Source organism: Cystoisospora suis (assembly GCF_002600585.1).
Source record: "Cystoisospora suis strain Wien I chromosome Unknown contig_418, whole genome shotgun sequence".
Classification (NCBI taxonomy): domain Eukaryota; phylum Apicomplexa; class Conoidasida; order Eucoccidiorida; family Sarcocystidae; genus Cystoisospora; species Cystoisospora suis.
Window position 1 is genome coordinate 12,002 of NW_027153219.1, and position 69,836 is coordinate 81,837.

General features: G+C 49.1%; 4 protein-coding genes across 4 annotated transcripts in view; 3 read left to right on the forward strand and 1 right to left on the reverse strand.

Moving 5' to 3' along the window:
* Positions 1 to 2,348: 2,348 nt before the first annotated feature.
* On the reverse strand, positions 2,349 to 4,229 carry CSUI_001035 (uncharacterized protein; the record flags this gene model as incomplete). The annotated part of the gene is made up of 2 exons (XM_068061241.1): positions 3,971 to 4,229; positions 2,349 to 2,761 (listed from the first exon to the last, which is right to left on the reverse strand). Coding segments are annotated over exons 1-2 (609 nt in total), but the record flags the coding sequence as incomplete, so codon positions are not given.
* A 26,550-nt stretch (positions 4,230 to 30,779) lies between these two features.
* CSUI_001036 (mitochondrial p5cdh) lies at positions 30,780 to 38,680 on the forward strand. The gene is made up of 10 exons (XM_068061242.1): positions 30,780 to 31,517; positions 32,036 to 32,233; positions 33,227 to 33,351; positions 33,763 to 33,912; positions 34,569 to 34,681; positions 35,055 to 35,213; positions 35,679 to 35,842; positions 36,446 to 36,631; positions 36,980 to 37,248; positions 37,971 to 38,680. Exons 1-10 carry the CDS (start codon positions 31,008 to 31,010, stop codon positions 38,029 to 38,031), a joined length of 1,935 nt encoding a protein of 644 aa, XP_067926781.1. The 5' UTR covers positions 30,780 to 31,007; the 3' UTR covers positions 38,032 to 38,680.
* Positions 38,681 to 40,188: 1,508 nt separating this feature from the next.
* CSUI_001037 (exportin 1-like protein) lies at positions 40,189 to 59,686 on the forward strand. Its single transcript, XM_068061243.1, has 15 exons — positions 40,189 to 42,802; positions 43,753 to 44,038; positions 44,733 to 44,798; positions 45,526 to 46,290; positions 46,650 to 47,617; positions 48,490 to 48,796; positions 50,071 to 50,348; positions 51,333 to 51,717; positions 52,511 to 53,092; positions 53,638 to 54,201; positions 54,861 to 54,979; positions 56,231 to 56,458; positions 57,448 to 57,562; positions 58,166 to 58,291; positions 58,537 to 59,686. Exons 1-15 carry the CDS (start codon positions 41,793 to 41,795, stop codon positions 58,666 to 58,668), a joined length of 5,931 nt encoding a protein of 1,976 aa, XP_067926782.1. The 5' UTR covers positions 40,189 to 41,792; the 3' UTR covers positions 58,669 to 59,686.
* A 3,585-nt stretch (positions 59,687 to 63,271) lies between these two features.
* The window catches only part of CSUI_001038 (uncharacterized protein), a 7,339-nt gene continuing 774 nt past the window's right edge, over positions 63,272 to 69,836 (forward strand). The window contains exons 1-2 of the mRNA XM_068061244.1: positions 63,272 to 68,454; positions 69,145 to 69,836. The exon at positions 69,145 to 69,836 is cut by the window's right edge and continues 774 nt beyond it. Coding sequence (XP_067926783.1) covers positions 64,192 to 68,454; positions 69,145 to 69,663 — 4,782 coding nt within the window. The 5' untranslated portion in view covers positions 63,272 to 64,191 and the 3' untranslated portion in view covers positions 69,664 to 69,836. The remainder of the gene's footprint in view (positions 68,455 to 69,144) is intronic.

The following is a 69,836-nucleotide window of genomic DNA, read 5'->3' on the forward strand; positions in this document are numbered from 1 at the left end:
CGACAGCTAAGGAATAAAAGCAACACACGCGCAAAAGCATCTGGATGATCAGATAAGAAGAAAGACAGAAGATCATTCAGTCTCTTCCTGCTGGAGTGGATTGCCACATGAAATGAGAGGCTCACTTGACCAGGAAAACACAAGAAGCCCATACACCTGAAAGGACCCATGCTTACCTATATGAATAGATATATATATATATAGTCAGTCTATCTACATATACTCACCTCCATGCACATAGTACAGATATGCCAAGTATGTGTATGTAGAGGTATAATTGCATAATGAGAGACTGGAACACACGTAGATAGATAGATAAAGATGACTAGATAAGCAAACAGATAATATAAAGATACAGACGCATATATTCTTGCCGTATCCCCCCCCTCCAAGCAAATATTTATTTTTCCCTCTACGGATTGCCTGGTTTGTACGTGTGAGATCAGGGCAGCGCATGAAAGCAAGCGAGACTATAGACCAGATAAGGAAGAAGTGCTCCCTCGACAGAAGTTGTCTTCCCACACAAACGATTCTCTTAGATAAATGAGAGAAGAGAGAGAAAGAAGATGGGTTACCTCAACAGGATTTCTTTGATGTCTGAATTCCTTTTCTTCTCTCCTCGCTTCTTCATGAGAATGTGACTCTCTTGTCTTTCTTGTTCTACTTCTATTGCTACTGCTGGTACTTCTTCTGTAATCGATCCGCTTGCTTCTCGCCTCCACGAGAGAAGAACTCTCCGTCGAATCTTCTCTTTCTCTTCTTCTTCTTGATAGACGTGATGCTTGAGACGTTTGCAAAACGGACCGACGTTCTCTCTCTTCATCGTTCTCTTGACAGCAGAGGGGCTTCTTCTGTAATATGAATGACGAGGGAGAACGGTATGTAACTATCTTCTTCTCTGAATCTTCTTCTTCCGTCTCTTCCCCATGGTTACCTTCTTCTTCTTCTCGCTTTTCTTCTTCTCGTTTTCTTCTTTTCCTTAGAGATGCAGTTGAGAGATTTCTTGATATCGTCTGCATGGATGTCTTAGCTGACGCAGAAGAGAAGGAAGAACAGGCGATACACAGTTCATGACGGTGAGGAAGTCGAGATCTATTCTCCTTCTCCTTCTTCTTCTTCTTACCACTCTCTTTCCTATCACCCGTCTTCTCTACTGGGAGACGAAGAGGTTGCGCTTCCAGAGGGAGAGAAGAACGAAAGACTGTTCTTTGATGTGGGAAAGAGTATCGTTCTTGCTCGCTTCTTGAGGAACGAGCAACTTGACTCCTCACACCAGAGTTGTCTAATTTTGAAAAGACAGACTCTGAAGAACGAATCATCATACAACAAGAAGACGAAGAAAAGCTACACGGAGAGGAAGAAGAACACGAGTGATCGTACATGTCTTGGTGACGTTGATCCATCACGCTGCTCTCTTCATCTTCCTCAGAGAAAGGGATCCCCCTTTCTTCTTTTCCTTCCTTCACTCTTCCGACACCCTCTTCTTCTCGTCTCTTTTCTTCTTTTCTTTCCATGTCTTGATACTTCTTGTTATCTTCGCCTACTCCCTGAGTTTGAAGAATACGTCGGCAAACGCTTTTCTCATCTACTTCATCTACTTCTTCTTCTTCAAGACCTTTATCGTCTCTCCCACTATCATCAGGGACACGATCATGATCAGAGCGTTCACTACTCTTACGTTTCTTCTTCTTCTTTTCTTTCCTCTTTGACTCGTTACTGTATGTCTCACCCATCGCGGTAGACTTCATCTTCTTATGAACGACGCTATCTTTCCTTCTATTTTCCCGTCTCATTGTCTTTCTTTCTTGTCCTCTCAGCTCTTCTTCTTCTTCTTGCAAAAGCTTGGGTAGAATGTCCCCATCTTCGGTCCTCTGTAATGAGGAGGCTTCTTCGTCTTCTTCGGACAGTGAAACAGTCTCCTGCCGTTTCCTCCTCCTCCACCACCTTTCCTCCCCTGCATCTTCACCCCAATTATCTTTGATCTCTACCTCATGCTGTCTCTTCTTTTTCTGTGAAGAGGAAGAAAGCGAACAAGATACCTCTACGCCATTCAGGAGGAACCGACCCGTCTTACAGATGTCATTCTCTTTCTTTCGCGTGTATAGACACATAGAGTGATCTTGAAGAAGCTGAAGGCGTTTCTGCTGGTGACCTCGTGATAGAAGTAGGAGATCTTCAAGGCGAGATATATCTTCTTCCCTCTGTCGATACATCTGTTTTTGCTGTTGTTCATATCTCATACAGAGCGAATCGAAGTAAGAACGACGAAGATTGAAAGGGACACTAAGAGAATCCATCGTTAGGTATATGCGTGTGCCATAACTATCCAAGTGAAGACTACGATCACTTCTTTCTTCGCTGCTACCCCTTCTTGAAAGGATTCCTCCTCTTCTATCTCTTCTTCTTCTTCTTGGACGAGTTCTTCTCAGATCTTCTTGATCCTGTGAAGAAGACGACGAAAAAGAAGGAGATGGCTCCTTTGAGAACAATCGAGTCTTCTTCTGAGAAAGCCGTTCATCACGTTGCCTGTCTCTATTATAATGTAGTCTCTTCTTCCTCTCCTCTCCATCGTCGTCTATTCGATCAAAGGACCCTAAACGCGAAGGAGAATCTGAGATACCATGACAGATAGACGGTGTAGAAGAAAAAGAAATCCTCTGTGAGCCTAGGGGCTCCGGAAATCTACTCGTGAGAGTCTTATTCTCAGATACTCGTTCGCGCGAAGGCGAAGAAGCCGTACATAGACCTGTCTTCAGTAGGCCTGTTAACATGCAAAGAAACGCAGGTAAAACAAACACACACGACTATGACAGAAAAGACACGAAGAAGAACAACAAGAAGAAGGAAGGATTTCTAAATTAACGACAAGAGGAAAATTGGTGGTAAGTACACGGACGAAATCTCAAAATGAATCGAAGAGGGAGGAGAAAAAAAGAGAGAGAACTTCTTCGTTACAGCTGATTAAGAGAGAGAGAAGCAAACGGAGAGCCGTTGTGCTAGCTGGCACAGTGCGGAGAGTCCATTCTTCTGCAGAGAACATCAGGGCATTCTGAGTGAGAGACTATCTTCTCCCTCTTTGGCAAGAGCCAGAATTGAATCGACATCCATGAAAAGAAGAAAAACAGGAAAGTTCTTCACTACGCTGTGTTGTTTGTTAACGTAAAAAGATGAAGAGATGAAAGTATGATGAGATGACTAGGTGGAAAAGGACGACGACGACGAGGAGGAGGAGAAGAGGTCTCAGGAGAAAAGAGACTCCTACCTCCTCCTCCTCCTCCTCCTTCTGGTGAAACACCTCGCACATCGTCATCTTCGCATGCTCTAGCAGTAGATACATGTACGTGCTGGTCTACGATTCATACACACATACAGACATACAGGCACGTCTACAGCTATACATGTATAATGACCGTTCAGCATGATGATGAGAGAAACACAGTCTCCTGCCCTAGTATCTTCATCACCATCATCACTGTGTGCTGAGACAGACAGATACACAGACAGAGAATAGCTAGCTAGCTAGCTAGCTAGCTAGAGAGAGATATATATATAGACGGGTGGATAGATCGACAGAAGACGCATGCGTTTCTTCATGATGACAACATGGGTGACGATGAGAAGATGAGAGACAGATAAACGGATCAACGATAGATCCCGAGCGATAGATGAAAATCTCTATCCTGAGGATACCAACAAGAAGAACAAACAGAATACATGGGAAGAATCACTATAGCCATTAGGGTCGAAATTCAACTGCTCTCCACCCATTCTACTGGTAATAGTTATACTTGTATCAATCCATACGTGCAAAGGAGCTGTAATTGGATGTTTTCTTCGGTTGTCGCAATTGCTTCAATCACGCTTTCTCTCTCTCTCTTTCTTGCCTTCTTTTCTTTCTTGCTTTCCTTTTTTCTTGCTGTCGTCCTCCTTGCCTTTCTTTTTCTCTTCTATTTCATTCTTTCGTCCTTACAGAGTAGAAGTCTTTCTGCAGCATGACGACTAACACCTGAAAACGCTTGAATGAAATCTAATACAACAGGAGCTTCTATTCCCCCCCCTGCCTTCTCTTCTCTTTCTTCTTCTTCTTCTTCAGTCTGTATTCTGGGCATAGAAGAAGAGTCGAGACACCTCTTCTTTTTCTTCTCTGCGCGGATATTCTTCTTCATTCTGTCGTCATCTTCACTTTCTTCTTCTTCTTCTTCATCTTTGAAACCCTCATCAGAGCTCGCCTGAATGAGAGACGGCACATCAGTCACCGCCTTCATACACCTCTCTAGCAGAGGGCCAGTTCTACTACGCGTCATGAGAACAACAACGCAGCAGCTACGTTGATATGGAGTGTATGGAATGTGTATCATGTAATCTTTTCTACACAGTGCATACACACTTACAGACAGTGCATACACACTTACAGACAGTGCATACACGCCTGACGAGACGCGAACAAGAGGATAAGAATAAGAGTATCTCGTTCAACACGATGAGACGGCTTGAAGGACTGTCGCTTGTCAATCGGTCATAGACCGAAGACAGACGAAGCACGTATGGAAGACAGACAACTTGAAGATAGATAGATGAAGGGCAGGTTCAATACAGGTAAAGACGCATTCAAGACAGGTGAAGAGCGATTGAAGACAGAGAAACATGGATTAAAGAGAGAGACGTGGGTCGATTGAAGATAGACAGGTAGATCGACTGAAGATAGAGCGACAGGTCGACTGGGAAGAGACAGGTCAATTGGAGAGAGACAGGTTGCTCGACTGAAGACAAGTAGATGGATGGGTACAAGGAAAGAGAGACACACAGACATCCTGCTCCAGATATAGCTCTAGACAGATCATCTCTGGAACAGCAGACGTTGATGAAAGACGTCCAGACAGGCGGAAGATCACCTCTCATATATATGCATATACATATGTATATATATGTAGATGCATGTATCATCGCGGCGTACCTAGACACATACAGCTAGGACGTATATATGTGCAGTATATGGAGTACTCGAGATGTGCTTCTTCTTTTTTTCTTTCGTCTCGGAGCGAACGACGATGGTGTGGCTTGGGACAGACTAAAAGCAATTCCCGTGTCCTCTCTCATTTCGTGCCATGGTGGAGACAGAGAGTGAGGAAGAATACAAACGCTTGAGATCTATCTCTCTTCTTCTTGTGGGTCTATTTCTCTGCTGCTTCTTCTTCCCACGACCCACTACCAGCACTACTGAATAGTCGACCCCTACTCCTTACTGCCGAGATTCGTCAGCTTGGGTAGATACAACGGGAGTGTACACAGGAGCTTTAGTGATAGCAGTAGTTCTTGAAAGACGAAGACGACGAAACCGAACACGAGAAAACGAAAGAGAAGTGCGCCATTACACAAGTACCCCCCCTCCTCTATTAACTGAGCTTCTTCACAAGTCGCCTGAATCATCATACATCATCGTCTGGAACTGTACGAGGTGTCGGGTGTAGTAGTGCTAATCGTACCAGCACTAGTAGTGGCAGGGCGTTCCTACAACTGATGTCAGAAGGTAGAGATATGAGAGAAAGAAAGAGATAGAGAAAGAAAGGGAGAGAGGTAGACATATGTGTGTATGTCGATTCCCTACCATACATGTATGTATGAAGCAATCCACCTTGAAAAACCGGATGGCTTTTCCAGGCAAGATGAACCTCAATCTCTGGGAGACTGACGGTGAGAATACAGAAAGGAAACATGAAGGATATATAGATTACAGGACCATAGAACGCTTTAAAACAAACAGACAGAGAGACAGACAGACCGACCAGACCAACAAGATAGAGTAGAGATGCACTAAAGAGAGATACCCACGTAGACTAGAGGCAGATAGACAGATTCAAGACAGATACCGAGAGAGGTATGTTCGACATACACAATAACCGTACCTCGACCTGCACTTCTACAGACCGCTGTCGAATGAACGAACATGCTATAGCGTCTCTCTTCTCCCCTCCTCTCATTCTTGAACTCTTGACTTCTTTCTTTCTTTCCACTGATGCATGACCACTCTCTCGAGAGAAATAGTCCCTAGTAAACAGCGTGTGATTGATCATGTTCTTGCTCTTCTTCTTCTTTGTAGCTACTAGTCCGACTAAGCTGACTATTCCTATTGATCCTATAGGTTACGCAACGGAACCCTCTTTCTTTCTCTTCTGCATCCATGTACTCTCTGGTGTCCTTACTCTGTCTCTAGGATAGCACCTGATCATGTCTCCTTCCTTCGATTTGGAGAAGAAGAAATAACCTTCCTCTTCTGCTGCTGCTGCTGAAGAGGAAGAAGAAGAACAAGAAGAGAAATCGTCGTTCAGCTCTTTCTCTGACAGGTGGCAGGGTGAAGAACCACCTGTTGAGCGCCAGTAGTTTAGATCGCCTCCCTGCTTCCCCGTTCTCCAACGACGATCCTTATCTTTCTTCTTTCGATCTTTAGAAGAGGAGCAGCAACGAGAGGAAGAAGAAGAAGGAACGATGAGAACGGAAGACGAAGAAGAAACTTCCTTCTTTCTCGAATGACCTCGCAAAGCCGACGACGAAGAAAAGAAGCCTTTCTTCAACCAGCACGTAGCCCAGCAGCACAAACTCAGTAGTACTAAGACAAAGAGAAGAACAATACCACGTAAAAAAGACGAATAGAAAAGGAAAGACCTCCATACTCTTATTGATGGAGAGCTTCTATCACCGAAATCCTCGAAGAACCTCTCGACACTTCCCGGGAGAGCCGAAGGAAAACGAACATCATCTTGTTCTTCTCCGCTATGGTAATAATCCTCATCTACATCTCCTTCATCCGACTTATGCCCTCTAAGGCCTTCTCCAACTTCCACTTCTCCATCCTGTTTCTTTTTCCTGTCTTCGAAGCTGAAGAAACGCCTTTGTTTGAGACGTGCGTTAGAGAGAAAAAGCCATTCCAAAGAAGAGACAAAGGGAGAGATGTTACCTGTATTCTTTTCAATGAGACATCTGTTACCTTCTTTACTTTCTCTTACATCGTCACCACTTGATTCAAGATCTTTGGAAGACGGAGATGAGAGAAGACGAAGGTCAACAGGGGCGGAAGTGTGTCTCCTTCTCTTTCTCGATGACTGTAGTTCTCTGTCTCTCTCTCCAACTACCCTCATAAAGACAGGTGAGAATGTCCCCTCATCGGCTGATACGGCACCTGCTCCTCGTGCTCTAGGAGAAATAGAGAATGAAACCCTACTCGCTTGAACGGCGTAAGGATACTCTGTTGAAGAGTCTGAATCTACCTGTTTATCAAGGCGATAGACCGAAGGTGCTGCCCCGTGAGAGGCTTCGTCCTCTCTCTCGCTATGATGCCCTTCATTCTCATCATTATCATCATCGAGAGAAAGATCTCGAATGACTAGCTTCTCTCGTCGTCTGCTTGCTGTTTCCTCCATCGATGTACCTCTTCTTGAATGAACAAGAGGAGAGATCATCTTCACCGTCGTCGGCCTCTCCACCCTCACTGCTCTCTTATCTTTACTTGGCGTCATGTCATTCCTTCTTGATGGAGAGGATGCGCCTGTAGGGTTGTTCATAGATCTTCTGCTATCGAGAATCATCGGCGACTTGGAGGGTTTCTCAGCATCTCTCCTTCTCGATTCTCTTGTCGACGGCATTTTGTATGGATGAAGATGATGATGACGATATGCATGTGAAGACGACGACAAATTTTTTGCGTCCCTCCATTCTCTTGCTGTGGGGTGACGGCTTTTTCTGTATGTATTATGCAGGTATGATGGCCCCTGCGTACGCTCTGATATCAACCCTGAGATAGGATGAAACATGACGAGAATGGGTGAACCTGAGAGGAGAAGAAAAACCAGTAGTAGTAGAGGAGGAAGTACCCAGATCAGAAGAATGCGACGAAGTGCACTTACACGACGATAAATGATATGACTAAAAGGTACATAGCGGCAGCAGCAGTAGTAATAGTGTCGGTGTCTTCCTCTACCTGAGCTGCTTCCGTTATTTCTAGACTTTTCCCTATCTGAAAAAGATGAAGTTTCACAGTCTCCCAACTCGCCCCTCCCTTGTTGATCACTCTGAGATCTTGTAGCTGCACAGGAGGAAGAAAAAGAAGACGAGGAAACATCCTTGAGGGAGAGGGTGGACGGCAGTGATGATAATGATGAGGATGACGCCACGGTTGATGTTGCTACTGTATGACTAGGCTTTCCTCCTCTTCTCTCTCTTTCTCTTCTCTTTCTTCCCGGGCAATGACGATGATGATCGTGAGTCTCGCGGCCTTCTCTTCTCTCCTTCTTTACTTCACGCCTACTAGGACTAAGAAGGTGAAGCAGTTTCGCTGGCTGAGAGACTTCTTCAGGAAAGAGGGCAAGAGAGTCTTTCTCTGAACGTGTATCCCTATTCTGGTCATAATAATAATGCCTTCTCGATGGATGGAAGATAGAATCAATGTACAGAACGTCTCTCGAACAACAGGAAGAAGGTAAACAAGAAGAAGAAGATACAAGTGGAGAAGAATAAACCGTCACAGGACCGGGCACAAGGTAGTTATGCATGGCCAGTGCTATAGTCCGGAGTGTATGTACACATTCAAGGGGGTCTCCCGAAGGACAACAAGAACACCGATGAGCCTCAACTCGCTTCTTGGCATGACGATGAGGAGAAAGACGCCGCTGTTCGGATGCTTCCCTGTCATGACTCTTTGATGAAGACCCCTCTATCGACGGTAGAATAGCCTCCTCTTTCTTATGAGAGGGCCTAGCTCGACCTCTCTCATTTGGTGGACAGATGTAGTTACACCATCTTGAATGATTGGTCAAGTAGAATGTATCATCCTCTTTCTCAGATGAAGTATGAAGTGCCGTCGTCATCGCATGAGATCCCTCTCCTGTAAGTGTCTTTTCTGGTACGAAATCGATCTCTCTCTCTCTCTTCTTTTCTCTCCTTTTTGGATAGCAGCCTGGAATCGAACCCATGCCTTTACAAGACATACCAGATGTATCATGATAATGATGATGAGTAGGAATGGTAGTCATAGGGCTCTTCACAACACTCGTGTTCGCTTCCCTGTTCGTCTCTGAGAAAAAAGCGTCGCGACCAGCACTTTCAGCTGATGACGATGAAATCTTTTTCTTACAGAGATCTCTGTATAACCGAGGACTCCCTACCACCTTCTCTCTATGAACGATCGTTCCTGAAGGTCTCACGTCGCTCCGTTTAGAGGAAGGAAGACGATGATCTTCCTTGCTCTGATCATAACTAGATCTACTTGAATGCGTTTCATATCGAAGAGGAGGTGGTGTCCGTGTGACGTAAAGATGGCTTTCGTCTTCCTCTCCTCGAGAAAGCGGACATCGATCTCTTACCCGCCTTCCCCGTCGTCCTTCCCCCTTCCTCGAAAAGGCAGCGAATTCATCACTACCATCAGAACACGAACATGACTGTCGAAGGCTTGATCGAGACGAAGCTCTCTTCCTGATCTTTTCTAGACGAGCGGCTGTACTATCATAAGTTCTCGCCAGGAAACAAGAAGACGAAGAAGGTGTTCTTTCATTTTCATCTTTTCTGGAGGTCATATGCATCGGACTCAACTTTTCTTCGAGAGGATCTACAGACACCTTTCTCGAGGAGAAAGCGTCTGATGACGTCAGATCCTCTAGGGACGACGACGCTGTTCTGAACGAAGAAGAAGGATAGTGAGAAGAAGAAGAAGAAGTCATAGGAGGATAAGTGGGCGGATTCACTTGTAGAGACGGAATTTGGTGCTCCAAGGAACCTCTCGTTTCATCTTCTATCATTATACGACCAACACCAGGAAGACTACCGGCAAGTCTCCGGCTCACTATCTTCAACACACCTTCTTCTTCTTCTTGAAAGATACCTGATGAAAAAGAAAATGAAGTATGCCTAGTCGTCGTCTTCTTTTCTTCTCCGATTTCTCCCTCTTCTTGTTCTTCTATGATGTGTCTTTTCGCATGAAGAAGATGAACACCTTGTTTCTCCTTCTCCTCCTCCTCCTCTATCAAACCTATCTGATGTTTATTTTGAAGGAAAACTATATCTCTATCACTGGAACTACGGACATCTCTTACAAGGCTTACCTCGTCGCTACGAGGCTTCCGCTCACTATCTAATGAATCTGTTTCTTCAACTGTCATCATCACTTCTCTATTCTCGCAGATTTTCTCCTCTGCCCTCTCAACGGACGAAGAAGACATAAGACTTCTTTCTACAGGTTTCGAGGTCGATATACGTGGACATTCCCCAGATTTGTCGAGAGGCGGTTGGCCTGCCGCAGTCCTATTCGCGTTCAGCTCGAAAGAATCTCCGGAAGAAGCTTTTCTCTCCTCTTCAGAAAGATGAGGACATTCCTCTGCAATCACTTTCCCAGACTCGTCTGCTGAATCTTGAAGAACAGAAGATGATGCTGCGGGGTGGTGATGAAAAGCAGAAGAAAGGAGACGTGGACGCGTTGTAGAAGAAGAAGGAAAGGCGAGAACAGCAGTAGTAGTCGTAGTAGTCATTGTTGAGCTGCCTGGGTTTGAAGATAATGAAGAAGGAAAGCTACTCGCTGTGAAAAAATGATCTGGAGAAGCTTGAGGAGAGAGGCGACATGAAGAGACTAGATCTGGATCTGTACCTAAACAGCTTTCTTCGAGACATGGAGAAGGTATGCAAGGACAAGGTGACGAGGATGATTCTCCATACATCAGCAAGTGTTGATATAAAGGAAGCGACTGAAGATCTCGTGACGCTGTAGAAGACGACGATCGAAGTGATCGCCCACCACCTGCGAGAAGGATAGAAGAATAAGAAGAAGTCTCTCTAACAGGTGATTCGTCCGCTGTCATATGTATATCATGGCTTCTTCTTCTTCTTAACTCTTTCAGGAGGAGATCATCAAGACTGATGCCTTTATATGAGGAGTCACCTTGAACAAGTTCATAATCGACCCCGACGCCCTCCGTCTTTCCACCTACTCTTCGCCTCCCCCCCTGAGTAATTGTAGTAGTAAGAGGAGAACTATCTACCTGTGTCGGTGATCCTGTTGATATTCGACGGTCTTTCATCAAAGGCATTAAGGATAGCCTTTGTCTACCTAGCCCATCATTTTTCACATGAAGAGGAGTCGGTGGCTGTGAAGAAGTTTGCTGAACACCTAGGACATTCGGTGATGGAGGCTGACGACTTGCTGAAGCTATCTGAGATGCAGGTGTAGAACACGACGTGGGCCATCGCGAGACAGACAGAGGAGATGGATGATAAAAAGAAGAAGAAGAGCCACCTCGACATGCGGCAGCGGTCACTTCGGACGAAAAGGAAGACGACATAGAGCCAGCAGCTCCTATAGAGAAGAAAGGACAAGTTGGTGTGCCTGTGGGAGTTGGAGTAAGATGGCACGTTGAAGACGAGGCGGTGGATGCTGATGACGATGAGGATCTGAACGACGACGAAGAATGATAAGGATACCGCCGAATCATAGCAAGGTTACTTCTCAGGTGAACTAATGGCGAGCTACGATCACCACCACCACCACCCGGAAGAGGACGATAATCCGTTGAAGAACTATTTCGCTGTGGTAGGCACGAGGGATTTACCCCCGACGTACGATGAGAAAAACTTGCTGCTGTTGTGAACGGAGAACAAGAAGGATAGGGAGACGAAGAGAGAGATCTATAGTAACACCTGGGTAGCGGCAGCAAAGAAGATTTCTTCGCAGATGTCGTATCATCAAGACCCACAGGTGAAAGAGGAAGAGAAGAAGATGAAGCGTGAAGATCACCCGGGGACGGGGTGCCTAAGGGAGAAGATCTGAACTCTTCTTCTGGCTTTACCGGATCTCTAGGATGACAGAGAGGTGAAACCATAGTTGTTTTGGGAGTAGTACAAGAAGAAGAAGAGAGAGGGAGAGTAGAACCACTAAGCAGAGGTGTGTGTGCTGGCGTCGATTTCTCTTGATGCAAGGAGAATTCGTCAGCCATCGTTTCTTCATCGTAAGACTCTCTCCCTGTCTCTTCAAAAGGTCTACCTCTTCTATGATGATGACGCCTCCAATCCCTTCCTGGCATCAGACCTCTTCCCATCTCTTCAGGTGTCAATACACTCTGTCCTCTACTACTGCTAATAGGGCTACGATAATCGCCCTCCTTCATTGCGCTTGTCAGCTCCATTGAACCAGGACAGGAGCCGGAGATGAAATCCTTCGGAGTTTTCTTCGTCTCACCAAAACAAGTAACGCCTGAGTTCCATCTATGCATAACTAGATCACGTGCAGTAGTGGAAGTAGGCGTTTCACCTGTCATACTCCTTGTATGGAGCAGTCCCTCTACATTGTTGCATGTAGCTTGACTAAGGGACGATATGCCGTTCCCTTTCTGTAACGAAGAAGAGAAAGAAAGATGTCCTTTCTCTTCCTTCGTCACTGCCGACAACGGATACTCCTCGCGAGTAGTGTCTCTACTCTCACGTCGTAGCAGTTCCTCTGCGGTCTGTTTCGAAAGAAGAGGCGCAGGAGCACGGGAGATGACCTGACTCTCATTGGAGACATCCTCCTTTAGCATGTATCCTTCTTCTACTTTCCTACCACTAGGACTCCTTTCTTCCTCCTCCTCTCCTCGCCTCCCACTACTTGTCTTTCCTTCTTCTTGTTGTTCTTGTTGTGGTTTCACCTGACCTTCTTCCCCCTCCCCCTTTACATCTTCCATGAACGGTATCACGGTGGTGCTCCTATCGGATTTCACTTCACAGCCATCTTGTCGCCTTGCGCTCGACCTCGAGCTCGTCTCCTCATTGACAGTCGTGTGACACCCCCTCTTCGCATCAGCACTGTAGTCAAGTTGAGATCCTTGTGAGATATTCTCCTGCCTTATACTTCCTGAGGTGTCCCCTCTGTGCCGGCGATTGTCTGCTTCCTCCACACCTGACTGCAGAGCGTGAGAGGTCATCAGATCTTCTTCTGCTGAATCAGAAAGATGTAGAAGTCTTCTTGTCTCTGTCTCCCCCCTCGCGAGATCTACGACTACGGCACCACCTTCGTTACGAGGAGAAAGACCTGTGCTCTGAATCCTATCATTCTTGCGATCAATCAAAGACTGCAGATTGTAGCTGTCACGACTAATAAAGAAAACGGGAGTTGACATCTCTCTTCCTGAGATTTCTTCTTTCAGAGATGCCTTTTGACAAGGCTCGCTCACGACAGTAATAATCTGCTGCTGTCTTTGCTCCTGCTGTTGTGTTTCTTTCTCACGTGGAGAACGACATACTAATACCCCTTCAGATGGAGTAGCCTTGCTATGATCATCGTCCCTAGGAGATAGAACACAAGTTCCTGCACGCATCTGGATAGGCGCTGGACTTTCATCTGGTAGAGAAGAAAAGAATTTTCTCTTAGACCCTGTCACCTTAATTGTCACGGGGAGAAGACTTGGCTCTTCCGAGATTTCAATGGTGATGGTCTCTCCTTCGCCCCTCCCCCACTTCGGATCTCCGAAGTTCCCTGGAATGATCAAGGCCGCTTCGTGCTCTGCCTTTCTTTCCTTCGCACTTTCATCGTGATCTTTTTCAGGCTCTTCTTTACTACCTCGAGTAGTGGGCAATTGACGACCATTCCTCTGTGATAAGACGATGAACTGATCAACAACTTCGCCTTCCTTCGAAGAGGGAATCCCGAAGACGGCCGTACCAGCAGAGGGTGTCTGCCATGCCTCTTTTGCGCTAGAAGGGAGTGACTGTGTGGCGGAACAGATATGATGAGAATTGCCGTTTGTCGAGATCTCTGCCTTCGTCTTGGAATACAAAGAAACAGGCCGCTGTATAAACGAGGCATTCCCTATTTGAAGAGCTGCGGGAGTACCAGTTTCGTTCTTCTTCTTGTTGTTTGAGAAATCGCCCGGGGCTTGCTCCGTCTCCTGAAAGATGAGAGATGACGGTATCCCCGATTCTTCAAGTAGACAATCTTTCATTCGGTTCTTTTCAAAAGGCAACTCATTCGTGCGAAGTTCTGACAATGAATCTTCACGACTCACACGCCCTTCTCCCTTGTTATAACCTGTCTTGACCACTACAGCATTCGGCTCTCCTCTTCTCGTCTCCTCGCTTCGTCTCTCAGGTGAAGACCTACCTTCTGTCGAGACCTCATCGTTCTGATCATCTTGGTCTTCTTCCTCATTCCGATGAGGATCTCCCCCTTCTCCTCCTCGTAGTATATCATCTTCATCATCCTCTCCTTCCTCTTCTTCCTCAACAACAAAGAGCGCTCGTGAAGTAGTATCTACTACCACATCTTCTTCGTCTCTCCCCGTATGACCTCCCGTCACCACCTGACATACACCTGACGGCTTTCTACAGCAATGGCTTGCATGCAAGCCGAGAGTGCAACGTTTACATGGTGATGATGACAATTTCAATACAGACGAATCGACACTTTTCCCATCTAGAGCTTCCTTACGCGTTCTTCGTTGTATTTCTCCTTCTTCTTCTGTCTCTGCTGGCAATTCCAGTGACAAAGAGGCGTTTACAATGGTTTCCTCTTCCTCCATTTCCTTCTCTTTCTTCTCCTTGTCCACCTTCACATATAACTTTTGCTCAGAATCATCTTTGTCATCATCCAGATCGCTTTGGTGGAATCGTTTCTCCCTCTCCTCTTCGTTGAACTGACAACTAGATCTCCGTAAACAACTACCTTCACTCTGACTTATAGAGCGACTTTTTGTTTCTGATGATAAGAAGGATGGAGACGCTCCTCGTAATAGCAAGTCTCCATCCTTTTCATCCTCTTGTCTCGTGGATTCTTGAGATTCTTTCTTTCGAAGTGAACTGGCTCTTGAAAGTGGAAATTTAGAAACGACAGCAGCAGTCACAGTAGTTGATGCTGGAAGAGATGAAGACGAGGAAGAAGAAGCAGATGATGAATCAAGTGAAAAAGATGGAGTAGAGAGGGGAGGAGCAATCAGAGTGTCGTCCATTCTTCGACGATGATGCTTCCCAATAAGTTCTAGTAGGTGATTCGAATCTAAAGGACGATTCTCTCGTATATACTTGGTCACTGGATGAATGAGGAAAGACGATATGGCTACGCTGCAAGATAAGAAGACGACAGAGGAAAAAAAGACAAACGTGTGTCACGTGTATGAATCTCAAACACACCAACACGATACCACTCAAGACAAATAGATAGACGTATCTCTATATCTTAACAGATGTATAAGTATGTAGATACACCGATATCGACAGACATGTAAACAGATACATCAAACACAGACAGACAGACCTTGCCAGCTGACTACAGACTGTCCCTCTTGTTCTGTGCTTCGTCGTTGACACACAGCCCTTCGTCTCCTCCCAAGAAGGCTTTGCTACTGAGGACGAAGGGCTGCCTTGTTATATTATTATGAGGCCACACATGAAACCAGGTGATTCACAGGAGACCTTCGTACGTACTGACAGCAGGCGGGCTGCTCCAAGTCCTAATATACGAGGTACTTGAAGGAAGTGGACAGTTTCCGTGACCTTGGAATAAAACGATGAAAGATCTGACTCTCTCAGAAAGTCTCCTTGTTTGATTGAATAGGAGCAGATCCGCTTGTTGAAGCTTCGAGACAATAATCCTGACACGAGTAGCAGTAAGAGTTGTATTCCGTGCGTCTATCGCTTAATTCCCTTCTCCTACACGTGAACTTTCTTGTCTTCAGATAGCATACGAGAACTTACAGCTACTACTACCTCCTATCCGTCCTCCCTTCCTTCTCTCGAATCTTTTAACAAAAGAATGAATGACGGATCTACAGAGATACCTGTCTGTCTGTCTGTCTTTCTATCTACCTATCTAAAAAAGCTACTCATCTGTTTCTGCGCAGAACGCGAGGTCAGCACTTGAAGGATAAAGACTGAAAGCGAACAAGAGAATGAATGTGTTCTACTACCTATGGGGCACATACATACGTATATAGCTAGATACACAGATATACACATGTATACACACGTACACACACGTATACAATATATATACATATACACACTGCGAGAGAGAATGAGACATCCTTACTCTAATGCAGTAGGTCTTGCCTCAGGATCCTTTCGAAGAAGAGCCCTGCACAATTCTATAAGATCGCTTCTCCTTCTTTCTATCCTCGCTTCATCCCTATCACCCTCATCCTCAACTGAACTCTCTGGTTCGTCATCTGACTCAACTTCTTTCTCATTCCCTTTGTTTTGTAGAATCTTTCCCTCGTCTTCGTTCAACGTGCTGCCGCAGCTAGGTTTCATCGTCTTGGTCACCTCGCTTCTCTGCTGACGTCGACTTTCAGAAATTTCCTCATCCGCATTTGTATCCTCCCGTGATCGATAGTTCTCTTCCAAAGAAGACGGATGGTTGCCAAAGATAGAAGAAGGCGCATCAGCAGGGTGATGGGGATCTAGAGGAGGTTTGAAAAAAAGTATACCAACGTCATTGTCTTTGCATTTTTCAGGTGTGTCTACAGATATCTTTGTTAGAACGGAGGAAGACACTTCATGTGAACTGGCGAGAGAAGACGACTGAAAGACGAGTGTGTCTGTTTCGATTGCCTGGTGGATGTACGTACGCAAACAGACAGAAGAAAGTTGGAGAGAGGAGGTATTCTTCTTATCGGAAGTATACAGAAAACAACCTTCTTGACAACTTCTCTTGTAGCAACTACTCCTACGATTCTCCTGCTAGTTATCAAGCACTGCCCTCCACCCGCTACATACCATGCTGCTGCAGTCCTAAGCGTCTTATCCATAGACATCTACACAAGAGAACGTCCGCCCAAGAGAAAGCAAGAAAAGGCGCAAGAAGGCAACGCACGTGACACTTCATAGCGAGACGTTCTTGCCTTCAAACATTTGAAGGCATGTGAAACAGAAAACAAATCCTCCTCAGTCTTGTCTATCAGAAAGCTCGTATGACAGCAGACGTACCCCTGTCTAACTAGGTACCTGTCTCAAGGCAAGTGGGCCATCACACACTCACCTACTTTTAATGAGAGTGCCGCCACCGACTCTGGAAGGAATGGTAGACCCTCTATAAAACACAGGGACTATGTGACGCTTGAGGAAAGCTAGCCGATCGAATTACGGTGTGTGAAGGAAGAGCGAGCGAACAAAAGAATATCCTAAACATGTGTATAGATATTCAGAGAGGCGTCTTCCTCTTCACATGATGGTCGAGCTCATCATCATGAAAACACGGACTGATGATACAGAATCCTTCTCTTCCTCTTCGTTCACAAAAACGGTATCATTCAAAGGTGGAAGAGAAAAGGGCCCTGAACTAAAGAGACAGAACAACTGCATCTCCTCCTAAGTCATCAGAATCAAGCCTACTCCATTGTCAAGGCCGCTGCTACCGCAAACTTCTCTCTCTTGCTAAGTCAGCTGAGTAGATCAACCGATACATAGCCGCTGTTCTGCACATACTTCCTTTCCGTACCATGCACGAGGAGAAACTGTCTATAAATACGATGATGATAAAGATAATCCTTCATTCTTATTGCTTATTAGACTTACATGAAAGAGAGATTGAAGGGAATCACCAGAGAAAGGACGACGTAACTCAAGGAGCTCAAAGGTAACCACGCCTAACGCCCATAGGTCACTTGCTGCATTATACGGTTTTCCTTGGCACAGCTCTGACGATAGAGAGAGAGAGAGAGAAACAAGCTCTGAACGAGAGAGAGAGAGAAACAAGCTCTGAGAGCGAGAGAGAGAGAAACAAGCTCTGAGAGAGAGAGAGAAACAAGCTCTGAACGAGAGAGAGAGAAACAAGCTCTGAGAGCGAGAGAGAGAGAAACAAGCTCTGTGAGAGAGAGAAACAAGCCCTCACAATGATATGCTAAGAAGACAGCAGAACAACCATGGTGATGAGAGATGAACTATCATGTTGACTTCCTTCTCTTTAACGAATGGCAATAGTCGACTCGACTGTCGTACACCGGGTGCAGCAAGAAGAGACTTGGAAGACGGATACAAGAGAGCTAGTAACCACTCTATTCAACGAGCACAATACACCGAAGACTGTAGCTGAGGAGGAGAAGTCAACTGGATCAGTCTGTAAAAAGTATGACCTCCCTGATATGAATCAAACGCAGTGCGAAGACAAGAAATAAAAGAGGTGATCACGCATGCAACATTCTAGACTTTAGGTAGATGTATCGTCTGTATCCTGCTTCTCATCAAGGAAGCGAAAGCGGGACGCTGAGCTGGAAACAGTGTTCTTCCAGCGTATTACTATGTGTACGTAGACAGAGAGGAGTCCGGAGCGAAGTCATATGAATCAAGCAAGTTCCCTATCTAGAAGACAGATACCCGCGTCACTAGAATATGATAAGGACTTGCATACAGAGGTGTGCGTGTGAGCACGGCTTCTGCTGGTGCTGATTAGTTAGATGGATAGACAGACTCTTACCATCCGGGTAAAACCGTCTCTCCACGATAGCGCGGCGTTTACTTTTCACAATGAGTCAGGCAGAGTGTTGAGTCCAAGGCAAGACAGCTCTCATTTCAAGAAGTCATCTTTACTGTCTTCGTATGTACAAGAATCTATATGCGACATTGGAGTTTTCCTCAAAGAACCACCGTGTGGGGCGGCAGGGATGCAATCGTGTCATCTCTCTCCGTTTCAAGCAGGACGTACGTGCATGAAGGAGACCGTCCCCGCTGAGTGTTATTATCACTATACTGTCCACACCGAGACAAACTGGAAGAGAAAAAGAAGCGAAGTGAGTTAAGGAAGACAGGCCGACAAAGCTTACACCTACCAGGACTCATGACATAGGGGGTACCTACAGCTGTCCTTGCCATCTCCTGAGGTGACGTCAAGTTTCTGCTAATGCCTAAAAGGAGGAAGAAGAAAAAGTATCAAGGCACATCATCATTAGACTCCTGATCCTGAACCTCTCAGAGTCTTACAACACCTACATGAGATTGCCCTTCATCAAAGTCAGACAAAGTGTATGTTGAACAGATCAACCCTAGCAGTAGGTATGTAAGTGTTGTGATTGGTCGGAAAGACAGGAGCACGAAAGCTCTTCGGCAAAGGATCACGTCATGTGGACGCCAAGCAGCAAACTGAGTAAACAGAAAAAGGAAGTAACAAAAGAAAAAGCCCTAGCATCATCCGCGCTCCTCCCTCATGCGCAGTATCTGCCTCTCCATTGCAGAATACGGTAACCGCATAGCCGTGTAGGGAGACAGATCAACAGAACTCGCTGGACGCCTCTTGGCTACAACGCCCGACTGACTCACTTAGGACAGATACTACAGATAGACGCCTAGCGAGAGTGATGAAGCTATAGGCTTGCCCAGCAAGTGTATAACGCAGGAGAGGAGCAAAGTTAAGTAGATGGGGCAGATAGGATGTTTGTATGGGCCGATTCATCATGTATTACTGTGCGACACAGTGACAACACTTGGCAGAAGCTTTCCAGGAGGAATCCATGTGCATGTACAACTAAGCAATGATGATTCTCCTCGTGTTCCTTAGTCGCTTTTCTCATATGATTGAACTCCTTTGCTTTGTTACCTGCCCTCTCCCCTTACACCCCTTTCCCCCCTGCAATAGTTTCGTTCCTTACCAAAATCGCATAGCCGAATGCCGAGATCATTTGCAAGTAAGATGTTACTAGTCTTCATATCTCGGTGTAGAATATTCTTGTCATGCAATACAAGTAACCCTACAGTAATCTCAGCCACCCACTCTGTACGATGGAGACATCAACAAACAGCCACACAGAAGCCAACGAAGGCGTTATCACATTCCAGTTGCCTTCTTTGTCTCCTCTTTAGCGTCTCCTCGGATAGATGATATGGCTATCAGTGAAATTACGCCACAATCTGTGTTCATTGACGCAACTTCACCTACAGGTGTGATGGGGTATCTTTCAACAGATCGATCCTCTGCGTGATGTATGTAAAGAGCGCCACACGGGAAAAGAACAACAGCCACCTGGAGCCCTAGTCATCTGCAACGCATGCGGATGTGATGAAGAGTGTTGACAGTATTAGAGCTCTAACACAGAGTCATGTGACAGAACAGTTGGCACTGCAGGAAGAAGAGAGGAAGTTGACCCCTCTCAAGTCTTTTTGGAGCATTTCGATTTCAGCCCGTGTACGGGACGTCCTTACTCTCCTCCTCCTGCGAAGTAAGTAACCGCGATCTAACTAGCTTCGTCCACTCCTGACCTCTCTCGATACAGCGACAACTCACTCCAGCAAGCAAAGAGATACATACACGAGAAGCAGAAGCTTTCTGTACTACCCCTTCAATCGACCGGCAGGTCTTAGCTGATGCAACACGAAGGAAGAAGAAGATACCTCAAACTGCACCGAAGAACAATAATAACGAATGTAGCTGATGATACTGAGGCAAGCGATGCAGCAGCACACATGTCACGTTACTTATCTCCTTCACAAGTCTTCTTCCTTAACACTTCCATAGGTTTTCTCTGCACCGGCTGTAAGAGAAACACACAATCCCTCTCTCTCTTGACGGGACCTCTTGAACCAACTGCAGTCTCTTTGGATATTCCGACATGCGAAATAAACAGCACAGCTTCTTCTCAGCCCTGAACCGTTCGATTACTTCAGCGTAGTCGTAAGTCGTTTGTTTTCTCCACTCCGGGCTACTAATCGTCAAGAAGCATGGACACTTTTTTTCCTTCCTTACGGATGATCTGAGAAGTCGAGATGCGAACTTGAGAGGCACGAGCTCGTTCAAGATAGCTTTGGAGAGTACCACCTGGCGCGTACTCAAGAATGATATTGAGAGTATGTCCTGGGTCGATCCAACTCTCTTCGTATCTAATCATAGGTGGATCTCGCAGAGCCTGAGAGATGGTCAGGGGCAAAAGGAAGAAACAGCATAACAAGCAAATCAACAGAGACGAGAAGAGGTAGGGGATGCAGGTGATCTTCTTTTGCATCCCGCTGTATGAGCCTCCTCAGTTCTGTATGTGTCGGTCGGACAATACACAATTTCAATTATGAGCCTGCGGCCCTAGCAGCATTACAACAGTCTTCTGAAGAATGTGTCAGTGAGTCTTTCTATAGATGCTGAGGTGTAGCGTACGTGTGCCACGCACGCTTTGTCCTGTCGTGAAGAGCGACGAGTACAGTTTGCAGACTGCCTTGACAGCAGAAGGTTCGGAAGCGACTACATAGTGAAGACATATGGAGAAGGATCTGCTTCTCCTTGGTTGGTGCGAATACCTCAGATCGTCCTACTATGTTAAGTGAAACAGTCTACTGGCTTTGCGTCTGCAGTTGAGAGTCCTACGAAGAGCATCCATCAGACACACTTGCGTGGAAGCCGCGGACTATCAAAAGACCGACTATCCTCTATACTAATACCGGTATATTATGTATCTACTAAGGCCCCTGCTTGCCGGGGGAAACAAGGACAGGACGCATGCACTCTCCCTCCTCCATCTGGCTAGATTTCCAAACCACCGCTTGTAACGCCTAATCACGCTCGCCAGGTGCCACCCCCTACATCTCTTTGACGAGACGCTCGATGGCTCACTTACCCGTAGGACACGGACCTCGTTCTTCGCTAATTCTTGTTCCGATGGCGTCATCCACTCAAGTAGGATCTCCTTGTGAGCAAAAGGTTTCATATCTGAGAGTCTTCTTACAAGATGAACGTAGCTCGTTGCTCCACGGTCAAGGGTTGATACACGCTCATAGACAGAAAACTTGTTCTCTCCATCATCGGATTCCTCTTCCGAACTCCAATCACCATAGTCAGAAGAAAAGGCATCATCATCACTCTCATCTTCGTCTTCCTCGTCGTCTTCACTTTGGTCGCCATTCTTGTTTACGCCGTTGTTTTTACTTCCGCCTCCTTCTCCTCTTCCGTCCTCTTTCTTTATGCTGCTGTTTGGCTCTCCGCCTTCTTTACATGCGCTACTGGGCTTTCGTTTCTGTCCATGCTGGAAAAGTTTTTGAAAGTCGACAACAGCTTTCTGATGAAGTCTTCTTATGAGATCACCCCCTGAGTTCTCCTTTTCTTCTGTCGCGAGGTGTTTCTTCCCTTCTTGTTCGTTGCCTGTATTTCCATCCATTCCTAAAGAGGATGACGATGAAGGTAGAGAACAAGAAACAAGACTATCTGCGTCGCCACGTTGCATCCCCCGTTCATCAGCTGCATTCATATTTGGAGGACCCAACTTGTCTTCGTCTTTCCGACCGGCTATACGCAGAGAATGATGACAGCAGCTTTCCTCCGGTTGGAGCTTAAAGAGAGGTACCTCACTCGAGCTAGGGGTGTGTATCAACAACGATGATGACGATGAAAACGACGGCGGAGCCTTCGTGAACTTGAACTCCTTTGCAGTACTACCTGGAAATCGAACACCTGTGTTTTCATACGGAGAACGTTCAGTCTTTACTACTTTCCCTCTTTGGAAATCCAAGATATCTCGATCAACGGGGGTGCTACTAGCACATCGCAGCAGCTCTTTTTCCTTGAGCAGCCTTTTCACATGGTCGGCTCCTTCTTCGTCTTTCCACTGGCGTGAGCTCTTCCTCTCCCCTGCCAGCGGAGAAGACCTGCCGACCTCGGCTTTCAGACCGACACTGTCCTTCCTGATGTCTGAACTACAAGACAGCAAGCGTCTGGTAGTGTCAGAAGAACGGTCAAATGAGTTCTCACTTTTTTGATAGAGAATACCATCCGATAAAGCTTTCAGTAATAGGGTCTCTCCTCCTCCTTCAGCTAAACTGCTCAGTAACAATCGATCCGATAAACCTGAGGCTCGTCGTCTCTCCAAGAAAGCTTCTGCTGTCGCTGCTCCACTCGCCATGGACGTGAAACACTTCAGCTCGCTTTCTGCGAAAAGGCAAGGTACACCACAAAGAAAAGGGGAAGGGGGATGGATCCAGTACGTACAGCGGAAAAAAGTATGATGATGACAGCGGCATACACCAAAGACCCCCCTGCATGCCTAAGAGCGAAACAACGTGTCCTACATCAAAGTCTACTCACTTCCTTTCTCAGTGTGAATTCCCGTGTGATGAACTTTAACGACTGCATCACTTCTCAATAAGTGCATGGAAAGCTACTGTCATGTTTGATCCCTCACCAAAGAAGTCTTGATTAACACGTTCTTGAAGTCTCTGAACGTTCTTCGCCAAAGACGTTGCTCATGCTGTCCCTCCTGCTTACCTTCGTGTGATGATGATAGCGCGCTCGTCACGTCCTCGTCTACTTCCTCCTCTTCTCGAGAACAAGAGGGCGTGTTACTTTTCGTACTTTTATTTGCGACTTCAGGAAGGAGAGACGTAGACCTTCTGGACGCTATCACGTCTCCTGTTTGCACTTGTGATGGAGAGGAAAGACAAACTGGACCCTCACCACGTCGAACTATGCTACATGACAGCTCTCCCGGAGTATCCTTGGCCGAGCCAGTGAACTGTCGGGTGCTGTCCTTCGCTGCCTTACGTACGATGATGCCGTCGCCATCAGGGGGCATCATCCCTCTACCTAATGTACATTCAACGTGACTTGCTGTATAGTTGTCTGATCTAACACCATCAATGAGATTTTCCCTCCCTGTCTCGACGGGAGGTGTGCAGAAAATATCATCCTTATTCTTCCCTTTACTTCGACAATGATAATCTTCGTGTGTTTGAGATGCTTCTTTGAAAACACTCTCTCGTTCTCCTCTTGCGTCCATCGCCTTCACTTCTTTGCATAACTGTGCTGTCTCCTGCTTGTTAGCTTGCCGGCCGCTGTCCTCAACGCCTTCCCCCGTCTCCGCCAAGAATGACTGTCTGCTGTCACCCCCACAGCTAGCCACTCTAGCACGAGTGACGGGAGGAAGATAGCCGTTGCCGGTTTTTGAGACCATGGTGTCCTCAGCCTCGGCGGAAAAAGTTTTCAGATCCTCCAAAGATTGACATTCTTGCTGACATCGCTTGAAATCGATGTTGGGACAGACGCTTTCTCCTTCAAGTGGACCCGATGTCGACGGATACTGGGAAACCGGCACCCCAAACAGTCCACAGTTTTGATCTCCATGCACGTTATGTTTCCTTCCTTCCTCCTTTGTGTTGTTGTTACCCTCTCTGCACCGTACACCTGCCTCCCCCGTAGGCTCTGTCCCCTGAAATTTTCTCTCTGTCTCCTCTGCTGGTTTTGCACATGCCTGGGTCTCTTGGTGACTTGAATGTGTCCATGGTTTGTCTTCCCTTCCTTTGTCGGCAAAACGGAGACCGCCTGATTGGACAAGAGTCTCTGATTCTTCTTTCCCAACTGATCTTTCTTCGAGTGATATTTCCTGACCCTCCTTTGCTGGCATTCCTCTATCTTTCTCTTTGTTCTGTCGGACAAGGGCGAGACTCTCCAAGGCTGTCTGCTGTTCAAAATGAGAAACACTGCTATCCCTTTGAGTTGCGACGACGGTGTTTGGGAGTCTTTCATGACTCCCTACAGAAGTCATTTCTTTGTGTCTCTTCCCCTTTTCGTCTACCGTTTCAGTTTCTCTCCTTCTTGCCTCCATGTCAGCAGTGGTGTCCCGGTCTCCGGTTCTCTCCTCTTTTAGCTTTCCCCGTGACTCCTGTCGTCTGTTCTCCTCTTCGGTACCTCTCGTTCGGCACTCTCCACCCGACGCATTACTGAGAGCGGATTCCAGCGACGCCCTCCCCCCGGTCCCAAAAGAAAGCGAGGAAGGTGTCACGCATGACGTGCATGTGCCTCCTGGTGACGATGACGTACCTGCTGTGTCGTCAGATGCAGAGGGAGACGATAAACGCACATCACTGAAACTTGTAACAGCATTATCCTCAAGGTGAGTGATATATATGTCTGGTAAAGTTGTAGGAATCCGTTGTTCTTGAGAAGAAGATCTAGAAGATGATCTCTCCAATGTGGGATCATCATCCTGTCCAACAGGAGGTAGCCCACAGAAGCCCCCCTCACTAGACCAACACCTCCGAACACTACACATCCCCGCCTGTGGTTTTGGGGCTACTGCTTCGGCTTCATTCTCAGGGGACTTGTGGACATCACGTCTCTCCCCCAGGCTTTGGAACTGACGAGACATGGAAGGAGTCGGCTTGTCACGAAAAGCAACGAGACCAAGGTCAAGAGCATCTTCACCCTCTTCACCTCTCCGCAGTTTCCCGTCCATCTCGACTAAAAGATCAAAGCGAGGTTCGACCTCCTCGCTCACAGCAAAACTAAGATCTTCCGCTTGTCTACCTAGACGTGCAAAAAAGTTGGCGTTTTCAATCTCAGACCGTTTCTCACCTTGTCCCTCAGTCTCGGTAACCTCACATGGTGACCCAATGTAACTTAAGGCAGGACTGCTTATAGCCGGGCTCGGGGCCTGGCTCGTAACGTCTCCATCGGCCCCCGACATCATTTCGGGATTCCTTCGGCAGGCACGACGCGCAACCCTGCGCTTCGCCGGACGATTGAACAAAGAGAAAAGAGTCTTAATAACTGGAAGTGTAAGTGGCTTCTGTATACAAGCTCGAGCGCCAAGAGCTTTACATCTGTTTGTCAGGTAGCACACAGACCCAGACACAGACAAATGCATACCGTTGTAACCACATCTTATTCATCTCGCATTAACTCTGAGTATATATAACCCTGTCCGTGCTTGCCAACTTCCTCTCCTATACCTCTCTCTCTGCGCGGTCAGACCCCGCTACAATCCCTAGGTAAGCAGCCTAGGTAAGTTATGTGTGTCCTTTAAGAATTCAACGGAACCTTGATTCCCGACTGACATAAGCACCAGGAGGCTTTCTCTGAGTGAAACCGGACATAACAAGGCATTCATCCGTGATGTGACCAAGACCTGTAGACTGCCTTCGTGGAGATACAGAGGAAAAACAGAAGAGAAAGGCAGACACACTTTCCCCCTTCGACAGATGTTGCTAGCCTAAATGCATCTTCATTTCTGTCTCTCCTGTTCTTGTCTCCCAGCATGCAGAACCTGCTGTGACACCAGCCAAGCACTCACGGAACCGGGACCGTTTTCGCAAGACCCTGATCTTGAAGTGGCGCCCCAATCTTCGTAGAGCTAAAGATCGTGACCCCGATCCATACATACATGTAAATACAAATCCACTGTTGGTTCCTAGCCCGAAACCCCGTCATTCATCGTCCTCAGCTCTTACGTTTCCCTAGTGACAGTATCCAGAGAGGCTCCGATGACAACGACGGGCAGAGACGCGATCCAGGGATCCTTGCTTTCAGATATAAAACGCAGAAATCCGAAGTCTTCCTGAAAGGACAGAGGATCCATACAGGCCTACGACAACTTAGTGCGATCCGGAATAGAGAAACAACGACTCCGGATTCATGTTGAAGCTGAAGCTACTTGAGATGTTGAACGAAAATACGATCTACCGTCGTCACTTGCCTCTAATTCGATGAAGCCAGCCGTCTCGGGAGTGATGAGATTATTAGGCATATAAACTATCTTACATACCCGAAGTTATGACTGATGCGAAGCACATACGTGGGACGAAAACGACCTCGCCCTCTTGGGGCCACAGGAAGCAATACACGCGTCTTCAACTGTGCAAAAAGGCTTCAAGCTGCCAACGTTCAGAGAGACTCACTTGTGCTGACTCGTACTAGGAATCGTTGACAGGTCTCTGCGCACACAGCTTGTATGTACAGATCTTACCATTCCGGCAGCATTTCTATCGCACAATATGAGTTCCACGCCTTCTTCTGCCCGTGCCTTTAGGCCTTCTTCACTCTCCCCTCGCACTCGGCCAGCATCACTCCCGGCCTCGCTCCGACACGACAACCCAGAGCTCGACTGCCAGTCTAGGCGTCTTTGGTCTCCTTTGTCTGTGTCCTCAGCCCACCGCGTACTCTCTGCTTTCCCACCAGGCACCTCCTCCGGTCGACCCTTTTTCTGTTTCTTCAAAGCCTCCTTGTTCCTCTTAGCGGGCGAGCTACCTGTACGCTGAAGACACAAGAGCTTACTGCCGCCGCCCAGAGATCCCAAACCCTCGCTGGGCGGTTCAGAGACAGTATCTCCAAGCATTGCTTTCGCTTTCCATCCTCGGAAAGCCATCACGTCTCTACTGCCTGAGCCTACTGACAAGTAGCGTCCGGCCAGAAGAGAGCTGGGACTGCCCACAGAGAAGAGGGTAGCAGGGGTAGATGCTGAACGTACTGCAGGCCCAGTAGTCTCTGTAGAGTCCTGGCGGGCTTCGTCTAGAGGAGCAGGCGGTCTCACTTCAATGCTGGGTCTCTTGGTGCACCCGAGTACGCGAGCAATAGCCTCTTCACCCCGAGCCAGAACAGGAGCATCCCCTCCAGAAGCAGAATCAGACAACTGCCCGGAGTTCTCAGATACCCTGGACTGTAGCTGATGTTCATCGGATGGTTCGTGCGAGTATGCCGGCGTTGGTGACCGCTGATCCGGCAAGAATGCCGAGTTTTTCTCCGGACAATCGCTGGCCCAGGCACGGGACGAATCGGAAGCAGCGAGAACAGCAGCTTCTAATTCCTCCGTCGATGTCCGGCTTGGACTTCCTTGACCGCTGTCCGACTTGCGGAGGCAAGACGCCGGAAGTGTCGCTAGGTCCAATGTTATCTCCGTAGGTTCGCCACCACTCTGTGTGGAGGCCTGCTGTCCGACCTTCGTCTTCATAATTTGGAAGCTGTCGTGGCACCCCAGCTGTGGGCTGTACAGTCTGCTGCTCGAAGTGCTTGCATCGTTACTCTCGTTCATGGAGAGTGTGTCAAGAGTCCTCTCAGATCCTGGGCTGCCGCCCAGAACCGCAAGAGGAGTCTCCAGTCCTGGGCAAGCCTCAAGCCCTCTGCCAGGGTGTTCACCGGCGGGGACGCCATGCTGACTCGTCTCCTCGACTACCTCTACCAAGTTGAGCGCTCTAGGGGTTCTGTTTTCTTGGTCTGAGAGGAGAGGAGAGATCGGAGTCCGAACTGTTGCACACCTCTTTGTTTCCGCTCTGTGGCGTCTGCGTCTTTTATCCTTCGAGCGGGTCAGAGACGAAGCAACCGTTAACAGGAACTCCTCCGCTTCCTTGGCACTCTCGAAGGCAACACACTTGTAGCGACACAGCGTCAAGATATCTACTAGCGCCAGACGCTGGAACATGTTACCCTCTATTAATACTATCTTTGAAGGGGTCGCCCCCGCAAATATTAACGACATGTTGGCTATAAAAGGTTTCACACGCACACAAAAGCAAAACTTGCAACGCTTGTCTTCGAGGCAACCATTCACCCAACCAACAAGCGCTATCACACACGGTCGACGAGACGGGCCACCGTGATCATTCCTAGGCTCTGACAGACGCGTCAGCAAGCATGGGAAGACAAACCGGGCCCACGCCACATGCGTATACTGATGTCTGAAGTCGGAAAGGCGGACATGTACGCCTCCCGTGATGCGTATCCTGCGGTCGAACGGCCTTGTCCCTTTATCTTGAACTTGACCCTCGCGCGTCTCATAGCAGCGTGGCAAATATCATGCAACGGAAATGTACACTGCAGATGTCCCCAGGCTCCCCCTGGCACATTACATCTTTCCAGCGGACCTTCACCCAAACCCCAGACCGCCCAAGTCTCCTGCCCCGAACGGAAGATAGAATTACAGGTGGAGGACTGAACTTCGGGCTTATTTGACTCAGTTGGGCTAACCCACTGGCGATCGCAATGTCGATGTGAAAGAAACAGAAAATAGCACCCTCCTCTCCACGGCTCGCTTCCCGCTTCACTTTGGTCAGCCACTCAAACACCCGCTGCGACAATAGCTTATAACACTCTCACTGAAGGCCAAACGCGTCACACTCTGTTACCCCGAGGTCTGCCTCCGCGGCAGTGGTGCATGACGTTGCACAGGAGCAGAACAGGCACTACCTGCGCCAAACCAGTCCGCTGATGGTCTCGTTATCAGCTGCGAACGGAAGAATCCTACAGCCGGGACCTCTTCTTCGTCGACTGGCCATCTGCCCCGACAACATGGACGTGAACCAGGAGTTACACCACCACAGGAACCCTCCAACTGTAGAAAAAGGAGCACCACTACGTAGCTTCGAGCTGGATGGTGAATGGCACTCGAGACCCGGGCTATACCGCAGGCGGAATTCAAGCGCAGTATACATACCACGGTGCCCACCTCGCGGGCCCCTTACAGAGAGCACCAGTACGTGTGAGGACCGTGCACTCGCCTTGACTGAGACCACCAACGAGGTGAGGAACGACGGCACATCCTCAACTCCGACCCGTGCTCCTGTGTCTTCAAGTCTGGTAAAAAGTTAGGAACAGCTCACGCGAGTACCTCGGCACCTAGCCAGGCTGAAGTATAAGTGCTCCGACTCGCCTATCCAGGTGAACAGCTCGAAATCGACTTTCTGCACGGCCGCGGCAGACGGCTGACTGCGTGCTCACGGCGGAATAGCAACAGTGGAAAAACCCACGACCCGCCGGAGGATGGATGGGAACGCAAGCCGAGATGTCCGTCAAGCTCATTAGTCAGTCAGGAAGGTCACCCGGCAACGTCAGAACAGAGACGTGACAAAGCAGCGAGACGCAGGCACGACGAACATAGATAAGTGACTACAATTAGAAAAACGGCGTACACCCAAGGCAGTTGATCCGTCGCAACAGGTGAACGGGAGACGGGGAGTCGGCCGTCTAGACACGTCCACGCACATAAGCAATATCACATTCCTGCCCATCGAATTGCAGAACAGTGTCGCCTGCACGCGTCTACTTGTCGCGGCTTTGGAGAGAAACCTATACACCTTACAAACTTCCAGTTTTGGCCTTCAACGAACCACCGGACACGTGATGGACGTAACCCACAAAATCTGGCTACGGGGGCTTCTTGAAAAACGCAAGCAACAAAAGCACGCCTCTCCACGCGAGGTTTCTTCCCGCGTAAGAAGCACGCGAACCAACCGGTCGTTTCGACATTCACTTGCGGAATGGCTTACACAGAGAGGTGACAATAGTGTTTGCGTACCCCTGGATGTCACAGTCCACGCAGGTCTGAGGCGAACCACCACCAGCGGTCGGTGATCGGTGAGCCAAACCACTGGCTTCCCGAGCAACGCGCACATGGGGAAAAAATCCTCGAACGGAGGAACAAACCATCGGCTCTTTCATTGAAGTTTGAGCTTACAACGAAGGCAGTATCCTAACGCTATGAGATGGCGTGTTAGATTTGAGTCGGGCAGTGGCGGTGCCTCTGACGAGTCTGCGACGGCCCGATGCCGGGCAGTCCACTGGTCTCGGCCTTGTCGAGTAAGCGAATCGGGAAGCAGGGCCATCAGCGTAGTATGGCACCCGGACGCTTCCAGAGGTTCACGACGGGGAAACCCGGGGTTACTCAACAATAGAATTTCTGCACTATCCGAGTACGGGCACAAGTGGCACAGCGAGTAGTTTTGGGGTGTGTTCAGACTTGGTGTCCTGCTGTGGCGTCCGTTGTCGATTGTCTCGAAGGATGTGACAGGTTTTGTAACCGGACCGACAAACTCCTGCGGGCGGGAGTGTGGTGTGCTTGGACGGGTATGAGCTCGGTGTATGTCGTGTTTCTTTCTTTGTCGACTTCTCAAGAAAAAGGGACGGAACCAGAACACTACAGCTTCTCTTTCTGTATGCCGGGAAGGTGCTGCGCGAGGGCGAGGTACCCGCGACCTGTGCCGGCCGCCTGTCAAGTCGGCTGGCCGTCGCTGCCCCGTGTGAGGGCGTGGGAGCGATGGCCCAACAGCGAAGCAATCCGGCCGAGGAGAGCTAAACTGCCCAAAAGCATTCTCAGTGTGCTGGCTTTAGAGTTATACGCGGGTCCTCGATTACGCCTTTGTGACAAACTGGTGTAACCCCTGCAGAGGACACACCCCGTCAGCAGCTCGGTGCGTCGCACGCGGTGGCTGAGCCTCGGTTCCCCCTTCCGGGGGCCACGGGCGCCAACAACAAACGGGATAGAACGCATTTTTTTTGTCTCTCCCATTCCTGGATGTTCAGTTGACTGGAACCGTCGTGTATCTGTGTAGGAGAGAAGATGTCGTGTACTTTGGGAGGTGGAAAGTGGGCTAGTCCGTCGTTCTTCTTCGCGGCTAGGCACGATTTTAAATGTTGTGACCGCATGCTCGATACGATGTTCTCTCACAGTCTTGTTGGAACTAGCGTCCGATCTCGCTTATTATCTGTTCTCACAGGCCGCGTCTCCGACGCCGCCGCTGGCTTCGGAACCACTACAGCTCACATAATCAAGGATACAAGGCTCTCGCCTCCCGCACCCAGAGGCAACTATGGATGCTTCCTGTGTGTCGGCACTCCGCGCCACAGCCGTCAGGCAGGGCAGAGGGTTTTCTCGTACCCGTACTCCAGCAGCAGTGCTGCTTCCAGCGTTGTCCGCGCGTTTGCGACTGTTGATCCTGAGAGCCTTGGCGCCTCGAATCCCCATAGAATTCTAAACCTCGTCCAAGGACAGTGGCGTACTACAAAGAAGACGTACGATGTTGTTGATCCCCTCAATGGAGAAGTGTTCATAAAGAGCCCGTTCACTCAAGTAAGGTGAAGTCCGGTAGGCCAGATGCATCCAGTGGCGGGATTCCTTCGAAGAAAGACAACGCGGGGACAATCTGCTTGACGCTCGCTCTGTATGCAGCGCATGCCCATCTCGTTCTGTACACGGACTGGATCAACGACTGTTGCTCTGTCTTCCGCAGTCGCGCTCCATGGATACATTCAAGTCAAACTACTCAAAGCACGACGTCGTCTGTTAAGAGTCGCCACACTAACTTTCCCGAGTAGCAATTCGGGATGACTGCTGGTGCGTAGGACGCCTGTAGGATAGGCGCGTAAGAGGGATCTGTACTTCTTACCACCGTGACAAGTCATAGACGCTCGAAGGTTGTTGACCGGTTTCAGCGTTCTACTCATGAAGATATCGGTGCCTTGTTTTGACTAAACTATCTCGTCGTCATCGTTTGTACTACGCGCGTACGAGAAAGGTCGCCAGCTTATATTGCATTGTTTTTGAGTCCTCATGCCTCTCAACGCTCTTTCACTGGCGCGTTGTGTCAGTCAGATGAATTGGAGCCTTTTGTCGTTTCCTTGGCTGACGTGCCGAAGAGCGGGCTTCACAACCCGTTGAAGAATCCAGAACGCTATTTACTCTACGGCCAAGTTCTGCAGAAGACCGCGGCGATGCTACACGACGAGAGAGTTTTCGACTTCTTCACAAAATGCATCATGCGGACGTTCCCGAAAAGCTACCAACAAGTCAGTCATCCATCGCTGTCCTCAAATTGCTGAGCACCCAGGTAACGCCACATGTCTTTGGGTCCATCTCAACAGGAGCATTCCAAGGGCTCCATACCACGGAATCCGGCAAACCACGTCTAGCGCTCACAGCGTACAGCCCATAGTAGGATGACCCGGAATAGATGGGCAGACAATGAATGTATAGGCGGCGGTCAGCTCCGCATCTTTCAAACTGTAAGAAGACGGCATGGGGGCCTGCGTATGTGTACCTCTTTCTAGGGACCACGTGTGACTGCTTTAGCAAATCTCATACGTACTTCAAGCGCAACTGTATAAACGGATGTAAACTTAGTTCAGTTCTATTTAGAGGTAGTGTCATTTTCATCCCATTTGCTTTTGTCATACGACTGACTCCAGTCGCATTTATTGGACTCTGTGCTATTCTCGGCTGGAAGCAACGAGTTTTCTGTTTTGTTCCGAGGGGCTTTTCGATCCGGTGACCTCATACCGGCGGTAGGGTTGGCGGCCAAGAAGGCGCCGAAGAGTTTCGAACACTGCAGTTACCTCACCCCTCTGTCCACACGTGTTTCATAGTAAAGGAGTTTTGCTTTCTTTTTACTGTTACCTTCGCATCACTTGAGTAAGCCCTAGACGTAACTCGGGTCGTCAGGCTCTCAGCTGAACTGAGCTCGCATGAAGGTGGCACATTCCTTTCACAAAGTGTAGGTACAAGAGTATCACGAGGGTTGTCTGGTGTCGTGTCCAGTGTGTAGCCGCACTATTCTCGGCCGCTCGTTTAGCACAATAGGTGCAATAGATGGAAGACAGACCACAGATCTATCATTGTCGTCTGTGTTTGTGTCATCAACTCCCAAATCACGCTTTGCTCTTGCCCCACATACTTGGTGAGTTGAAGCATTTTGACGCGCCTTGGAAACTGACAGGCAGAGTTTTCGGCGCATGGGGTGAGGTGAAGTTGGTTGATGCTGTGCGACCTCTCATCTTTTTCAGGCAGCAGGCGAGGTTCGCGTTGTACGGGCTTTCTGCGAGAACTTCTCAGGCGACTCGATTCGCTTCCTTACCCGAGGCTTTTGCGTCTCTGGAGATCATCCGGGGCAGATGTCTCAAGGACATCGGTAATACATGGCCTCCAACTAGCTCGTGACAAGCAGCTTCAAAGGTTCTCAGTTACAGTCAACGGAGAAGCAGAAGAATGCCGACCTCTGTAATCACGCGTATACATACTATGTGAACATATCTGTCGCCGTGTTCTGACTCGAGTCGTGCTCGTTATGGACACTGACAAGTCGCTTCTTTGGTAGTACTTTTTTACACAAGCCTTCACCCTGGGATGATCTGCCCGTGGTATTCTGGACTCCCTTCCCCCTGTCTCGTTCTGAGAGCTGTGCCGTAGTGTTTAGACACGGGTGAGTGTTTCCCGAGCTAGATATCTGTGAATCGAGAAGAGGAGTGAACTAACGTCTCGACGGTCCGTTCAGCACGCTCGGTTGACCCTTTTCAGCTGCTGTGAGCTTCCTGCTGATCAGGTGGCCATATGGCCCTGTAGCGGTGATCAGTCCTTTCAACTTCCCTCTTGAGATCCCGGTCATGCAGTTTCTCGCTGCCGTGATGGTGGGCAATAAGCCTGTCGTGAAGGCCGAAGCTACACAGGGTCTTCCTGTGGAGCAATTTCTCCGGTAAGACGGGTGGGGTGATTCAGTCTCTATTGGTCAAGCGCCTTCGACGACCTGTTATTGCGGAATTGCTCGCCGTTAGGGAGCAGTTCCGGAAAGGCTTGTTTCTCTTTTTTTTTTCCGTGACCTTCACCTCTGTAGGAGTGGCGGAAGACCCAGATGCCTCAACGCCAGACGTAGTGGTGAGCAGCTCTTGCGCATTAAGTGACTGCTAGCAGACGTAACTGTCGCGATGTCCAGCTGGCTGCGTAGCGTATCGACGTAGAAATATAGAGCTTCGGGCAATAACTCGTAGCGACGGGAGCGTAGAACTACTCTTGGTGTTGCCACGGGTGCCCACGACGTCCTACAGTGGGTACATAACCGAGACCACACAGTCTTGCTACACATTTCCGACCTGCAGTCTCTTCGGAGAAAAAGCACGTCTACGGGTGCGGCTTCAGACTGCACTCGAAGGGTTTTTGTGCGGAAAAAGCAGTTTACATGCATTTTCACTGTACTTAGTGCCCGCCTACCCATCAGAAACAAACGGAAGTGGCTGCCGCTTGTGCCGCGTGGGGTGGTGATCTGGGTTTCGAGAACACCTAAAGTGAGCCAACACGCTAACTGAGACAGGAGGACAATTCAACCAGGGAGCCTGTCTTCTTCTATGTCATCAGACTGCTGCACTACTGTGGGATGCCTCCCGTGGACGTGGACTTCATCAATACTCGTGGACCAGTCATGTCGGAGCTTTTGCAGAGGGCTCCTGTTCGCCTTCTCCAGTTCACAGGTATGGCGTAGGCAGTTTCCAGTCGCAGCAGTTCAGTAGGGAGGAGTTCCTACAAGCGAGCTTTTTGATCACCCTTGGGGGGAATTTTCTCCTGTATAGAACTCAGTGACTTTGTCTCGTGCCGGTCGCGTGGGTACTGCCGTGCTTTTGTGTTAGATTAGGTCAAGAGGTTATCAAGCCGAGGGCAGCATGTCAGGTTTGGGTGTCAGGGCGTAACGCGGAGTTAGAATCTCTAGCTTAAGGACATTTCTTCACTGCCTGCGTATGAAGGTATACTCCCTGTGAAGCAGTGTAGAACAGAATCGGTTGAGTTTCCTCTGAATGTCCCGCTCGGTTGCCCTGAACTGCCGTGTCAACACTCTGTGATCTCCAGGCGGCTCATCCACAGCACAATCGTTGATTCAGTTGATGCGTGGGCGCGTCAAAGTGGAGGATGCTGGATTTGACTGGAAGATACTAGGCCCGGATGCACGTTCTGAGGACGTAGACTACGTTGCGTGGCAGTGCGATCAAGACGCTTACGCTCTCTCCGGTAAGTCTCGCATTGTCAGTACTAGGCCCAGAACATAGCGTCCGTTTGTTGCACAGCGAAGAAGCATGGGTCAACGGTGGACACATGCATTCCAGAGTCCTCGACAACTTCATCCGGAAAAGCAGAACCTCCATCTCGGGGCCAACAACCTCTTTCTCGGTGGTCAGTCTTCCTTCACTACAAAAGGTTCGCTATGATCGGGCACATCGGATCATGAATACAGCAGGATGACAAGAACTCCATAGAGTCGTGCTGCGCGTCTGTGTGCTCATTCAGTCCTGTGCTTGTTCCGGACTCCGCGTCTTTGATAACAAACATTGTTGTATGTCTGAAGATGTGGAGGTCGTGACAACCGTAGTGCATGCAGGCACTTGCTGGAAATTCAAAAACTAGAGTAGAGGTCCCTTCAACCCCTAGAGAATGCACTTGAAGTCATGTGCTTTTTTTGTGATACATTCTCTGCAGGTCAGAAATGCTCCGCCCAGTCTTTGTTAGCCATGCATACTTCATGGCGGGAACTAGGTCTGCTAGAGAAGATGAAAACCCTGGCCTCTCGTAGATCATACAACGATCTCACCCTCAGCCCTGTATTGTCGCACTCGAATCAGGAGATCCAAGATCATGTTGACGTAAGTAGACGACTGCCTTGCCTTTGAAATCTTTTCTCTGGCCCTCCCCGCATTAGCCGACTCGCGCCGCTTACAGTCCTTTGTATGTCGGTGCTAGCGTCACTGAACTGTGGCTGTATCGTTGTCTTCAAGAGTGAAGTTGCTGCTACCTCGCAAGACTGGGTTCAGATGCGAAGATCTCACACCATCAATCTCATTTGATAGGGCAATAAGGCAGGAGCGGGTACCTGCCCGGATGTCCCGGTGTTCAGTTCACTAGGTGCCCTCCAGGAACGCATTGTTTCAGTCAGGCGGGCCACGCTCTGGATACGGCGGCAGGTGGTTTGCATCAGCTCCAGGTGTGCGTGTTCTAACGTGTAATGTTCTTCCGTAGTCCCCCAGTCACGGGCTTCCTAGAACCCCTGCGGCTATGGATATACGGCGACAGGAGTGTGGGCGCTCCCCTTATTCCCTTCGGTATGTCCAGGTGTCATTTGTGTATCTTTTCTTATGTATGTTTACAATTTCTCACTCGCCCCACGTCGGCAGGCGCATTTTTCTGTAATCATCTCCAGTCTTCCTGTTGTCGCTTTTCGGTTTGTGCGGGACGATCGTTTTGTGCAGGCTCTTCTTAAGCTCCCCAGTGCAGAACTTCTTTTCGGAGGCAGGCCTGTTTCCAGTTTGAAAACTCCTATCCCCGCGAAGTACGGTGCTTACGAACCCACGGCGGTTTTTGTTCCTCTTGCATCCATTCTGGAGAGCCAAGACAACTTGAAGCTAGCTACCACAGAGCTATTCGGGCCTGTCCAAGTAAGCGGATGTTCACTTAAAGAACAGGAAAGCGCAGTGTAAGCGTGGCTTTCGCCTCGGCCACAACATACTCGTATATGCATACGTTAGACGTATCTCTTTGTTCGCTTCGTGCTAAGCGAGGCTTTCATTGTCCGGGAGGTGGTAGTCGCTTCAGTTTTTTGACTGGCAAATTTGTCGCCCTCAAGCGTTACGTTAATCGCGTGAGTAGTATCAGAGGACAGAAGTTTTGTAGGGAGGTGTATTGTCCTTCGGTGTTAGTAGCGGCGGTCGGCGAGCGGTTGAAGTTTTATCAACCAGGAGCCCAGCACCTGCACCATGGCAACTCCGATGCATCCTTCGCTGCAGGTCCTCACGGAGTGGGGGACTGGAGAAGAGCAGAAGCTCATCCGTCTCCTGGAAGGCATGGAACATCACTTGACAGCGGCCGTGGTGTCTAGAGACCCACAGTTTCAGAATTTAATCCTTGCCAATTCGGTAAATGGAACGACGTATGCTGGTCTTCGAGCGCGGACTACAGGAGCCCCTCAGAACCACTGGTTTGGCCCTGCAGGTGACCCGCTAGCCGCAGGCATCGGAAGCCCCGAAGCCGTCCTCTCTACATGGACATGCCATAGGTGAGTTTCTTTTTTTTTTTCTCGAGACTGTGCCTTTGTGGAAACCAGTGCCAAGACCCATCGGTGTACGGCTAAACGTGGCGTGTGGAGGAATGTATCCATCTTGAGGTGTCAGTTGAGAAGATCAGCGCGAGAAGTTATCGGACTGGTTCCTAGCACACCTCAAGACTGCTCTGAACTGCAGTATTCCTTGGAGAGCTGCCGTTCATGCACCTGCTGAGCCCGTTTATTGATGCCGCAGTGAGGCGACAAGCATGTGGAAGATTTCAGTTGTGCACGGTGACTTCGCTAGACAAAGGCAAGTAGTGCCACACCACCATCCTCTGTCGACTGCTAAACCGTAGTGCACCGGCTTTGTTGCGTCGGTAGCTAGTTCTTGCTGTGTGACACCGGGAGTCGGGACGTATGCTGGTAGCCGGATGTTCCCAGTCATTGTTTTCTTTCGGTCCGTCACCATGGAGTGGATCGGTAGCTCGTACGGGATTCAACTACACGCCACCAACAGCGGCATGCCCGTGGAAACATGAAGCGTAGATCATCTCTTGAGAGGCTCGGTACTCCACCTTCAGTCTTTTCTTCACACACTGCTCGTCCTGTTCTGTGTTCCGCTAAGTTCGAGACAAGGCATAGTGATTCAGATTTCCGTGACGCGGGTAGCGGCGGGCGTACAACAGCATATCATTCATTCGCCGTCTTCCGAGTCGATGTTTGTTGTGTTGCAGAGAAATTGTTTTTGATCAGGGCCCCGTACCTACTGGATGGACTGTTCCACCTCCTTCTTGAGAAGGTCGAGGTGAAGACTCCTAATGTCTTGGGTGCTACGGTTCATCAAGGTGCCTCATAGACATGGTGATGCGCTAGATGTGCCACTAGTGTGGGCTGTTATTCTCCACAGTGGACTGCTGTTGTTAGAGTCATAGTTGTCTTGGATGATGGCCCCCGGGGGCGCTTTGTTACTCTAGAGGTTCTTTCTTAGCTCACCTGTGACTCTAGAGGTATCAAAAGCGCACTGGGTACTAGGGTTCCGTTGGGGAGACGCTCGCTTCCTAGGAATTGATAAGGAGGCAGGTGCGCCCAGTCCCTTCCAAAAGGTATTTTAATAATAAGTGTTGCACGAAATTACAGAACGAACCCGCCACGTTCTTGCGGTTTTAAGGAGATTCTTTCTTGGCTGACAGCGGAGCAAAGGCTCTCAGGAAAGAAGAAATAAACGCCTCAACGAGGCCGTAGCTTTCGTTCTCATACACGGCAGGTGAGCTTGGCGATAGAAGGCAGCGACTGACTCATTTCACTCGTTTCGACCGGCAACGAGGATACTTCCTTTGCTGGCGCTGCTGCAGAGACGAGATTTTTTTCCTGTAGTGCCCCTTCCCATCCTCTTCCGAGCCCGGAGGGACGGCAATGTTTCTGTTGACGTGGAATGGACCTGCCTGATGTGTTGGTTGTGGACTGTTGGCTCCGATCCGGTACTGCTCAAACGTATTTGAGACTAGTTACTACACGGAACGCTATGTTTGAGAGCGGATGGTGTTCCGCCGGCATTGAGAGGAAGCCGGTGTGCTAGCATGGGTGGACTACGGCGGCGAGAAGTCGAGAGCTGCTGTCAAAAACGAGCGTGATCTATCCCACAGTGGATTCACAGTCGGAGCATCGGCTGTATGACCTGGACTCGTGACCATATTTTCTTTTTGAAGGAAACGTAGAATGATTAGAGGAAGTAACCGTCTGTCGCGTACACAGGCCTCCCGAGGCTCTTAGTGCTCGTGGTAGTTTCCCGCACAGCCCTTCCACCCTCGGAGCAGAGCAGCAGCAGCTTTGCAGGCCCGGAACCTCGCGACAAAGCACGGATCGCGCCTTGCAGCTCCTGCGGGGAAGAGGGTAACGCAAAGGAGCTTGCTAAAGAAACTTCAGGCCGGCTCGTTTCTTTTCGCACGACGGACTGACTCCTGTTCGAACTATGCTGGGAAAAACTGGTATAGACCCATCACCGATCTGATTATTTCTGGCGCAGTGTGTTTTGTGGACTGGGTTAGTTGTGTGCTCCGCCACAAAGGAGCAAGCGTGTTACCGTGCTGGTAGTACGGCAATCAATAATTTTCTGGGTCTGATGAAGACACTTCGGGTCGGTAAGGCACGCGGTACAGCAGAGTGGTCACACGTCAGTTGGAGTTCTTACAGTACGGGACCGGTCAAACTACGCCATGACGGCCCCGCATGCTTCATAAAACGCAGGAGTGAACACAGAAAGCAGTAGGTGCCACGCTACACATACACATCTGCTCAGAGTTAGCATCTTTCTTGCATTCGCCCTGTCGTTGCTAGCGAATTTTAGAAGGGGTCTTGTTCTTGGATACGCCGGAACGCTGCACAACCTGTACTAGTGCTGAAGAGAGGCAGCAACAGAACAATCTTCCCCTCACTGGGCCCAACGGAAAGAAGAGGTTCTAGCCTCTGCTGTGTCGTCTTCTCCCTCTGAGAATAAGGGTCACTCGGCACGTAACCACCACGGAAAGTCAGCACAGTGAAACGCCAGCTTACTGTCAGGACGTCGCCCTTGGGGGAGACAGCACGATCACACGTCGAACAACTATCCTGTCGACGGAAGGAGGCGGAGGCGCCCGAGACAACGGAAGTAACTCCGGGGACCCTGGCACGAGATGTTACTAGGTTGACGCATCTGTTTTCGTGTTCGCAGACTGGCTCTGTTGTAGTGCGCCGGGGAGTGTGTACGATCATTCCCAAGACGTGCAGATGATCTAGTAATGAATGACCCCCGCTTCTGTTTCGGGGCTGTTGTCTCTTCCCGGGGCGGGTCACCCACCCGCGGGAGCAACTTCGCACATGCTCAGCGGATTTTACTGGGCGTTTGCACGCTTTCTCAGAAGAGGAGCCCGGAGTGTTAAACGCTTGAGTAGTTTCCTCCGATGCAGCGCAAAGCTCGCCACATTTGTGTCTTGCCAAGTAAGGCGAATCGAACCAGGTGAATGCTCTGGTTGGACTGGTGCATTTTAAGCTAGAGTGGCAGAGTCCTTTATGGAGGGTGACCTTCGAAAGAATAGTTTTCCTCTCCTTCCGCAAGCAAGCAGACTTGCTCTGTCGAGCGTTTGAAGGGGAAGCCGAATTGTACCGTGCTCGTTTGACTGGAGCTTGATTTGTTGACAAAAGTGTCAGGGGTACGGCAGCTGAGTAACGTCAAACAACCTACCAGTTTTCCCACGCTCCCCATCAAATGACTCTCCTCCTTGTTACATGCACGTCTGCTTTCTTGTATGTTTGACTTCGCCTGTTCTCGCCCAACTCTCTTGTCGACTTTTGTTTATATTGTTTCCGCTGCTACGCCGTCCGTCCCTCAATTGTTTTTCTCGTCCACAGGCGTCTCGACCCCCCTTAATTTCCCTGTCTCCCACCCCCCTGTTTCCGTCTCGTCGTGTGCTTGGGCCTAGGGTTCGTAATTCCTGGGAGGTACCGAGTTTCTCTTCTCTCACTTCAGCTGCGTGGCAGATCTTCTCTTGATCTCAGCCCTTTTTGATTTCTTCCTTTCTTTGCTTGCGGAAGCAGCCCCTGCAGTGTGAATTATCTGAACAGGCGGCGGGGATCGAGGTCGAGAGCGTTGACAGCATACGTAGTTTGGGTCTTTTACTTTGTATTTGAATTTAGCTTGTTTTTCTCTTTTCAACTCATTTGCGTCATCCTATGAAGGACGCGGCTTTTGTCTTGCTGAAGGCATGCGAAATGCCAGTATTCCTCTTGCACAGGTCAATCTCTAAAAAAGGAATCACGCTTGCTTTTTTGCCCGTCGTTTCGCAGTATGCTTGAGGACTACTTCACCATAGACAGACATCTCTTCATGACCACACCTCCGAGGTGTCTCGAAACTGTGGAGACACCGTGTAGAAAGCAGGCGACCTGCAAATGAAGCTTATTTCGTTTCCTTCCGTGCGGCATTTCTGCACAAGAAGAGAGAGATAGGGCGTCACAGAGAGGTCGTCTGCCTCCCTCACGGGGTTCCTATAGTGTATAGAACGGGCGATCTCGCTTTTTCCCTCCGTTCTTGGTCGCTTCCGTCCCCTTGTCTTAATCGCGATTCTCCGGCTGGTTGGCATTCCATTTGTTTTAGCATTTTGACCTTTCTTCCGCGAGAGAATCTCACTTGAATTATCATGATAAATTGTCTTTCATTCTTCTTTCCGTCCATCCCTTTTTTGGTGAATACCCTTTTTTCGGGATTCTCTTTTGTCTCTTTCTTATTCTGTTCTTTTCTCATAGTTTTCTCGCCTCCACCGTGTAAGTATCTCACCGCTCGTTCTGCTGCGCCATCCGCCTAGTAGTTGTGTCTCCTCAGATCTTTGCGGAACTGATGACCACCTAGGCGTGACAACAAGCAGGAAAGAGGCCTCCAGCCGTCTTCCTACATCTGTGTCTTTTGAAATTACTAGTGAGCCTTTCGTTCTTCAGTCACCCCCCCGTTTGTTGTTGGCTGCGGGTTCAGTCAGTCCGCTTCAGTTCTCCCGCACCCTTCATTTTTTCCCTTCTCTCATTCCACTATGGCGGACCCGGGTGCAGGCCCGTCTCTTCAGCAGCAGGTGGTGAATGCTGTAGCATCTTCTCAAGAGGGCAGTTATAGTGCCACGGAGTTTCTCTTATCTACAACGTCTTCTCCAGCTTTCGAGGAAATCGTCCAATGGCTTTTAACAGCTCAGCCTCCTTTTCCTCCTCTCTCCATCTCTCAGTCTTCTATCTTTCCTCTCCTCATTCAAGGTGCTTTGGATCCAGCTCAACAGCAGCAGGTATTAGTCGACAGGGCGACACTTCTGACACAGTATGAGCTTCAGAAAGCTGAATTTGCTTCAGCAGCTCAGTTTGTCGGTTTAAGTCTTCTCCTTCAAGGTATTCAAGAAAACTGGGAAAGTAAATGGACAGATGCACAAAAGATGGCTTTGAAACGATCTGTCCTTTCTGTAGTTGTTGGTCCTGCCCTAGCGCAAGCGGCCGATACAGAAGGACTTTATGTTGGTTCAAATGTGAATGAGACCATAGAGTTCTTGAAGAAACAGCTCGCCAGAGAGACAGCGGGAATCAGTTTCAAGACACACGCATCCCGTATGAAATGCGCCCAAGTTCTTAATGCTATCTGTCAGAGAGAATGGCCCCAACGGTGGCCAGGGGTTTTACTTTGTCTCAAAGCTAAGGCCTCAAGTATTTCCATGGCGGAAGGACGACAACAACAGCAAGCCAGACAAGATACATCAGCAATTTCTTCTTCAAAAGGAGAGGGAAACACTGGAATCACGTCTATGTCATCCGAGTCTCAGAATGATGACCAGGCTTTTGCTGCTGCATGCATTCTACTGGGACTGATAAGAGAACTTTCCCAGGAAGCTAAAGAAGAGAATAGAGGACAGCTTCCTTTAAGAAGGAGACTTCAGATTGCTCAAGGTATTGAGGCATCCGTTGGCCTTGTCCTTGAATCTCTTGCGGAGTTCACTGGAGGAGGCGTTTTCAACGCTCATCCTCACGTACGTCATCTCCGAACCCTCAGTGTAGAAGTCATCAGGTAGGCGGGCTCATGAAACTAGAAGGACGTACGTAAAGTCAAGAAAAAAGAAAGGAATTCTTTCCAAAGAGATGCGTGCGAGGGATATTCAACATATAAGGAGAAGAACAGGGGGGCGGGCCATTCAGAATAGATGGAACGGTACTAGTAGGTATAGTAGTGGTATGATGACTGTGTAAATAAGGTAGACAGAAAGTCTCTTAAGGCAGTGACGTAGTTACACAAGGTATCTCCATCGCTTGGGTCGTGAGCGAAAGGATGTGCATCTTCTAGGTTCACACAGTCCCATCTATAACTCTCTTCGTATATGCTTTCACTGGGCTTTCGCGACTTCTATGTACTTGCATCTCGAAGCCTGGTAGTATGGTTGTCCAACGAAGGTTCTTCACTTGAAAGGGCGCGCTTTTTGAGACTCCTCTATATTCTTTCCGTATCTATCTGTTGGCTCAAGTCACTGGTAGCCATCCACATGCGACAGGAGATTTCCTGAGCGCACAGAATGTTGCTGCTCTAAAAGAAAAGTCCTTCTTTAAGCGAGGGATGATACGTCGTGACTCGTGCGTGGGTTTAGACTGAGTGAAAGTAACGAGAGCAGGAGGTTTGGACTTCGACCATCTCTCACAACAGCCTGTTTTCTTGGCCAGTAGATTCATAGCCATTCGCATGCAGGGAAGATGATACATCCTAGTGTACAGCAAACCGACAGAACAGAGTTTTCGTGTCTCCTTGCCTTTGGTATCTATGCGAACATTGTTAGTGTGAAGTACTCCAACGTATGTATATGTTGCAAAAGTCAGAATGCGGGGGAAGTAGCATCAGGTATAGTCTTTCTATCTTCTCTGCATGCGTCGTGATGATGTTCCTTGGGAAAAAGAGACATGTTGACTTTGTTTCTCTCTCACAGATTTGCTTTCTATGTCATCGGTCTGTGTTTCTCCGTGTCGCTGCAGAGAAATGGCTGGAGTTGTCGAGGTCTCTCTACTTCTCCGACAACAGAATATCTTGCTACATTTAGTGAGGGAAGTTAGGGGAGGCGGCTATTTTGACGGGTGTAAGCTTCAAGTTCTACAGACCTTTGATCTCTTGTGCTCTGGTCTAGCGAAGAAGAAAAGTAAAAAGATGGCTATTGACTCTGTCCCTATAGAAGATTTAACAGCCTTCATTCATTGCATTATCTTCCTTGCCGGAGCCTCGATGGCCGATGCTGCTTCAAACCACTTTGAAGTTGATCCTGAGGTAAGGAAAGAAAGACTCCTCTTTCTCTTTCTTCTGCTCGAGCTCAAATGGATGAGTTTCAGCTGCTAGTGCATGTGTTCATCTCTTCACATACTATGTAGATCTGCGGCGTATTCCTTGTCTTAGGCAGGCCTCTCTTCCATTCTTTGCTCATGATGATGTTTCTTTTTTTGGCTTAAGGTGTTCCTTCACTCGTTCAAGGAGGCCAGGGTTGGGGCATATATTCTAATCATACTGCCTGTCTTTGTGTTCTTCGTTGTATATGTATTCATGCTGAGTCAGTATATGTGTACATATGTATGATACGCGAAGGAGCGCGGCTGTCTCTAATACCTATTCTTTTCCTTTTTGCTTACTCCTTCATACATCATGTAGGTATGAGTGATGTCTCTGCATTCGGTGTCGATGAGTTGAACCGATGTGGATCTAGAAGAAGGCTACTTCTGGAGAAGAACTTATACAATGTATGTTTCTGTATGGACATGTATATATACATATGTACATACATAGGTATACCTGATGAAGAGCAACGAGATGTGTGAGTCAAAGTTCTTTGGATCAACACATGGTGATGCTTGAGTGTATGGATATGCTTGGTTGATAGAAGACAGGATGAGGTCTAATAACGAGCGGGGTTTCATTTTCATCATCATAGTCTCTTTTTTGTTCTTTCTTCTTTCTTCTCCGTATACAGGCATTCGAACTTGATCTTTCTGTTGCTGACATTGTTAAGCACTTGTGTGAATCATGCGCTGACCAGGTATGATGTTCTTCTTCAGTGACGGCTGTTTATAGTTCTCTTTCTTTCTCTTGATAGACTAGTGGGTGGTCGCAATTCGGATCTAGCCTTCTCTTTCGACTTGTCTACATACAGTGCACCTGTATGAAAAGATAGCTGGGTAGGCTGATTCAAGATAGATAGATAGACAGACAGATAGATACACCCAAGGTAGAGAGATAGATCAAAGATAGAGATATAACAGCGGAGCGTGTGTCGCATAGTTGGTAGCTTCGTAGTCTTACCTTCTCTCTTCTTCGTCTTGAGAGCATTCTTCATTTGCAACAAGAGCGATATGCATGCAATATATGTATATATATTTGAATGCATATATATATATATGTCTATACGTCTGTATAGCATAGGTAGGCAGAGAAACAATCAGCGAGTCTATAAATACTCAACAAGGTATGGCAGATCCACTCTGAAGAGCGTGCGTTTCTCACACTTGACGCTGAAAAAGGACCGCAAAGAGTAGAGAGTAAGTAAGTTGTTCTAAAGCCTTGGGGAGTCTCCTCTCTATGGAGACAGCTGTCAACTCTCCTTCATGTGAAGGAATACCTACATGCATACATAACTATACATAAATACGTATATACGTACATCTACACACATACCTGTTTGTCTGTTTGTCTTGAGTTCCCAGCTGGTTTTTTGACTGTAGGGAGATCGTTTCTTTGTGTTTCGGTCTCTTCTTTCTTTTCTTCAGCTCTTGAAGCGATTAGATCCGACCACCCTATCCTTATTATGGCATATGGCGATCATTCCCATTCTAGCTCATCCATCGATGAAGATCGCGACATGTGGTGCAGCCGCTTCGACAGCTTTAATTAAGAAATTTGCCTTATGTGTTACTCCATCTGCGCATACAAATCAAGAACGGCTGTTGAAAGCCCAGCAGGAGAATCTTCTCTTACGTCAAGTGACCTCTCCTCAACTTGTTGAAGCTTGTCGACAATCTCAGCATGTAGCTTTGGAACAAATGAGAGAACAGACTTTCCCCGTTTGGTTTGATCTCCGTAGTTATTTATCGCTTCTCTTCATTAGATGTTTAAGGGTTGGTGATCCTGCCTTGCTTTCGGCGTTAGGGATCAAAGGAAGAGAAGACGAGCAAGAAGGAGAAAGACGAAAAGAGAAAGGCGGTGTTAATAATGAGCAAGCGTTGTATACAAAGACAGGATCTTTTGTTGTATCCGCTTCATCATCAGCGTCTTCCTCATTGCTTGGAGGAAATAGCATATCAACATTTCCCAAGCTCTTAGATGATTTCGTCCTTACTTTACTTGCTACCACAGAGTTCCCTGCAGCTGCTGCCAGAGAAGCTGTATCTATGATCGGTCATAATGCAGGAGAAGAGACTGTCATAGGAAGGACAGGAGGAGGGGGAGCTGTCAGTTGTTCTCTACTACAAGCTTTATGTACGGGTATACGCCTCACTCGCTATGCTGAATGCATTCAGAATTGGTATCTACGGGTAAGTCAAAAAGGTTTCTCTTTCACTGGAGATGTAGAAGAGAAAGTACATCGTCTAAGATGTTTCATGTCGTCTCATGTCGAGCCAGAGAGGTAGCTACATACAAAGTATCGGATGTTGACTGCATGTGTCACACAAATCTAGATCTGTGTATACCTGCTGCTGGTTTTTTCTCTTGCAACTCCATTAACGCTTCTTTTCCTTTTCCTTCATCGTCTTTATTTCTTTATCCGTCTATGAATGTTATTCTTTTCACTAAGGTAGGCATTGTTGTTCTTTCTATCGTCTTTCATTGTCTCTTGTCTCCTTGTCTCTCTATATACGTGTAGTGATGGGTGCTTGCTGTCTGTGTTGTATAGGTCGCCGAATTCAGTTTCGCAGAAGATGATTTAGTAGGCACAGATGCTCTTCAAGGATTTGCTCCTCGTTACGCGGGAATAAAATCGTCCTGTCTCATGTCGTTAGGGATCTGTCTTGCTATGTCTCCTTATTCAGCGAGTCGTGTCATCTCTGAGCTTCTTTTTCTTTCTGATCTTTCTCTTACACATCCTCTTTTTGCTAAGAGACATCTGATTCTTCCCGACGTCCTTCTTCTTATGAGTATGAAGGGATTGCCTCTTCTCCCTGAGAAACAGCAGCCTTGGGTATGTCCGGGGAATCTTGTTTTAGATTGTGTTTGTTCCTTCATTGAAGCATGCGTTCAAAGACTCAAGTCTGCTTCTCTTACTTTTGCCGCGGCGATCTCAACCACGACATCTACTTCGTCTGTATCATCAGCTAGTTCTTCTTCATCTTTATCCTCTGCAAGTAAAGGAGGAGGAGCTAGTAGTAGTGGAGAGACAGGAGACCGGGTGAGCAGTAGTATAGAAGACGGAGGAGGAGGAGGAGGGGGCGGTGGTGGCGTTTCCCCTTTAACATCAGCAGCAAAAGCTGTAGAATGGATGTTACCTCAACAGGCTACAATACGAGGAGGAGGAGGAGAAGAAGACGGAGGGGAGATCCGACTCAAGAAATGGGTCTCAGATGCGACGGTTCTCTTCACAGGAATGTTAGATCTAAAGCTACTTGATTTAGAAGCTATTATGACAGGGCGTACAGTACAAGATCAACAGATGGCGATAAATTACCATCGGCTTCTTCTTCAGAGAGGTGCAGGAGAAGGAGGGATAGGAATAGAAGACAATAATGCAAATAACTATCTCGATATGATTTGTCTCTACGATTATCTCCTAGAATGTCGGCGGCTCGAACTTCTTTCGAGTTGTGCTTACTTCTTAAACTATCCTCGTCTCAAAGTTGACGTCATCTTAGATTTACTCTTCCGAAGGTATCATCAAAACGAACCCGTCTATCTGTCCTCTTGTCTGTCTATCCGTCTAGCTCTCTATCAAGCCACGGATTGTCAATCTATCTGTCTATCTATGCATCTATCGTCCTATATATCTATCTTTAGTCTATCTATCTATATCTACCTATTTGTTTCTCTTTTCGAATATTCTTTGGGGCTTTCGCTTCTTTTCCTCTCATCTCTTCTCCTCGTCGTATTGTGTCTTCCACACTGACTCCGTTCCGTTCTTTTCTTAGTTGGATTCTTTCTCTAGCGACCGCACAACCTTCATTCTTCATTTCCTTCACTCAGATACAAGGACGCTTTGTAATACATTTACACAAACACAAGCTCAAGAATAGAGTGAAGTGTGTCGCTGAATGGAATTAAGGAGACAAGGGGAATGACAGCTCTAAGATTTCCATAAAGTCTTTTTGTCCAGAGTGATGAGAAAAGACTTCTTCGTCCACCCTTTGCGAGTTCTTCTCTTCATGCGCGCGGGGGCACCTCCGAGTTCCCCTATCTCGTCTCTTCTTTACTAGAGCTGTCATGTATACATACACATATATATCATCTCCTCTTGTTTCTCACTCTATGTTTGTAGACAAGAGGACTTGATAGTCATTACCTTCGTATCAGCATGAATCCTTATAACGAACTGGGAGATCTCATTTCCTCTTAGTTTCTGTGACTAAAGGGACTAGGTATCTTCTGAGGAGAGGTCTTTGTTTCAACTTCTTTTGTACGTTAGATGTCTTCACATGTCATTCTCCCTTGGTCATCTTGAGAGCCAGTCGGTTGATAAAAGTGAGGAGAGAGAAGAGAGAAGCTTTGTTTTTTCTTCTGTTTTCGAATGGTTTGTTTGTGTCTAGAATTCTAGCAGATGCCGATACGAATACAACTCCAACGAACGCATCATCACATGACGGCTCTGTAGCTGGGATGGGATCTCAGCAAGGATTGTTAGCTTCAGGGACTGGTAGTGGAGGAGTAGCATCCTCCAGTCAGAATAACTTCAATGTTTATCCTCTACCTCCTGAGCAGCAAGTCTATCTCTGCCGTCGCCGAGCTCTCTACACTCTTATATCTCTATGTACGGCATGTCCCGGGGTCTTATCTCAGTATCTTCCTATGATGCTTCAACATGTCCAAGGAAGACTTCAAACACATCAAGCTCAGGTGAAAAAAACAAAGGAAACGAAACCTTCTTCATCTTTCTCTTCATTGTCAGTCTTCATGTAGTTTTACGAGCCCCCTACCAACTCGTGACAGAAGACGAAGAAAAACCTTCTTTTTTAGTCCTTCAGTTCTTCTAAGTCTATGAGCAGCGAGACACGTAGACATTTACCTCTTCCTATCTATCTGTATCTTCCTATCATATAGATTAAAGATAGATAGATAGATATGTGTATGTGCAGCATTTCCAGGCGGAGTCTTCACATGTGTGGATGTGTGGGCGTAGCTTCTTCCATACAGAGGTGCGCCATATGGAGTGTATGTATGTTATGTATGTATGTTTATGTATGTGGTATGAAGATCGAGTTTGTTTCCCCGCGTGTGAAGTATGTGACTGCAAGATATTTAGAGGACGGGTATAGCGTCTCCCTTACAGCGTCCCCAGTCTACGTAGGGATGCATGTATTGTGTCTTTTTTGACAGGGCATGCATCTTCACTCTCGTCGTAGGTCTAGAATTACTTGAAGACATGTTCTGATTCTCAGTGTAGTTCCACCAGCTGTCAGCATACACATTCTTTGATAGAAGGACTCTTTATGAGTATTTCTCGACTGACGAGATTTCATAAGAGACTCAGCAATTAAAGTGTTGTTCTGTGAAGTATCTCACAAGAACATAAGAATGATTTGAGGCTTGCTTGGTCATTTCACCGTCAGATGTTTTTCATGCCGGTGACTGTCTGTTGACTTCCCCCCTTCCTCTTTTCTTTTATTGACGAGTAGACCAAGAGGACTCTGACCTCCACTCAGTCAATGCTTAACGGCAGGGACTTTCGATCTTTGAGTATGCGCAAGACGGAGATGTGTTAGGCGGTTTTTGTGGCTTGTCCCTGCTGCTTTCGATTGATTCTTCTTGAGGATGGTATCTTCGACGTTATGCCCTTGCGTCAATCAGTATAGCAGAGCGATTTGAGAGAAACAAAGGCATACAACCCATAGCTAAGATCATAGATTGACCGGCAAATGCCGTCCGGGTACCGTATGTAGACCGAGACTGTAATGAGGTCTCAAGGGAAGTTCTTTCTTTCTCCTTTTTCTCTCTTGGCAGAACATGTCGTGCCATTGCCATCTGATCGAGAGGGCATCAGGTGCTTTGGTCGCCATACTTGTATGAGGCCTTTATGATTCTCTGTGTTCTTGCGGTGAGGACGACTTGACAAAAATGTTTAGTGTTTCCCTGTGTGACGTTTACTTATCTAATGTGTGCTTTGTCTTCAGCTTCAAGCAACGGAAAGAAGTCTGTTAGTCGAGTCTTTAATCTCTCTCATAGCTACATGCCAGATGTATACAGCTCAGCAAGAGCATACAGTGCCTTTAGTTCGCCCATATGTTCATGAGCTTCTTCTTCTTGTCAGTCAAAAACTGCGGGGAGGAGGCGGAGAAGACATCTTAGCTTGCTGTAGTAATCTTCTTCTCTTTCTTTTCGGAGACCGGCGAGATCCGTCGAAGGCGGCTTCGGTTACTTCTGAAGAGGAAGATCAACTAACTACACAAAGGTAGTAATCTTCTTCAATTGCAGTGGTGTTATGCTGTTTCCTTTTAATTCTCTTTCCCTTCTGTACAGAGAGATTTCTCTTTTATCACTCTACAATCTCCCGTGCCGTAGAAGCGTATACCTAGCTTGAAGTACTGACATAGGTGTAGGCATATAGAGATACAAAAGTGTATGATGGGACTTTACCCTCCACGCCTACACTTCATATGTAGGTAAGTCACATCCACACTCGTGTAGCTTATCTAAGTACGTATAGGGTTTACATTGTATATATCGTACACACTATACGTAGGGAGAGAGGTAATCAAGTGAGTAAGAATCAAGATGGAAGGGTATCCGTATATATATATATATATGTGTACGACGACGTCTTTCAATGATCCGTTGTTTTCTTTCGTTGGTCTCGGAGAGACGGCTCTGGTGTCTGTTTATTTACTTCTTACTAGTTCGCATTCTCGGCTATTTTCCTCTAATATGCATACATACTTCTTTATAGCCGGAGCTGTAGAGCTTAAACAGATGAGGACGCCGTTGAGAAACATCTGGTTGTTCTTCGATGTTTTTCTTTGATTTGTTGGCGTTGCTAGGCAGCGCAATAGATGTGAGTAGTATAACACGGGGGTGCCTGCGAAGTCTATTTGAGTCCCACTAGGGAGGACCAACTGGTGTAGTCTCCCTGAAGTCTGCTCCGTCAGCACGGTAGAAATTAGATTCATCTTCTCCTTCGAGTAGGCATAGGAGAGAAGCAGACACGGCCAAATCGGTGTAAGACATCCCGAAGTTCAAGGGAACCTCGATACATAAATACCGCACTTTCCTTTGATGCCTCGTATGATAGCTCTTTGTCTATATATATGTATTTAGGTGTACATACTACTCTATTCTCCGGAGAGAGATTCTGTTCCGTCCCTAACTTGGGTATTTTTTTGGACGATGCAATTGGGCTTCATTCCCCGTCTTTCGATTGTCTTCTTTTTTTCGTTAGGAGATCTCTTGCACGTGTTCTCTCTGCCTTGGAGAGTTGTATCAAGCGGGCAACTATTCCGACAGACCCAGCAGCCCTACGATCAGGAGGGTATTTAGTGGACACTCCTCTTGGGTTGTCTTCGTCGTCATCCTCGGCGTCCCTGCAAAGTAGTCAGGGGGTAATGATCGGGAAGCAAGACTCTTTATTAGAGAAGAATCCGAAGTTCTTTGGTGAAGCTCTTGCAGAGCTTCTTCAGTTTTCGGTGGGAGGAGCGGGGCACGGTGTATGTACTTCTTCTGCTTTCATTTTACCAAAACGTCATCCTTTAGCAGCTCTTATGCAAGAACTCCTTCCTGTTCTCTTCGAACTAACAGGAATGTATGTACAACTCTCAAGTCCGGAAGTAAGGTGTCTATACTTTCCCGGGTAGATCGGTTCAGTGGAACTTGATTCAAGTATATGGAATAAGACTATTAGGGGTAGATACTCGTCGTACATACATACGTTTCGGTTGGAGCGATTCTGAATGAAATACCTACGGGTGCGAGAAGGCATTTCGACCTAGTGTTATCTCGGGTTTAATTTTACTTCTTAGCTGAATGTGGTTATTCTTGGAGTATGTTTTTCTTTGCCTTCATCTTTCTTGAAGATTCTCCTTCTTGGTAGAGACCTTGTGAGGAGCAGTCATAAACAGCGCAGGAGTCCTAGTGTATATTGTATCCCTCTTGGTGTTTAGTCGCTTTTCCTAAGCCTTCGTCAGGTGGTCTCGTTGCTGTTACTATAGTCCCTCTTTCTGAAAGTTCTCTTCATTGATGGGTCTCTCTCACTCCGCATCGGCCTTACTTATCTCCTCCCGTATCGTGCATCTGTCCGACTGAGACAGAGAGCGGTGTGCATGTCTTCTGGGGTGTGTGAAGCGCCCTTGTTGTCTATCATACAAAGGATCAGACAACAGACAACACACGCTGTTACATCATCGTCACCATTATCATTCCCTGTTGGGAGAGAGGGATTTCCCTTTTTTCTCTCTTCTGGGGTTTAAGCCTGCCTTGTTTCTCATCTCTTTGCAAGCAACGAGCGTCCAATTTCTTGAATTGGCCTTCCCCCGGTAAGTATCATCAAGGACATATGGCGGTTCTCGTCCACATTGGCTTTTCTTTCTCTCTTCTTTCTTCCCTTCGTACTTTCTCTCTCAGATTGTAAACCAGTGGCCGGCTTATGCGCCTTTTCTAATGATGGGAGAAGAAGAATTTCTTTCTGTTCACGGTCGACATACTCCGCTCTCTTTCACTCCATCTGCTTTACTTGAGTCCGTTGCCTTCACCTTTCCTGCTCCTACCGCGCCGTCTCTATCTTCGAGCGTCGGTGCTCTTCCCACCAACGCGGCGTCGGAATCGAGTCTGGGGACAAGTGCATGTGATCATTCCAGTACGACAGGGGGAGGAGCCTGTAATACTACGGCTACAGTGATGGGTAATATGGCGACTCCATCTGATTTAAGTCCAGCAGCACAAGCATATGCTAAAAGCCCTACCCGTCTTGTACGACGTCATGTGTATCATCTACGATGTTTTCTATTCCGATTAGTTGGATCTTGTTCACCGGTTTCAGACGGTTTTTATCTCCTACCGAAACTTGATGTCTACCTTCAGAAAGTCTGCTTTCAGCCTATTGCTTACTTACCTCTTCATCAGATTGAACAACAGCTTCGGCACTTATGGCTTCCTATCCTTGACCCTGTCAATCTCCCTCCTCAACCACCATATCCTTCTCTACAGGTGAGAAGGAAGGTCTAAGGGTTGACGCTCCGTGTGCGAAGACACATGCAGTTTGCTTCATCTGTTTTATTCAGAGGTCTCTGGACTGGAGACTTTTCCATAGTTCGTTTCTTCGAGGCGCTTTGACTGTGGGGTGTGATACATCCGCCCACACGTATGCATCGTAGCAAATCATGACGCACATGTGTAGATATAGATTCAGTACCTCTCTATAGTTGTATCTTTGTTTGTGGTATTCGAAATGAGAGGAGGACGGGGGAGGAGATCGAACGCTGGTGGGTAATAGCAGCATGCTGCTGTCAAGACACTGCAGGTGGATTTCGCCTGAGAATGAGACGCATAGGTCAAGAGCATGGTAAACTTCCAGGAGACTCTTTTTGACTGTGTTCTTGTATTTGAAAGGTGAGGTGAGCCTGTCATTCGCACGAAGTTGGTCACCAAGCCTTGATGAGCCTCAGTAGGCATAGACGGCCATGGACGACTGTGGACCTGGGAGCGTCCCACGTTCTTTTTTTCTTTCATGGGCCTCCTCCGATGTTTTGCAGCTGATTCAGTACTTCTTACGCGAAGGGGTGGATCAAATTGTTCAGCGGTTAAATCGTGACTGGGAAGAAATCACCCGATGTAAGGTTGCCTTGGAGTCTGGAACGGGAGGAGGATCTTCTGCAAGTCGGGATGAAGAACGGAGATTAAATATATATACTCTACATGTGTATGCGGCAGATGCTCTTGCCGATACTCTCCTGAACGTAGCGAAGACGATCCTTCATCTCACTCGCGCTCAGCATGGAGGAAGTTCAACGACAGCTTCCTCCTCCGTCACTGCGGCTGCTTCCGCTTCTAGTCGAACCAGCGGTGGTGCAGTGCCTAACAGCAGCGGCATTGACGATGATGATATCGGAGGTAAAGGGGGAGGCGGAGGAGGGACAGGAGACGATGAAGATGCAGGAGGAGGGAGAAGGAAGACTGATGAGGAGGCTGCAGCAGCAGCACATTTGAATGAAATGCGCAAGGGTATCTACACCTCGACCGCGACCCTTCTCACCATTATTGGGGCTGTTTTGGAAGCACAGAGATGGCCGAACCCTAATACAATCATGGAAGCGCATGTAAGAAAGAATCTCTTATACAAGACGTCGCGGTATCCAGTTAAGTATTTTTCCTCCTCCCTTATCGATCTGACTTGTATGCACCCCATCCACGGTTCAACGAGGCATGCATGAGGGAGGAAAACACAGAAAGAGCGGAGATACTCGTAAGGTTGTTTGTCTCTCTCGGTCACTGAGATGCAAAGAAAGGATCAAGACCACACGGCGAGACTCACATGGAGGAGTGAGAATGAGCTTCGTCTACTTCGTGTCACGATGTTTAAGGAGATTTATCTTCTTTCCATCATTTGTTACCGAGTCCCTTCTTTTTTGTCTAGCTCACAGTTCAGCCATCTTGACGCAATGACTGAGGGACTGACAACGGCGTAGCTGTCATGAAAGGGGAGCGCCCGGCGCTAGAGTCTCGGAGGAAATAGATGAGAGATCCAGATAAAGAACGGCTTCACTATGTACGGATGGAGTCTTGTCTGCTGCCAAAATGTTCGTTGCCATCGATGAGAGCGCGCCAGTTCTCTTCGTCTTTTCAACGAAAGTACAACTGGGAGAGAAGAAGAAATAGGTTTCTTTGTTGCTGGATTGGTGAGGGTAGCTCTAGAAGAAGAGACCTCATCATTTCTTATGCTTTCAGTGCTTGCTTTTTCTCGCATCTCTTTTCTCAGAATGTCTTACGAACATACGTCAAAGCAGCGACGAAGCTTTTCTCACCTATACCTGCCTGCACTGCGGAGATCTGCGCTGTTATTCTTCGTGGGGTTCTTAGAAGCTTTTTCGAGAAGAGGTAGGGAGATTCACTTTCTCTCCTTGCTATACAAGACCAACATACGACGGCATAGATTTTTCTCTTTGTGATGTGTATAGCAGCTGTACATATATATTTATATGAAGTTTTCTCGTATACATATGTATATACGACGTCCTGTAATTCATTTGTTGGTACGTACGCTACTTTTCATGGGTCTCATTGAAGCTCTTCACTCGATGAGACATAGGAGGCGTCGTAGAAGGTACACCGGATGTTCATCGAACTGTGTTGGTGACGGCATCAAGTGTATCGTGAGTCTAGTCCACGGAAAGCTAGTTACCAGAACGATGACTACATGGATGGGTGCTGAACGCACATTAACTTAGTCAGTGGAGACAATCATTGTTCACAACCTGATGCGAGAGACGACAAGACATGGCGGCGTGCGCATGTAAAGAACCGTCTCAGTTTGCCAATAGAAGTGTCATCGCTCTTTCATGGAAGATTCCTAAGTCTTTTTCTGTCAGCCGGATATACACGACTCATCACGTGTGCTGTCTACACTGTCTGAGCTTGATTGTGAGTGCGCTGCCCATACTCTGTTTCTCTTCTTCTGGCCTTCTCCTTTTACATTTCATTCAGCTCTTCCCGTTCATACCGGGATAGTTCTTAAGAAAGCCCGTTTCTCCTCTCCCCTCTCTGTCAGCGTGTTATGATCTTTTTCTAGCTTCTTCCAGGCCGACATAGCAAATTGCATGTATTCATGAGACTGGTTGGTTGACTCGGGAGAAAATCGCGTTCATCCCGTTCACGAAGGTGTCATGCTTTTTTCTTCGGAAGAATCTTCTCTTGCTCTCCTGTTTCTTTTGTCGCTTGCATGTTTTTCCTTCGTTCGTCTTTGTACGGCTACATATACTAGAAGGTCGATGTTGGCTTTGATCCGGAATGGTCTGTGTCGAAAGTCTTTTCTTGTCTTTTCTACATAAATATTCGCTTTTGTCAGTCGACGTCTGAGTGCCCTTTTCCCCTCCTCGCCTACTATGTTTTCTACGGTGTTTCGCCGTGATGGCTAGATCTGACTGAGAGATCTTCTTCTTAGAGAGAGAGAGTGCATATTATATATGAATGCGTAGTCCTTTCGCGACAAGCAGAACGAAAAAGAAGTATCAGTTTTCCCGAATGCTTCAGAGTTGAAAGCATACCTGTAGACTGTGGTTCTGTGAAGTCTTGTTTAGGGAAGTAGTTCTGATGGTGTGCGACTGAATTGTTTACTGTGAAATATCTCAGATCCTTTGATCCCCTCGCTTTTGGGTGTACGAAGCCATCAGGAGCAGTAGGAGAGGGAGGACTCCCAAGCAGTTTTCAGAGAAGAGACACTGGACAAAGTGAACAGCAACAGCTGACAGGATGTACCCGTATGCAAGAATTCTTGAGTGTAGCTGTAGACAGTACCAAGAAGACATATGTTTCTACCTATACGACGACGGCGTATCAAGTCCTCAAGGCCATGTGCAGGTAACTTGTTTCTCTCGTGCTAATGTTTCTTCTGCTACTACTACTACTACTGCTACGATGCGGAGTTCATAGGATCGTAGAATGACTAAGAAAGAAAAGCCGTTAGAGAAGAGGCACCTTTTTTATGCTTTTTTTCTGACGCCTTTTCCTTCTTTAACTGACTGTTGTGACTGGTTCACTTTCTCTAGAAAACATCCTCTTCTGAAATTGTCGGGGATGGTGATTTGTATGATGAAAGCCGGGGTCGAAGGGAAAGTGCCGTCCCCTTATTGTTTGTACCTTGGTGCACCCATGTGTTGTAAGCTTGCAGTGTATCTACATATATACCTCTCACCTTCGTGAATGCGGATTTCAGAGACTTCAACGGTATGTACACATATTTCAGTGACTGTAGAGGCTGTCTGTTACAACATCCAAGGCGGTGTCATTCCTACGAAGTTGTCTTTCCTTTCGAACGTAGATGTACGTAGCGTGTTCTGATGAAGCAAGCCTCTCTAGGAATTCAGGATTCACAGGGCACCCGCGTGTGCCTAAATACATTAGTCGATAGCAGAACAAGCAAGGCACTTCGAAAATTCATAGGGGATAGACGGATGGAGTGAGAACTGAGGAAATGAATGAGAGGGTCTGCTCTCTGGCGTTCTGCAAGACCCGCCCCGTAAAGAGAGTTCAAGTGATTAGAGGGTGTGTTGAAAGTTCTCAATTTTTCCTTTGTTTTGTTTTCCAGGTTCAGATTGTTTCTGTTTGAGCAGTCGTCTTCAACTGGTGATCGTGACTTTTGCCGGGGAAAAGGCATCTTTTCTTAGCATGTTTCTTGTCTGTATCTCTTTAACTTCTCTAGTGTCATCCTTTAATCTTGCCGGGCGTGTTGGCGGTAGTTATGGCAGCATAGTGATGGAGGTCGAAAAGGGAATCTTGCAGCGGTGAAACGAGCATCGTTTACGTACCTTTTCTTCTTTCGAAATGTTTCGGTTTTGTTACAATGGCAGAATTCTCGGAGATAAAGTTGCTTCTGCGGATGGCGGTCGGGGCAAGCTACAGCCCTCCTCGCTTCTGCAGTGTTCGTACACCTTTGCTGCCTTCAACTTCTTCCGAAGCACTGAGGTGAGAGAACATCACAGTGCTCGAAAGTGGAACTCCGTTCACATCTCCTGCGCATGCAGTGTTTCTTTTCAAGTGAGTAGCTGAGTACCCGGATTTCCAACACGTCACTACGAAGTGACTTTTACCTACGCGAAGGAGATCAAGCTCCCTTCTCCGAGCTGTGGCCTTGTCTAAGGATGGGAGGACGGGTTTTTGACGCTTGTCGTCTGTGTAGTGAGTGGAAAAGCCGTGTTGTCTCCTTGTCTGTTTTTCACAAGCAATACTATTCAAAGGCTCGCACGTCACACTGGAATGGTTTGCTTATCAGCTTGGTGTACATATCGATGTCACAGGGGGCTTGGAATGGTGTCTCTTCGTGTGCGTAAGTCTCGAAGGGTACACCCGTGTGTTTTATACATCGTGCCGCCTGTCAAACCTAAGGGGCGATCAGCAGCGAGTCTTCATACGGTACTCGGTATTACGTACACAGCACTCGGCACTGGTTGTAACCAAGAGAAGAAGCAGACATACGGGCGCCGATCCGGTAACTGTTAGAGAATCAGTTTTTTGGACTCAAGAAGCGCGACTTCCGAGTATGCTTCGTCGTTCCGTTTTCTTTCACAGGTTCCGGTACGACTAAACGACGAGGAGTTCGAGCAATTTGTATCGTCGATCATGCTGAAAGACAGCAAGGAAGGCAAAGCCTTTGTTATGGTTTTCTTTCAGCGAAACTGGGAAGTCTTGCAGAGGGTAAGTGCGAGTAGTCCAAAGTCTGCTAAATTCCGACAACGCATATAATGGATCTAACCAGCATATAAAGTTTAGGGTGGTCGAGTGTTTGTCTCGCGGGGAACAGGAGGTTGGGATCTGTCCAGTGCCTTACACGCGCAGTTCATGGCCTGAAGCGGGGTTGGTCCTGCGCGTTTTGCTACGTTGCTGTGTTGTATCACTGGGTGACTTGCGTTGGTGGTTTATATCCAATGCGTTCACTGTAGGCCGATGGGAGAACTCCTGCTGTCCAGTTCAAAATCGCTGATCTTCCTCCTGAGCAGCAGGCGTCCCTGACCAAGCTACAGTCGAGCGCCACTTGCGACCTCGGGAACACATTTCTTTCTTCATTTTTCTAGGAGCTGAAACAGGCCTTCGAGGTGATTTGGGAGTACGCGGATTTCTTCTTCTGATACGGGGGAGATGACACACCACATCAGGATGCTATCTCGGAGTTTGTCCAGTGTATTGATCTGTCAATTTTTCCATGCGGTATTCGAGTCTGCATTTTCGTCATGGCCACCCATCTGGGTAGAGGCGCGCAGCCAGAGAGCAGGCATGTCTCCCCAGCATAGACATTTTCAGGTTGTGTTGTTTCAGTTTGTGATGTGCGGCAGACCGCACTAGCGTCTGAGCCCTTGTCATCTGTATGGGCGATTACGTATGAAATGCCGTTGCGGTCGTGTGCGGTGCGGGGGTCTTGGTACAGGCCTAGGTTATTGTGATGGAACTGCACACATCCGCCGCCTATGTTGTCGCCAGCTGGCGGACAGCGAGCACCTGTGGCAGCAGAAGAAGAGTGACCGGCAGGAATGAGCGCTGTCAGGAGACGTAGGGTTCGGGGCCTTGTGAACTCGCAGCCTGACAGCAGCACAGTAGCAACCCCAGCAAGGCTACCACTTCATTCTCAAAGAGCATATACTAACGGTCAAGGGCCGCAGTCCAGCTCCGGGCGCCCGCGACTCAGGCCGATGCCGTCGCTAGCGTCTATCACGTAACAAGAGTGCTTCGTTCACTCCGGGTTCCCAGACGGCGAGAGAGTGGTTACGCGTCTGGGCGCAGTCTACGACAGGGGAAGGGGAATACTGGAGTATCTTTCTAGTAATAGTTCAAGTGTGTCTGTGGTGGAACTCGGCATCCGCTGTTTGGAAGGGTAGTGGTACGCCAGACGCTGTAGAGATTGTGACGGTTCAGCCGCTGCGTTGCACGGTTCTAGTTCATGAACTGCTCGTGTTTGTCGGCTAGCTATAGTCGGTTACTAGGCGCGCAGTCTTGCGAATCAAATCTCCTGTCGGCTGCCTCAAATCTCAAACGAAGCGTTTGCCGGTTTCGGAACGAAAGCTAGAAGCCTTGAAAGCTAGAAGGCGAATACTGACTAGTGAGGGAAGTCATTCGTATCGGTTGCCTGCGAAAGTCAGAAGTCCGAGCAGAAGCAACATCCAGGCACACTGTGCCAAACGCGGACACAGTCTGGATTGGGCCCCAGGAGTTCATGTCAGAGCTCCAAGCTAAGGAAACGCCTTGACCGCTTGGTAAGACAGAAATGCTGTTAGCAGGTCATATCAGTCGACTATAACCAGAGGGCTTCCAAGGCGCGTAACACGCTGCAGGTGCCACGAGTGTGGACGCCCTGGCACTTCTGCACGAAAAAAATGACCGTAGAGGGAGTACAATGAACGGCTCTTAAGCAACAATCCATCGGAACAGCTACAGTCCTAGCAGTACGATGAGGGAAGTCGTAACGCCTGACACCATCGACGGCGATCTCACATTGTATACCAGTTTGATACGGGATGCCGCAATATCTCATGTAATTCATATCCGCTCTCTCACCGAAGCACAACACGTGTCAGAGCTACCAACGGAGACGCGCAGTAGTTGGCTCATCGGCGGTCGTTCACAGCACGGCACCGGATACGCGGCACCGCACGCACTACACTCGGCAGCACACAGGGCGGCGGCACAGAGTCGCATCACCGGCGTTATAAGTATGCTCCAATCACCGCAGTAGGTGTGTTTTACCGCTGAGATCAGTAGGGCCTGATCATCCCCGGCCCCACTATGCCTAGTTCCGATACCGCATACCTAGTCAACTCTGACAACCATGCCAGACATCGGCGGAATCCGCTCTGTCGCCCGTTGCCGCCGTGCTGGTACAACGGCGCGATCATCGCCTACGGCTGACGCTACACCCTCCTCGTGGATGTACCGGAACGAGCTGCGGAGTGAAAGGGCACGCCTTCACGGGCATCTGTACCAGGATCGCAAACATGCCAAGCAGACTCAAAGTCTTTCTTAGTTGTAAAAGGTTCTGGAGGTTCCGGGAGTTAAAGTGCCTCTCCTGGTTGGGGTGCTATAATACATCGTGGGGGGCTGTTCGTGCGTCGCTAAAAACGGCGGCGTGTCCTCTCGGGAATGCAAACCAGTTTCTCAAACATCGAAACCCAGCCGCTACAGACGGTGAGCAGACCTCATGCCGGTTGCAGAGTGACACCGGGCAAGATGCTTGTCGGCTAAGTCATATCGCGTCTCCGGCGCCATGTTGTAGTGTGAAGCTGGAGACTTTGCTGTTTGCTTCATGAGGTATGCTGGACGGCGACTTACTCACACTCGGTGTACGAGTTCGAGCGTCTCAAAATGTTTTGGGGAGCCGGTCGTCTTTGTGTGAAGAATTTGGTCTGTCTAGCTTTTCTCATTCACAACGACCAGGCTTTCTGTGTCACAGCAAACGGTCCTTCCGGACTTTCAGGTGCCGCGAGAAGCCTCTCGGAGCCGGCCACTGGCAGGCACCCGTCACAGCACCTCTCCGATGGCTCCGGGGTCGCTCAAGGCACACAGGAGACCAGTAGTAGCCGAAGAAGGTTTGACGACCTCATTGCTGCGCTCTCTGGTCGCGCCGAAGAAGCGGGCGGTGCGGTGATCCTTCTTGCCTCGGAACTGAGTAAGTTTCCCCAGAACAGGGATCTGTTTTCAAGTACAGTTCTGACATCCTGGAAGCCTGTCGAAGACTTTGTCAGTACGTATTCGCCAGAGCGGGCGAACTCGTTCGAGTCTATTGTCTCTTCGCTACTCCGTTACCGCAGAAGAGCCCTGGAGCTCCTTGGACAGCCCGACTCCTCATCCCGGGCCTACGATGACCAAGTCCTCAGAGCGTGTACAGCGTACGCCCCCATTTGCCAGACAGCCATGAGTTTCATCTCGTTCGCGTTTGTGTCAGGCAGTAGAGACTACCTTGACTCCGTTGCATCTGTAGTCATTCCCCTCTTGCAGGAGACTCTGAAAGTATCTTTTCGTATCCTGGCGCGGGCGGGAAGATGGAAGCGGACAGTGCCAGGCCTTCGCCAGCTCATCCGTGCTTTGCGGCATCTTGAGTCTCTCAACATTGCCTGCAAAGCCGTGCTACAGATGTACTACCGCGCCAAGGGGCTGGAGCCCGAAGCTGCCTGACTGTCGTCCTCTCCGGGCGGCAGCTGCTGGTAACGAAAAGTATTAGCCAGAGCCTCGCCAGCTCGTCGATGTTGTGCCGCGTCTTGAGTCTCTCAACGCTGACTGCAAAGGCATGCTACAGATGTACCGCCGTGGCGAGGGGTTGCAGCGCGAAGGTGCCTCACTGTCCTCCTCTCGAGGCGGCGGCTTCTGGATTCTCGTGAATGGTGAAGAGAAGATTCCTGAACGTCGAGGTTTCGTATCTGTGAATAGCTGTGCAGCAGGTCCAAAGATATGTGTCTGAGGACCGGGGCAAACTTCAGCCCTAGGGCCTAGGTTGTTCTTGCAGTGTGCTGAAGTAGTGGCGGAGACGCGCAGCCTTGCTCATACTCGTCTGGGGACTCTATTTGTGGTTTGCGATCTTCCAGAAGTGGACGGATTGTCTTCGGCCACTTCAGACAGCGGGGGGCCTTGTTTATGTTGTCAGCAGTTTTGGTCGCCGGGGGGCCGTGGCCGTTCTGTCCTGACTGTCGCGGCTGGTGCGCCTTGTTTTTTTGTCCATACATGTTCTCGTTCTCTGCGTGTGTAGAGAGGCCGGCCACAACCCTCAGTGTCCGTAGATGTGCGCGCCAAGCTTCCTGGTTTATGCGCAGCATCTCGTGATGGCTTCGGCACAAATATTCCGGCAGGTTCATATTCTGGGATCAGCGCACGGTGAAGGTTCTTTAGAGAGAACTTACGGCACCCGGGGATTGCTGCTCCAGTGTCTGACGGCTAGCACATCTATACTTTTCATGAGGGCCTACGTGCGTAGGGAAGCCCGAGAAGCTAACTTTGCCTCGGTGCGACTGATTTTCCCCGGGTGCTGTTGTCACCGCACAGACGCGCTTGCCTCTGCTCGTCAGCCGGAGGCTTCCAAAGAGCGAGCAGCATCCAGCCCGTGCGTATATTCAGGAGAGTGCTGAATACATAATCGGTCGCGTCGCTTTCCTTCCTCGGATCTCACAGTGCTGCTGATGTGTCTTGCGCCCTTCTCATGGTAGGACCAAGAGATAAACTGCAAGGCCACCAGAAACGGGACATAATGACGGCCCTAGAGTTACGTTTTGATGCTCGCTGGACCGGGGTAGTGAGCAGTGCCTTCCAGGCGGGTCACTCGGGTTCACTTACTTGCGCATCACTGTGTAGAAAGAGGACGCGCCGGGCGAGAAAGACGGCGTCGGCGGCGAAAGATATTGCGCTGGCGGTGCAGCTAAGTGTAAGCCATGTGGGGAGAAGTTTCATTGGTGCAGTAGGAGGACGGAGATTGCAGTTTCACAGTTGAGACGACACAAAGGTTCTGCATTTGATGTTACGACTGGACAGCCGCACACCGTTTCTCGGCTTCCCGATGCTAACTCGGAAGCTACACAAGTTAGCCTACAGCGTCTGGCGGTGCGTGTCAGTGATGCCGCCTCAGCAAACCTTCTTTTTTATATGGGAGCTGGATACTGTGTGACGCGGGCACCGCTTGCGATGCGGCAATCTAGGCGAGATGGGAGGAACCGAGTATGGAAAAGGTGGCGCCTGTGAGCCCGAGAGCCAGCGGACTGTTTCCTCTGTAGGTAGTTCCTTGTAAATGGGTGGCCACGCTCCTTCTGTGGTGGGTTTGCGTGTTCAACTAGTTTGTGCTGTAGCTAGAGTTTTTGTGTCACCAGCGCGAATTTTCTGGTAGCCAGTCAAAGTGGTCTTGCGGTCAAGTTGGCTTCTCTTCGCTCAAGCAGTGCGATTTCCTGGAATACCTGGCAATAGTGGTGCTCTCCGTATAGCCCTTCTCAACTGCGTCTTGATATTTTGGCTTTCCGAGCTGGACCCGGCGTAGATGAAAGTAGGTTGCACTTCAGAGAGCCGCGGGATGCTGGCAGACAGCGACTTCGCGGGCCCGTGCGCGTTGACGATAAGCGGGTACCTCTGGCACAGCTTGTGGCTCCTGTAGGTTTGCGGATGCTATCAAAGCTGCACGAGCTGGACTTCCACAACCGCAACACCAGTGGCGATTCGCGTCGAATCCGGCTCCTCATTTCTTGAAGTGTTGCCGTTTAGCCGTCCGCAGTGTCCAGGTGGTTTCCCGTTCTCGGTTCGAACTGTATACTTCCGCTGTACCTCTATCATTTTGCTGTCCGTTTCCGTTTCTCCGTCAGCCAGCATTTTGGCTTGCTGGTTATGGAGACTTCCCCGATGAAGCGCTGGCTGGGAAACGAGCGACACCCCGATCGCTGTCGCAAATCAGAAACGTGAAGCACGCTTGGAGACAATCCCTTACACTCCGCCGCTACTTCACGTCACCGGGGGCATTCCGCTCGTCCTAAAACGGTGAATCTACAGAGAAACCTAGCTGAGAAGAACGTCATGCCTGCAAACTACAGCTGACAGGTACATCCCGCGTAGAGAGCTCCGACAGCCCCAACTGGTGCGAAATGCCACTGGACGGTGGTTCCGTCCTCGCAGGGAAATTCTGCGTTCTTCGAGTCGTGGACTTCGATACGCTGACGTTCCGGGACCTCCTGACTCCGCCGCCTGGCCCAGGCATTTCCACCAACGAGAGCCGCTACTACTGCCTTGACTGCATTCTTTCTTTGGTGTCGAGCACAGCAGGCGAAAGGGAATCAGCCGCGCAGGCCCGTGGCCTCGTGTCAACTCCTTGCATCGCTAGTGCTGCCACTGCGGCAGCTGACTGTACGACAGGCGTGGAAGCCGCAGGCCGAAGCGACGCTCTCCGCTTGCAGACGTGGAGGAGGACAGCAGTGAATTACAGTGGATTTTCGTCGCGTTGCGAAGCAGGTGCCGAACAGAGACGGCACGCCCCAGCCCGTCTTCGATGCACAGCTGGAGCCGACGGCGGAAACCGCAGACCTGCCGATGAGTTGCACAGCCCGTACACCGTTGTGTCTGAGAGGCGTGTTCTTTGCTGCAGGAGCGAGACTGTTTCGAGCTGCGAGAGCAGCCGCGGGCAGTCGTCTGGTTCCAGCCGATTTCCGGACTCGAGCGTCACGTTAGTCGAGGGCCCGCCGCCGGCAGCGCGCGAGGGTAGGATCAGCGTTCGAGAGGAAAGAATGCGCTGGAGGAAGAAGACTAGAAAAAAAGATGTCTTGAATGCTGCCTCTGGGATGTACCACTTTACGAAAGCCAGCATGCCGGTCGGTTCCGGGTCTATCGACAGCTCGACAGCGGGCCATCGAGACCCCCCGAGGTCGGCTACGTGCCCCTTCTGCCATTGTGCAGATATGCGAGAGACAGGTGCTGGTCCTGAGGCTCCCGTGACGCGCAGCCTCCCGTCCGCACTGAACCATCACAGAGAGTCGGGAGGAAGTGCTGGACTGGGACACCAATGCAGCTGTCTGGACGAAGGTTTTGATCAACACGTCAGGCTCGATCGCAAGTACCAAGCTATGTCGGCACGAGGCAGGGTCATTACTTTTTATGTTGCGAAGACTGACTATTCGAACAGCCAGGAGCACTCCAGTTTTCTAGCCGCAGCCACACATCGCCTTGGTCTGCTCAAGAGTCAATTTCAAGGTGATTTATCGCACACGGCTGCAGGCCGAGGAGTCTGCAGCAATCGGAGCGAGACTGAACAGCGGCCAAGGTGCCAGAAAGGTCCTTCCAGTTTATCAAGACCAGCAAGGTCTTGTTCAGAGAAAGTGGGTCTTCAACTGCAACCGCCATCTTCCGCGAAGGGTCGTACAGAAAGCCTGGCCGTAGCCTGGCTGGCGAGGGCCTACGAAGAATTGGTGGAGGCGTTTTTTTTATGCCTACTACCAGCCCTAGCAGCGAGACCAACCTTTCTTGTGCCTCGCTTTCCAGCTAGACCCGTGTCTCCGAGGCGGCGGTCACGCGGGCAGTTGCCCCAGGGGGAGACAGGTCAAGCTCTGGTGTGTTCTTCCTGGACAAATGGTGACGGTACAGCAGTTGGTGGTAGCATAAGAGAGGGAAATGTGATCTCGCCAGCTCGGATCCGGGGAGTGTCAAGAGTAGGAAGTAGTGATAGCAACCCCCGTGATCCCCGGCGTGATCGCCTGAATTCGGCTTCTAGCCCGCGGTCTGCTACACCAGGAGCAGAGAACCAGGCTTTCCCACGAGGTACACTCCGGTTTCTGGGTGGCGCTCGTTTTCGAGGGCAGGGTAAAGCTGTGGCGTCAAGGGGGGCTGCTACTGATCCCTTCTCAGAACCGCCGGTACACTTTGCGCCCAAAGGAGGCTCACGAAAGCTGCACACACGGGTGACTTGGCAGCCTCTTGCGCAGTCCCACACCAACTTCTCCTCCCAATCGCAGTGGGACGCGGGTAGGGAACCAGATTTCGCTGTTGTCTTTAAGAGGAGCAAGACTGAATCCGGCAGAAAGCCTCCGTCTTTGTTTTCCCTTTGCGTCGCTAGCCTAAACCAAATGTTCCCTGCCCTCATTTTGCCGCTCTTTGATTACCAGCAGGAGTCGCTGAACGGAAGGCTGCTTTGTTCACTGATCACTTGGTCGCGGGTGTTCGCCCCGCCCCAGGTGGTGTTGACCTTTTTCGTGGTCGCCTCTAGCTGGGGGCCTGATTCTGCTGGGCCCCCGTCCGCCCGCCACTCAGATTGGCAAGGCAGCAGCCAAGCCTATGAGGCACCGCGTTCTCCCTGCGAAACAACAGCGCAGGAAAGCACCCATGCTGGTTTGCAGGGCAAGGAAAGTGGGAGAGAGGGACGCACACCGGCTGACGAAACAGCAGCAGGCGGAGTCGCCAACACCGTCTCCAGCGACGGTGGGAGGGGCAGTACGAACTGCTTCTCCGACGAAGCGGCCGTGCGAATGAGTGCAGGCTACTACTTCCGGCAGCGTTATCCTTTCATCGATATGCTCCTCCACCGAGTGTACATGGGCGAGGACTTGTTTCCGTCCATTCCATACGTGTCCGCCGGGGTCATCGAGGCAATTTTCTGTTCCCGGTCTTTGAATCGCATTGATACACAGCATCACTTGATCAGTCTCATTCTCTCTTGGCAGTTCATACAAAGAGCAAAGGGCCAGGTCTGCTGTACTTCTGCTTGCTTCACTCCAGGGACACCACCAGCGATCGAGACCGACACTGCAGGAGCGCTGGGAGCCGAACTGGGAGGCGAGCAAAGCCTCCACAACCCTGGTTCCTGTCACTGTAGTGGACACTCAGAAGATGTCCTTAGTGCGTTGCAGGAAGAGCACTGTTCAGCCAAGCCTGCCAATTGTTCCGCAGCTGGTCGCTCGCCAACTACACACACAAGCTCCGCGACTACTTGTCCCATGGGTGCAGCAGAGGATGCGGCTGGCTCTATGCTTTCAGCCAATTTCACACTCGGTAGAAGTGTTGCCAACTCTGCTCGTACGGCGACACATGAAAGACCGCAAAACCAACTCGGCGGTAGCATTCCAGGGATTCACTCGCACCACAAAACGAGGGGAACACCTCCTGGCCGTCATCTTCACTCCCTACCTACCTGCGCAGAAGGGTGCAAGCGTTGCGGGCTCTGCTCGGTAGGAGCGCTGTGTGAACAGGTCCTCGTCAACGCGGCTCCATGGCTTCAGCTGGCGAGCCAGAGTCACATGTCGGCGCTTTCATCCTGGCCTGCATTGCCGTGTACCAGTCCTCAGCCCTCCGAAGCTTACTGGCTGCAGCTTCACAGCCTTCTTCGATGGCATGAGGAAGAGGAAGCAGCCGCTCACCGTCACCCCGCCAAGACGCAGGCAAGCACTGCCTGCAGTCATCAACGCCACCGCTACGCAACCGAACTGTGTGAAGGTGTCAAGCGTCGACAGACACCTGTAGAAGCGGCCGCTGAAGCTGACTTCGATGAATTTCGACAACAGCGTGGCTGGAGACTGAGACGCGGCCCTCGTTATATCGCAAACCTAGGGGGAAATCCCTGCATTTACGATCCAGAGGCTCCCCTGGCGACATACTTCGAGCCCGGGGAAGTACTGGTTTGGCTGCATAAGCGCTGGCGTCTTGTTTTCATCAGACGGAAGCGACTGCCATCCAAGAAGACAGCAAGGGGGTCTCAAGACCACCTGCTGACGTGCGGCGACGTTTCTTCTACTAGCAGAGCGGAAGAGGTGGAGGATCACTCGCAAGCAGAACGTAGTTTGAACGACGTCTCCCCGTTGCACGGGCAAGGTGAAAGGCCGCCCGAAGGGAGCTCAACTGGAGCCGTGCTGACAGTGAACGGCATGCCAGCTGGTCCTGCGACGCTGTCGGGTCCTACATCGGTTACAGGCAACAGGGGTGACGCCTCTCGCAGCAGTGAGCTTATTCAGAGGCAAGATTGCTTCCTGCAGGGAGTACAAGGCGACTTTTCTCAGGGACAAACGAGCAGACATCACGGTTTCCCTCCTGCAGGGTCGGAGATTCTTTCTTCGGAGGGGCCAGCCAGTTTGGCAGACCACGGGACACGAACAGACAGTGACGATGCATCTCGGCGAGAGGCAATAGTGAGAGACCAAAGAGCGACGGCGCCATACGCCGCCTCGGTAGATCTGGATGAGCTTTCCCACATCTCTCTCACAGACCTGCCCGATCCAGACCATCTCGATCTCGTGGTCCATCCAGCCGAAGCCGCACAAAAGAAAAAGTTTCCCAGGCGACGCTTTGTCAACAAGATCATGTACGCTTCTGATCGTCGCTGGCTAGAAGTGCTAACGAACGGGCCTCAGTACTGTCGCCCCGAGCAGCAGGTGAGCTACTCTTTGTCTGTGGGGTTCGGCCTAAAGCTTTTTGGAGTGCTTCGAGTGAGGATAGTTTACGCGGCGCTTCGAACTTTTTCGGCTTTGATGGCTCAGAGCGGGTACGCAGACCCAGCGGAGACAGTCGGTTCCCTTCAGGGCTGCAGCGCTATATTTGCGCATGTTTCCCGAATCTGGGTGAAGGCTGGTCTAGCATCGCAGGAGTTTGGCTAGTGGACCACCCGTTTGGCTATCTTGGTAGCGCGTCAGTCCAGACACTGTTTTTCTCATTTCGAGTTAGTAGCCCCTAATGCAGGTGCACAATTCCTCCGAACTAGGTGTTATGTGTCTTCAGTTCGCTCGACGTCGATCACGATGCCCTCTCAGCCCGTGTCCAATTACAGTAGGTTTTCTGAGCAAAACGTCTGAAGCCCTTGAAACCTGTCGAAGTGTTGCAGTGGGAGTGGTGTGTCCTACACTGACTGGCGCGGACCCGCAGTCAATCGCTGAGGAGATGCGTCGCACTCCCCGGGACTCGGCTCTCCCCTGCTTAGCTGGGAATAAGTTGTGGGAATCACGCAAAACGAGATCCCTACATTTTGCGGAACAGCAGGAGTCCGTTTCCCTCACACCTCCACTCGGTTTTGAATGCGGCGCAGTTCTCCAAAGCAAGCTACATCTTTTTTGTCTCTGTGCCTGCAGCCTCACGGAGGAGAGCTGTACTTCCGCCATGCTCGGGATGCAGAGTGCGTTGCACTTCATGTTGCCGGTCGACTCTCTCTGTTCTCTATGGAGGAGCTGCCGCAGACGCACCGAGCGTTAGAGGGGCTCGTGAGCCACGTCCTGTACAGAACCAGGACAGCAGCTGTCTTCAGTAACTTGGGACAACAGCAGCGTCAACTAATGAGGCAGCAGGCTCATGGGGACGGTGTTGTGCAGTCTTCTATCGCGGCTGCGACCCGTGATCATACAGGGCCCGCGAGCCCCTCGACCCCGGGACCATGTGCCAGGGTGGCAAACACGTTTCCGGTCTGTTGTTGCAACGCTGTTTCGCATGAACAGCAGTGTCATGCACCACTTGGAACCCATCGGCACGAGCACTCACGCGCGCTGCACCCCTCAGGATGCGGCTTCACGACTCTGCGTCCCAGCCCGGTACAAGTGCCGCAACTCGAGGCAGAGTCGGGTTTCGCCCCCGCATTTACGTCTAAACCCGAGTAGAGGGCTCGGGCACAGCCAAGGAGAGCGGGCAGGGTTGATCGTAACGGATCTGTCTTTGGAGGACCACTGTCTTGTGTCCGGCCAGGAATCATGTACGATCTTCAGAGAAAAGTCCAGATTCACTTCAGTGCCCCGCGTCCCGGGTGACTCACCGACGCGGGCTAGGAAAGAGA

What these genes read in the sequence shown, in the direction of transcription:
- CSUI_001036 (XM_068061242.1), top strand. Translation starts at nt 31,008, where the DNA reads ATGTCGTGTACTTTGGGAGGTGGAAAGTGGGCTAGTCCGTCGTTCTTC. An exon ending in TCGCCTTCTCCAGTTCACAG is followed by an intron (nt 34,682 to 35,054) that starts GTATGGCGTAGG and finishes TGTGATCTCCAG; the next exon opens with GCGGCTCATCCACAGCACAA. An exon ending in AGATCCAAGATCATGTTGAC is followed by an intron (nt 35,843 to 36,445) that starts GTAAGTAGACGA and finishes CGTTTTGTGCAG; the next exon opens with GCTCTTCTTAAGCTCCCCAG.
- CSUI_001037 (XM_068061243.1), top strand. Translation starts at nt 41,793, where the DNA reads ATGGCGGACCCGGGTGCAGGCCCGTCTCTTCAGCAGCAGGTGGTGAAT. An exon ending in AGAAGCTTTTTCGAGAAGAG is followed by an intron (nt 54,980 to 56,230) that starts GTAGGGAGATTC and finishes GAAATATCTCAG; the next exon opens with ATCCTTTGATCCCCTCGCTT. An exon ending in ACTTCTTCCGAAGCACTGAG is followed by an intron (nt 57,563 to 58,165) that starts GTGAGAGAACAT and finishes TTTCTTTCACAG; the next exon opens with GTTCCGGTACGACTAAACGA.